Source organism: Zeus faber (genome assembly GCF_960531495.2).
Source record: "Zeus faber genome assembly, chromosome: 6".
NCBI classification, from domain to species: domain Eukaryota; kingdom Metazoa; phylum Chordata; class Actinopteri; order Zeiformes; family Zeidae; genus Zeus; species Zeus faber.
Genome location: NC_137201.1, coordinates 25,814,933 through 25,886,305, shown reverse-complemented (window position 1 = coordinate 25,886,305; position 71,373 = coordinate 25,814,933). Strand labels below are relative to the sequence as shown.

Below are 71,373 nucleotides of genomic sequence, written 5' to 3'. Positions count from 1 at the left end.
GTGAACCAAGTGTGTTTGTTGTATTGTCTGTAACTGTGAACTAGAGAAAATGTTAAAATAAAGATGCTTTAAAAATCAAAAAAATCTCTCTCTCTCTCTCTCTCTCTCTCACCTTCTCGAAGAACAGAGATTCTGTGCCGGCTCCATGTTTGCCCGCTTCTGTCGCGTTGGAGTCCTTTAAATTGAGTAACTTGGGCTTCTTCTGCAGCGTCGCCAAACAGTAATGGGGAGACAAAATGCAATATTTACAACCTGAGTCGACAACACATAGAATGAGATCTTGAGTGGGGCTGTTACGATGCTGAAATTACAGTTGATGATTACTCGTCACACAAAATCATTTCGATTAGACTATTTAATTTTATGCCACTATCATTGTATAAGCTTATAATAATGTAATAATATGTCTACATATTGCAGAAGCAATAACAATTTGGGTAGAAAGATAATTTGCCTCGATCCCATCCATTGCCTCGACTCACTTCATTCACATTTTGTTTGTTGTATAATTTTGGACAAATTAGAGAATGTGTACGTACCTTCACAGGAGGCGTTGCCCCCGCAGACGGATGGCGACGAATCTGACATCCGTTCTGATTGGGCCTTTGTTTGTTGTTCAGCTGCAGCTTTTTGGCGGTTCCCCCGTGGTCATTCCGCACAGATTCCGCCTTCTCCGCCGTCGTCTTACTCAATAGCTGCAGAGAACGCAGAATATTGGGATACCATTGAGACATTGACAGCGTGGGTGAATGCCTTTAGATGTTCTGCCATCTGAAGAAGATGACTGAGGACGTATGTGAAAAAGAAAAGATACGACAGAGATGACAAAATTTGCCAAAATGAAAACCCTGATATTGCCATTTATTCATCCATTATTATTATTATTATTTTTTTTTTTAACGCCCATCCCCATGTAAAAAGATCGCTCTATATAAACAAAGAAAATGTCTAACTTTTAAACCCAAAAATAGAAATTACTCTTATCCCCCTGGAATCATTTAAACTTTGGTGTGCTAGGTACTTAATATTGTTGGTTTTCTCACCACCGAACTGTTGGCATCAGGGAGGAACTGGCCAAACTCAGACAGAAGATCTTCTTGGTTCTTGAAGAGTCGCGCAACCTGGGCATACACCTCCTGCTCCGTCAGTGCCGGGGTGTAGTTTCCCCCTGCTTCCTTGGCATTCCGCTGCTCCTTCTATTGGAGATGAATACAAAAGATGACTGTCACATCACTCTTTTTTATTAGATTTGAGTTTGATAACTTAATATTTCATTAATCCCACAGATGGTCTTTTTGGGGGGTTGGGGGTAGCAACCTGGTACGTGTGGAGGATCTCCAGGAAGGCTTTGTATATGTCAGGCTGGCCTTGGAAGCGGTTCTTGATCTTATTGACGTAGTTGATGGCGTGGTTGAACTCCACTGGCTGGTTGTTCTGCATGGGTGGGCCGGTGGGGGTACTACTGAGTGGTGGGTGGAGCAGCAGAGGCGGGGAGCGTGGAGAGGTGTATGCTGGGATGGACGGATTGCTCTGGCTACTCGGCGTCAGGGCTGGAGACTGCAGTGGCTGCAAAGGGTGATCCAAAGTTAAAAGGATGATACGCTCCGTGACAGTTGAAATGAGATGAGATAGCAAAAGTAAGATCAAATTTGATTTATCTCATCCAGGAAACATATGATCTTTTCATGATCCCAATTTCTGCAAAATTGTCTTGACAGAAGTTTCTGTAGAGTAACAAAGTAACACTTGTGTGGACTTCTCCAATTAATAAAGGGCTACAGGCTGTGATGAATCAGTCAGTACTTTTACATGCACTTGAATCAGCCGATCACAATCTGGTCAAGACCTCAACCTGGATATGATCTGCGTATACAAACTGCACGTGCGCCACAAAACCCAGCGATTCCAACCGCAGATATTTGACCCAGAAAGGGTTGTTTAGGCAGATAAACAACGGACACCATGGCAACTGCCGGTATTCACGCACCCTTTTGGTGGGAAAGTGAGAGCTTTTTCATTTCAAGTTTGATGAGGGGGCTGAATATAGTTTGATATTTGGACAGGTGCAAGAACCAGGGGACATATTCAAGAAAGTGTCAGAGAGGACTATAGACGGAGCTCTTTCCAGGACGGTGTTGCAAGCACTTCCTGTCAGTAACCAGACTATGCTGCTCACCGTGTAAACTCTGTTTTTTCAGTAATCCATTCCAAAGGCATGTAAATATCTCAAACGCATTATTTCCTTAACCTGAATATTGAGCTTAATCTAGGTATTGAATGCGTGTAAATGCACTGACTATATACAAAAAAGGTACAAGAACTCTTATAAACAAAAACCACCTGTGCAAACAAACAATATAAAAACAAACTAACTACATTGGGTACAAAAATCTTCCATGTGTGTTTTTTGGGTAATTGTCTCAGAATAATGGGCAGATGTGTCCGTATTTGGCAGGTTAGTGCTCATTTTCTCACTTTGCTCATTTTGGCCGGGGTGGGGAGTGTGAGAAGGGGTGGAGCGCTGGTGGTGGCAGCAGCTGGGAGCGGAGCTTGGTGCTGGGCGGGCGTCCCCGTTAGGGGGATGTTCTGGACCGAAATGCCGTGCGGGGTGATGTGGTGGATCTGACCCGGTGTAGTCACGTTGACCAGATCGTTGGTCTGGACCTCGATCTTGTAGCCCGGCGGCAAAAACGTGTTGAAGCCCATGATGAGGTCAGGGTGGCCTTTGAAGAGCTGGGACACTCGGCTGATGACCCCAGGGGTGTCGATGCTGATAAAAAAAGATAAGGTGTTAAAATCGTTTGTGTGTTTACATTCAAGTACGACTGTTGTTTAAAAATAGAATATTTGACTTCAATTTAACTAAAATACAAACGTTACGAAATACATCATGTTTTTATTCTGTTTCAATCTGGTTTAATTTAGAAACTTAAATTTGTGGTTGCTCCAATGGGCGTTGCTTTGATTGTTTCTAGCCTAAGTTGCTTTGGACTGCTAAATGAATAAGTATAAAAGCTTACAGGTAACATTACATTTAGCATTTAAAATGTAAACATAAAAAACTAAGCAGTATAAAATAAATAAAGAGATTAGAAAGGTAGAAAAAATAAAATGTCAACTAGGTCTGCATTGGATGTGACACTGACCAAATCACTCAGCTGTGAATGCTGTTATACCACAGGGGACACTGTGTATGAGTGGAGAAACGACGCCTGATTATATGCATTGGTTAAGCAATAGCCCATTTACATATTGGTTCAAATCAGAGAAGTCATTTGCAGCTTGTAAGTATTGGTAATTTATTGGAAAAGTCTTTGCTGATTATAAATGCCTTAAGTGAATATCGGGCGACTACTGTAATAGAACACAGGAACTAGCATTGCCCTGAGAATATGAGTAATATCACTGTAATACAGTGCCAAGAAGATCTGCTATTACAACACACCTCTGAGACTTGAACTCTTTCATTATGTCCAGGAAATCATTATAGACTTGGGGCTGGTTGCCGAACTGCAGTTTTACTTGATCCAAATAAGACAAAGCATCTTCCACCTACAAATGTGCAGAAAGAAAAGACAAGAATCATTACCCAGCAGCCTTAACACAAATTTAAAGAAACAAAAATATATACACTGTCTATTACTGGCTAATAAACCCTTTTTAAAGTCATAATAAGCACTGGAACAACCAATGAGTAACACCTATGAGTAACAAGAATGCAGTGAATGTGTCTGATGAATATAACGACAGGCCAGATACAGTGCACCTCAAAAGATTCTGTATCTGTGCTTTATAAATATTTTGGTTATTTTAAATATTTCACAGCTTTTTAAGATCCGAAAGACAAGAAAGACTCGCAAGCTAACCTTGAGCCTCTGGAACTGCTGCTGTCCTGGCCCTGAGGCTTGGGGAGCAGCTGTATGGCCGTGCGCTGACATTACAGGCGGTCCATGAGACTGGACCGCCGGGCTGTGGTGGTGGGACCCCCCGTGGACGGCGGCTGGACTAGATGTGTGTCCATGTCCTCCACTGCTCTGGGCCACAGTGGGAACCTGGGGAAACACGGACACCTATATCAAATTGGAATGTTAGTGAACTAGAAGCATGTCACATTTTGTCTTTAGGTTCAGCCTTAGGGTGACACATGTACAAGATTTTGCCTTGGTGACTGAGAGAAAGTGACAACATGCAAAGGCACAGCATCAAGCCTTCAATGGTTTAACAAACATGTGACTTGAGTTTATCAGATGCTTCAATCCTACCGACAGCATTCCTTCCCCAAGTAGTGTAAATATGTACCTGGTATCCCTGGGGGGTGGAGTACTGGACGCCTGTTGTGGGCTGCATGCTGTCGGAGACCGCCTCATACACGGCCGGAGCCGGTGCGGGGGCCAGGACGCGATGCTGGAAAGCCTCTGCGTTGCCAGGGAGACGCCGCTGCTGGGACGCAAAGACCGTTTCCTGTTCCTCCAGCCGTCGCTTCATTATAAAGTCATGCTCGTGGGAGCCGAGAGATCTAGGAGCGGGGAAAAAAAAAAAAAACAGCACAAGTTCGGGGTCAGTTTCGTGATGTCAGAGACTTGTCAAGTCGTCTCATGTTATAACGACTTTGATTTTACTGAAATATTATGTAGGAGAATGTGACACGTGAACATGATTTTAAGAGACACAAACGCACCAGCTAGCCACGTCTGGTGTTCTATCAATAAAGAAGTGAAAATTCCACCTACAATTCAACAAAAAAGAAGTACATTTACCCACTGGGTCTTTGTTAGGTTTGTATTTGTTTGTTTGTAGGATAATTACCAAGGGCTCAATGGGACAACAGTTTTTTTTGTTAAAAAAAACTGCAGGCTAGAATTAGCTTTTTCTGACATGACCACGTGCAAGACTTGAGCAAAGTCAACGGCAATGGAATCTATGTCAGCGATGCACCAAACAGGTGTTCCTAGTGGGTTTGGTGGGGTGTGGGGAGTGGGTGTCTTCCATTCAGAACTTCTTCAAGCGAAAACGACTGGAGCAACCGTGTGAATGAATGGTGGTGAAGAAGACCCACCGAACAATCATGTAAAAAAAAAAAATAATAATAATAACAACAACACTACTATGGCGGGTAAACTTCGAGCCAGCACAGAACATGTCTGATATCTGCAATCAGAGCCGATGCTCGTCGCTCCTCCGACATTTCAATTACACTGGAGCTGCGTTGGGTTCGTCAAGTACCCAGGGAGGCTGGTTCACAGCGGGTCGTTCGGTTAACTTTGTTTATCACATTTATTTAGGTTTCTTGCGTTTTTTTCCACATTATTATTCAATAACTTTATTATCAGTGGTGCCTATTTTGTTTTGGCGTCTGCTACTCCGAGACCACAGTTTTCCCTCCGAAACGGAATAAAGTATCTACCCGCCTGTCCATCTTTGAGGCCTACAATCCAAAGCACCGACCTCGAGTTTCCCTCCGCCCGCCATTTGGAGCATGGCGCCGGGGGGGGGGCGGGGGAGCAACCGACCACACTCCCATCTCGCAGGTAAAGCGTCGCCGCCCGCTCGGCTTGTTAATTAACCCGGTCTGGAATTGCGTTGAAAGCCACTCGGAGTCGATCAAACCTCTCCGGTAACTTCTCCCCCGGCTGGTGCCGAGCTGCCCGCTATGTAAACAACGCCAGCCGGAGCTCCGTCCGGGCTAGCGGCGGCGGAGCACATGCGGCTAGCCGTTAGCCACACGGCTCCCTGCCCCCGAGCGTGGGCAGCCCGGGCAAGCGGGCGCGGGTGAGCGTGGGACGGGCTGCGGCCGTGAGCGACGCGTCGTTCTCCGCGCCGGCGCGGCGCGGCTCGGGGCGGCCGGCGCGGCGGTTCGCTCGCTGAATGAATCGCGACTGAACTCACCCGCCCCCTCCCCTCTCCTCTCCTCTCCTCCGGCGCCGAGCTGAAGTTCGGGACGCGGCTCCTCGGCGTGTATCGTGGAGTGCGGGTGGCTCGCCAGATGCTCCGAGGGGAGAGGAGGCCGAGACGCCGCGTGTGTAAATCAACTTCTCCGCTGTTTTTCTTTTGTTATTCAAAATAAAGAAATTAATCTTCCCGCCGCTGATTATTATTATTATTATTATTATTATTTATAACAAAAAAAAAAAAAAAAAAAAAATTCTCCGCGAGAGGAAAACAATCTCCGCTCGGTTCGTTTCGCCGACGGGGGAGGGGGCGTGGTTTGCGCGCGTAGTCCCGCCCCCGCCGCCGAGACTCTATTGGCCGCCCGGTGCCGTGCAGCCGCGAGGGGGCGGGGACAACGAGCCCGGGGGCGGGGACAACGAGCCCGGGGGCGGGGACAACGAGCCCGGGGGCGGGGACAACGAGCCCGGGGGCGGGGACAACGAGCCCGGGGGCGGGGACAACGAGCCCGGGGGCGGGGACAACGAGCCCGGGGGCGGGGACAACGAGCCCGGGGGCGGGGACAACGAGCCCGGGGGCGGCTATGAAGTGTCACTCAGGGGTATGTGCGCCGCTGCCCCGGCACGCCCCTTTCTACGAGCGCTGAAAGGTTCGACTCTTTTTTTCGGATCCGGTTCCCGACAAGTCACTCTTTAATAATAACAACAATAACAATAATAATAATAAGAAGAAGACTACAAATAATAATAAAGAGAAAGAGTCGTTTGATTCAGTCGGTGTAACGCGAGCGAGAACGAGAGTCGGGGGAGTCGGTTTAATTCCGTCCCAGTTATTTGCTTAGGCGTTGGGAAACACACCGAGCGCCGCAGAACACATTTGAGCCTAATCCCGTCAAAACGATTGACTTTGGCGGAGGGGTCGCAACCATATTTTTGGCTTCTGGCTGAATGGCTCATTTTGTCGGAGAGCGGGACCCATTCGACGCGACTCGCGCGAAACGCTTTCGACCAGGACGCGGTCCTCGCTCCTTGTTTACATTTTTGAGAGTCGCTCGCCGCCACTTTCGCCGGACCCAGGGGCCATTTTAGAGATCCGCTCGCTGCGGACGAACCGTGCCCGGGTCTTGCGTCACAGCCAGCGTGCGCACCCGTTTCTGCTCCCGGCGCGATCGGTGCCCTGCGAGCGACGCGGGGCACCGATCGCCCTGAAAGCTCCGGCGCAAATAGCGACGACATGAATACAATGTGACCGTAGCACGTCGTGCAGGGCTGAGCGTCCCGGTCGAGACGGTTGATAAATATACACCCGTTCAAAGCGTCCTTCCTCAGCTTCCATCACACACACACACACACACACACACACACACACACACACACACACACACACACACACACACATATATATATATATATATATATATATATATATATATATATATATATATATATATATATATATATATAACCGGTTAACATCCACATGTTACTGGCTTGAACAATGGCAGCGAGATCGTTTTTTTGTTTTTATTTTGTTCAAATTTGCAAAAGTTTACAAATTTTGCTGTTAATTATTCTACTACTTCCTGGTACCGGGAACCACGTGACTGCGTAGGACGGCCTTATGCTGCGTTCCGTCGACACCGTAGCTCGGAAACACCCGGCCTCCCGGAGACGCGAGTGAATGGGGCTTTTAATTCGGGGGTTCCGAGTCTGAATTCCGGGGCAGACAGATCGCTCACGTCCGGCTCTGCCGAGATTGCAGACCTCGCGCCCCGGCAAGATCGCGGCGCGTACAACGTTAACATAACATAACATTACATTAACGGGGGAACACCGTTGCCTGTGCAATCGCTGTATTTGCCAAGGTGACTGACTCAGATGTAGATAAAAACCCGGTTTTTAAATTCCCGTTTTGGGGGATATATAACTCGCAAGTTCGCCGAATAAAAAGTTTTCCCGGACGGTGGGTAACAGACCCCCATTGAGTCGGAAACGGGGGGCTACCGCCTCGGAGTTACCGAGTTGATCGGAATGCAGCACCTTATTTATCCCCCCTCGCTGCGTCGCGGCCGCGCCCCCTTCCGTGCGTCACGGCCAATCGGCGCGCGGCATTCTTATTACAAAGCCCCAAAAGGTGGAACTTCCAAAATAAACCATCGCCCACGAGAGGCGGAGCTGAAACACTAGCAGCCCGGGATTCCTCCTCCTTCCCCGGACAGAAAACACCATACCCGTTCGCAGCGGCTGACCGTCGGGCCACCGCACGCACCGCCCCAGTGTCCAGTGTGTAATCGCCATATTATGCGTGCGCCTTGCACGCGGATCGGCTTGCGAGCGCACGTCGAGCGGCGTGAAGGAGGCATGTCGGAGCATTTAATAGTTCCAACTCAGTCCCTTTTTTACTGTGTATTCTAGCCTCCCCCCACCAAGTTGCGAGCAAAAAAAAAAAAGCGCGCACCGTGGCACGCAGGGAACCGAAACACCCACGATCGGGACCGAAGGGGCGGCTGATCGGACCCGCGTCGTTCGCCCGGTCGCCTGCGCTCCGAACAAAGGGGGGGGGGGGGGGTCGGGCCCCGGGTAACCGTCCGTGGCCCCGGCGAAGCGGCCTGCGGGCGGCCGAACGTCGCATACCCCCCCTCCCCAAAGCCGCACGGTGCAGATCCCGCTTGCCCTTTACCAAACAATGCACAAAGTCAAACGGGGCGGGGGGATCCGCGGCGTTGTGCGGATCTCCCCGCCCGCCCGTACCGTCCGTCGGTCCGTCCGTCCGCGCACGGCCCGCGGCTCCGCGTTTCGGGGGAGACTGCGTGCCGAGGGCTGCGCTCCACAAATCAAACGCTTTGTTTACTTGGCTATTCCGATTGAAAATGTCTAACCTGCCCGTCTCCCAACTCCCCACCACCACCACCACCACCACCTCAGATCCATTCGCAAACAAGCTCCGCGCACGCTGCGAGGCACCACGTATCCCCACCTCCACGCGAACCAGGATCCGAAAACAAACTTCGCACTCCGATTGTTCGGTGAGATTGTTTGTTTTTCTCTCTCTCTTTTTTTTTGTTTTTCGTTGCTCTCCCAAATGACGTCCTATAAATTGTACCATTATAGCCCACGCTGTGTGTTGTGTTTTTTTTTTTTTTTTTTTTTTTTAACCGATCAAATCTTATCAAAACGCGTCGTTGCAATCGTCTGTGAATCTAACGCCGCGGAGTCGAGACGCGCGCAACTTGACGCCGCGCGAAAGCGAACGTAGTTGGGATTTAGTTGAGTTTAAACAGCTGTTACATACCAGGAAAAGACTCCTTTACTCCGGATTCGTGTTTGGAACGAAATAGTGGGCCACGCCCCCTCCGCTCCCATTGGCCCGCACCGCGAGCCACGTCACTCTGTTTTGAATGCCACCCGCGAAAAGCAGCAGCAGCGGCGGCGGTGGAGGGTGGAGGGTGGAGGGTGGCGACGTATGTACGTCTTAAATTGTTAAGGCTTGAAACGAAGCCTGTGGATCTGAGATGAAGGTTTAGGTTCAGTGGTGCCGAATGGACGTTGTGTTTGGTTTTGTCTTTGTTTTTTATAATTTTGTCCTTTTTTTGGGGGGGGGGGGTTCCAAATCTGACTGTATACTTCTGCCACCTTTCCAAAAAAATGATTATTATTTGAATGAAATTGAAGTTTAGTTTTAGTTTTCAGCATAGGTTTGATGTGTATTCATTTCATCTTTAACAAATAGCACGTTTTTGTTTTTTTTTAATTATCATTATTTTTATCTTAATATGAACCTGTCCTGTAATATGGGTATTTATTCTCTAATGTTGTGAGCCTATTGAGTTTGAACTTACAATAACATGAACATAAAAAACAAACGATAGTTTTTTTATTGAGCATTAGGCAATTGTGGCATTAGGATGAAATCGCATCTTAATGAGACTCGACAGCATTTGCAGAACTGTATTTCAGCCCCTTATTAAAATCACCTTTATGCCAAATACAACTGAGCATAGCCTTTACTCAAACTGGAATGTGATGTATTTTCCTATATTATAATTAGATGTTGCTGATGATTTGAAAATGCAATGCATAACAAGTATGATTCTCTTTTTGAGCTTTTTAAGCTGAGACACATGAAGGCTCAGGTTGCTGCAAAACAAAACGCAATAAAGCCTTTTGACACACAAGACAGCTTCCTCAGCATCTGAATGCAGCCCGGGGTCTTATGAAATCTATTTTTTTACACGGTTGCGGTAAAATGATCAAAATAAATATGAACCCAAAACATGACTTGAAGATGTCTTTTGATTTGAGTTGAAATGCTGGATGGGGCTTTGTACCTAATCTCGGTATACTGTAGATTTGAAGCCGCTGCTGAGTTCCCCAAAGCACTTAACCCTTCAACCTTCACAGTGAAGGATGATGGGAGTTTAGATTCAGCCATCCTTCACAAGAATGTATAAATAGAATCGGCTTAAACATGTCAAAAATGAAATCCATCGGCGGTAGTGGCCGACGTGTCCACGCAGGAACACAGTTTTCTGTGGGAACCTCTCCATCTCCATCGAATGAGTCCAATGGATCCAAAATTGAATGTTTGAATTGGATCAGTTGCCTTTTTAGGCCCAATCACTTTTCCGCCCACACAATCACACGTTTAAAATGTACTTAATTGTTTATTCCGATGTTTATATCTTTGCAGATGTATTTTGCTTATTGTTCAGATATTTGTTGCTTTCATAGACATTTACATGACATTTTCCTACCCAGAGAAATTATGTGAGAGAAAATTAGAATTCTAGTTCAGGGAGGAATTGGTCATGATCTCACATTGTAATATATTTGTCATATTTTAAACAACAAAAAAAAACATTTAAAAAAAGTGCCTATAAATTAGCAAGGTCAAATAAATCAGTATAAAAATGGACTCCTCCTGCACACATTTTCTGTTGTCCAGTATTTCAACTTTCATTGTGCTGGAAGCAGAAAGTGGTTGTGGGCAGTCGCCTCCCAATGGCGTTACCAACACTACTTATTTTGGGGACGTGGGCATATCCCACAGGCATTCTGTATGAGATGTGTGCACAAGTTGGATAGTTGTTGTTTTTTTTATGCATAATGAAGGGTGATGAGGGTGTGGAGGGCTGCAGTCACTGAGGATCACAGGGTCATTCAAGTATAGATATTATAATAAGTTGTGCTGGAAACTAGTGATTTACAGGGAGGGGATTTATAAACCAGGAGATTGCTCAAATAAATACATTTGTTTTAACTTTTCTGTGCTATGATATAGAACATAAAATATCCAGAGAGAAAACATCTCATAAAAAAATGAGGAATCCAATTTACATTAAGAAAATGTAAACAATACTCCTTTTCAGTAACCTTAATATACCTTTGGAAAATGTGTTGATTAAAACATGTATGCAAAATAACAAAATACAGCCTTTACAAATGAGTGTGTTGACACAATTGGTATTTAATACAGTATAGCTTGATGCAATAGTCGTACTAATAATAAAAGTAATGGGTTACAATAGAACAAATATAAAATTAATGTAGATACTTATTTAGCCAGAATACTTGTAAGAAAAGGGAGCCGTTTTGAATAGAAAAATAAAATGAGGCACGAGTTGTGTCCATCATTAAAAACAACGATAATTCTAAAATCTGAGTGCATGAGGATGCCAGACATGATAAACAAAAAAAAACTGCTTCACTACAAGCAAATTCAATATGAATTTTGTAGTAAATACATTTTCATCAAAGAAAAAAAAAAAGCCAGCATAACACGCTCAGTTTTAAATACATATATACTCTAATTATTACAAGATAATTTGATCAGATGAAAGAATCTATTAAACCACGGTCCGAAAAAGCAAAACAACAATGTCGACAACGCGCATTTGACACTGTGTTTGACTTTCAAGTGCTTAAAACATACTTTATTGATGTTATCAACCAGTAAGCACTTCCCCTCTTTTTAAAATGTGTTTCGCCATACTAGTTTATTTCGGCATCTCTTTCCATTTAAAACGCCTGATTTAGTCCCATAAAGCCATTTACACTTAAGTAAAAAGGGTGCCACTAAATGTACCTCCTATAGTAAGTAAATTTAACAATAACAATGAAGAGATCCTACCATCATTGCAGACCTATAGAAAAAACAAACATAAAACAAAAAAAACAACTAGGTTTTCAAATTTGTTGTTGCATTTTTCGTCGCCATGGTAGCAATTCTCGGAGCACATAGAGGATGGTTATTTAAAACTGCTGTTCCACGATGTGTGTTATACAAGAAAATTCAATTGCACTACATGTGAGGCTGTACAGGCTTGTGCCTCAACGGGACAGTAACTGCAGTAAACACTACGCAACAGTTATTGCGAGTGTGTGTGTGTGTGTGTGTGTGTACAGAATCACACTGAAGCATGATGGGATGCCAAGAAAGCAGAAGGAACCTTTGTATTAGGTCACTATATGCACTGCAGCCAGGAAATCTTCATATTAATACACCAGAGACAGAGAGCCTGGGGAGGGGGAGATTTGGCGGATTAAAATGAAAATAAATACAATATAAAGTAAACTCTCCTGCAGGGTTATTTTCAAACTTATAATAATGACATGGAGGGGGGGGGGGGGGGTCAACCCTCTCAGAGTACAAAGCCGGAACATCACGGATGCACCGTGTCCTCCCTCCCAAAAACCAATCCCGGAATGTAGTGCCGATCAGAACAATAAAACGGGGGGGGGGGGATAATGAGCCGCGAGATAATGAGCCGCGGAGGAGATTCAACGGAACGGCAGCTCCTGGATCGAGCGCTCCTTGGAAAAATGGGAGGAACTGTGTTAGTTACACTCCCGGTTGGGCTCTTCGGGCGCGTTTCAGACGAAGCTTCTCATTGCGTGCCACACACACACACACACACACACACACACACACACACACACACACACACACACACACACACACACACACACACACACACACACACACACACACACACACACACACACACACACACACACACACACACACTTTTTCAGGCAGCGCGTAACTGAACACGACATCCCCCAGGCGTAATAATACAGAGAGCCACCAAAAACAGTCAAAATCCCCCCAAAAAAAGACACCGCACCAGCTTGTCCGCGACGAAGTGAAGACAGAAAGTTGCGCGACCGGAGGACAGACTCCCATCATTAAGACCCCACTCCGGTTAACTGCCCCCCTGCCCAAAACCGCGGTGGCCGGCCGCTCAGAGGTTGGCCGGGAGGAGGCCCTGCCGCTGGGCGTGTTCCAGGATGGCGTTGTGGCAGAAGTAGTACTGGTCCGGCGTCTGGATGCTGAAGGCCCTCTGCGTCCGCATGCGCCGCACCGTCTGGCACACGTTGAGCGTGCCCACGTCCTGCAGCTGGGACAGGCAGATGTCCAGCGCGCAGAAGGTACCTGGGAAGCACGGCGGCACGTCAGACACGCAGACGCGAAAAAGCCAGGTAAGTGCACTGCCCCTCTGGTGGCCGCCGGTTGCAGCAGCTCCACGCATTTTTCCTCTCCGCTTGTTTTTCTTCTTATTATTATTATTTTTTTTACTTATTTTCTCAGCTTTCTTTTCCTAGTTCCGTTAGTTTAGTCTCGTTAAATTTGCTTATTGTTAAGTTAGTTCATGGTACTTTCCTGAATTTCCCCCCGGGGATTAACAAAGCGTTCTCATCCTATCTAATAAAAATCGTGTTGATTTTCTCGGCTCTCTAAGGAATAGTTCCGATTTTTTATTTTGTTTTAGTCCATCCCCGTTTTATACACCACCCCTCACGTGGAATGTAGCTAGGGTTCATTCTCTCAGCAGTTCAGCCTTTTAGCCAAACTGGATGCACGGCTCCAAACTCCCATCAGGAGTTCAATGCAAGTAATGGGCGACAAAACCACAATCTGCATTCAGTGCAAAAATTCACTCCATATTCTCACGTCAATTTATTTTTATTTTTTTTAAATAAACTCCTTGAATTTGCAAAGTCAGAATGCTGTGGCGTCATATTGCTTCGCCTGAAATGCGGAGTGCAGATTTTACACTGGACGCAGATCCTGGATTTGTCCACCGTTACTTGCACTGAACTCCGGATGGGAGTTTGCAGCCGTGTGTCCGGTTTGGGGGAAGTGCCGAACCGCTGCAGGAATTAATGAAGCCTCCCGAAGTTTCCCATTTGGGAATAATGAAGTTAACCATCTATACATCTAACTCTGGGGAAAAAGGTTGATGTAAGAAATGTTGGGATGGAGAAAATACACACATTTATGCCAAATCACTTAGTGCAGGGCTGCTGGTTCAGTGCACACTATGACCTGCGTTGGTCATCCACTCTTGTTTTCACTCGCATGGAGATCTTAAATTTATAGCTCTGAGTTCTAAAGTTTACGAGTTCACTCCATTTGCCCGTCTTATCAGAACGGTGAACGCAAACAAGAAACATTGTTTAAGTCTGCCTAGAGTGCATTTTGTTCTCTATGAAACTCTGATATTCCTAAACTGAGTCACGATTGGACAGAAAACTGTGTTGCTCGGTTGAAATCGGTAAAGGCACGGGAAACACACGACCCGAAGTAGGTATTTATAATTTTTATACCGTGCAAAAAAAACCCCTCCAAACTGGGATCCAAAACAAAAGGTGCGTATTGACCCGCAGAGTTTTATTTGCCGTTTGTTTTGGCCCTACAGCCTCCCACAGCCCGTCTCACCTGTTCTCCCGATCCCGGCGCTGCAGTGGACCACCATGGGGGGTCCCAGGGGATGCCCCGTCCACTGAGACCCCAGAGCCTTCACCACCTTCCTCTGCTGCCGCTTCACGGCTCCCAGGAAGTCCACCAGTGTCACGGCCGAGGTGGGGACGCCGTAGTCCGGCCAGCTGAGGTACTGGAAGTGGCTGACCTGCCGCTGTTCACAGGTCTGGTGGGACAGAGGACGGAGTTCCAAGTTCACAAGTCAAATGTTACATCTATATGGGATCAATATCAATGCCTGCAAAATGAGTACATTTCTTATTCCTTCAAAATATTACCCGGATGTTAGATTTACATTTATACACATGGCAGGGATGCATCTTTTCCGCAAGTAAAATTATTTATAATGGCTTATACACCGACTCCGACAAACGCACCTGAAGTCTCATTCATTTCTATGGAGGGTCGGAAACCGCATGAGAACGGCTCAGACACTGTGCTGCCGAAGATTTCTGCATCCCATCAAGGGTATGGAATGGAGTTTAAAATGTCCAGCTCTCGCGACACATTTAGGATCCGACGCTACGTCCGGAAGGCTCCGCTGCCGAGTATGACAGGCTAGAGTAACACTACGCATTTAAGTTACTTGTACAAAATAATGACTTCATGAACATTAACGTTGAGTGTCACCAAACCATGAGTAAATCTCTGTTCATATTAATTTACTGTGTATTTTTTCCATTTGTGCGCACTTTGGCTACACTATCTAAAGGAGGTTTTTTTTCTTGGTCTTTTTCTATTTATTTTTTTTATGTTATTTTTATTTCTTTGTTGTTTTTTTTTAAGTTGTATATATTGTTTATCATTAGGTTTAGTGTATATGCCATATTTGTATTGTGTACAGTTAGGGTTTACTGTATATTTAAATATTTTTCCCATATTGCCATTTTCTTTTTTTTTTTTTATTCCGTTGCTTTATTATTATTATTTTTGCAGACTGTTTTGATGTGAGCTGAGACTAGGCAATTTCCCTCCAAGGCTGAATAATATCTATCCATCCATCAATCAATCCATACATTCATCCATCCATTCATGGAGAACGGTAAATGTCCAGCTGAGCAAACCCCTCCGTTGTACTGGAGAACGCCGGGTGGGGATTCGGGTGAAGCGGTTCTGAGCGGCGCTGGTGGTACCTCCGTGTTGTGCAGCTCCAGCGTGGTGTGGTTGTAGTGGGAGTGATGGTCCACGCGCTGGTTGGCCACCGCCATGTGTCCGTACACCTCCTGCCCTCCTTCCTCCAGGGGCCAGTACTGACCGCACTTCCTGCGGCCGCCCTCGTCCGTCCTGCAGCGGGGGAAGAGCGTGGCGGTCGGGACGTCTGCGTGCGGCCGATTCAGCGCAAACTTCCGTTCCCCCCCCCCACTTCATTTACCTCGTCGTCATGACGATGACGAGCACATTTTGCTCCCAGACCATCCTCCAGAAGTCTCCGTAGGTCTTCTCGAGTGGGCCTGCACCCGGGAGGCGAAGGTGGAAAGAATGTGATTTTATCATAAACAAAACAAAAGAGCCGTGCAGTCATCTCAGACTTGGGTAATGTGTAAAAAAAACCCGAGATGAATGCAACAGTATGATAAAGTCAAGATAAGCCTCATTTGGGAGCCTATTTGTCACGGAACCAAGACCCTGAATTTCCCGAATTAAAATGACATTTAAAAGCTCCAAATGTCCATGGTAACACGTCTGAATGAAGAACTCAGTTTTTTGTTTTGTTCGTCTTCATACGAGTTGAGTTACCTTCCTCATTTAAATAAAACAAATAAATACATTTTTCTGTCTATTGGGAGATTTTTGTCCATAACATAAATATGATCCACTATGTTCGACCCCGGCAGTATTTAGGACGTATACATTTACACAATTCTACAATAAACAGTAATTGTTCGCAATTCAGGATTTGTTTTGCAAGAATAATCAAAATGTGAGCCGGACATCTGACCGATCCCCAGAACAAAAACGGGCCGATCGATCCTTCAGGAACGATATCGTACCCCCCCCACTTCAGGTGAACAGAATCCAACTGAGCAATTTCATATTTTTGTTTCGGCATGCTGGTTTTTCCCGTTTGTACTCATTCCAACCGTGACCCCCACGACACAGACGAATCGATGGCTCACCTTGAGTACCGATGTAGGCGTTCTTCTGTTTGTAGCCGTCCATGAAGCTGGCGTTGATGTAATCTGACCTCTGCGGGAGAAACAAGGATTGATCACAACGAGGCCCCGGGCCCGGCCACGCCCCACCGCCGCCACTTCGGTGAACGCTCGAGGGTTGTTCTGCTAGAAATGAGCCCGGGGCTGTTAACCGGGACGATCGTCTCGGCTGTTTCCGTGGGACGGCGCGCTGGACGGCGCGTTTCCGTTATTTTAACGGGAGCTAGGCTAGCCGCTTCCACCTGCAGCCATGTATTGCGCTAGCACAGTTAGCATGCAGCCGGTCGCTCTCTCTGTACAGGACGCACGGGGAGGAAACTGGTTTCGACCTTCTCGTCTGAATCTGGGCAAAACAGACCAAAAGTGAATTCCCCCCAAAAAACTGGAGTATCCCTTTGACCATTTGGTGTTGTTGAACCACAGCGTCAGTTGCTATAGCGACTGCTTAAGTTATATACAAGTACTTCAAGGTGCAGTGGGTACAATTAACAGGACGGACTTGGCAGAAACGGAATATAATATTCATAAGTATGTTTTAATTAGTGTATAATCCCATGAAAATAGGAACCGTTGTGCTGGCCTAACCTCAGTATGAGTCCTTTATATCTACATAGGCAGTGGGTAGGCTTCCACGGAGGCCATGTTGCAAGTACTTAAGTTACACATATAAAATAATGACTTTATTAACTTTGTTGTCGCCATATCCATCTATAAATGTTTTTTGGACATGACGTTTTATTTATGCATTTATTCATTTTTCATTTCTTATTGTTTCTCTGTTATTTTTAGGTTGTATTTGCTCATATTTAGGTTGAGTGTATATTGTTGTATTTGTATTGTCTTCAGTTTACTGCATTTTCTTTTTTTAATATTTTTATTCCATTGCCTTTTTATTATTTCGCTATTTTTTTAAGAGCTGCCAGCGTCAGTTGCCATATAGACCACGTTTACTGACCTGAAATAAAATTCGGAACTTCCAGTTTAAGAAAAAAATAAAAATAAAAAAAGTACACGGTAACAGCCCTAGTTGATAAACTGAAAGAAGAACGGGAAAATAGAATCTAGTTCCTACGCCAACATTATCAAACACGCTGTTTATTTTGATTAAATACCCCCCAGCTTTGAATCCGCAGCTGACCATTTGGCCAGGCAGCAGCGGGTCCTTGAAAAGTATGAATAATATTCCTAAAAAGGGGTTTTGCCCGCGGTACCAACCTCATTTCTTCTGGCTTTCAAGCGGACTCTAGTTTGATCGAGGCACAGGACGTCTCCGTAGCGATTCCTCTCCTGATTGTACACCGCGCTGCGCACAACAAAACAATCATATCAGGACTCGCAGTCTGTGAACAGCAGCAACTGGCATCTTCGCATATTTTGGAGGAAAAAAATCAAGGCAAGCCATTATATTTTTACCTTCGGTTAGTTTCATTGAAAACGAGAATCTACTCTACCAGCGAGGTTATGCCAGGTAAAAAAAAAAAAAAAAAAAAAAAGAAAAGAAAATGACAACCACAGCCTCTACATGCTTATGTTCAGTATAGACCTGTAAAATAATTTAGAGATATATATATTTATTTTTTTTAATTTTTAATAGTACAATTGTTGGTAGGCGATCTCAATGACAATTCAATTTGTAGGCATACAAACAAGTCTTTTTTAACACAAGTTTATTCTATATTCAATAGGAAAGGTCAATCCAAAATTACCAAATGAGGAGAAGAGTTTCACTTTATTAATCACCTCTGTATGTATTCTATCAACTAATTAGGAGCGGCTCCGAAAAAACCTTAGCTCCAAATGACTAAATATGAAAAATAAGATATATTTGTGGCGTTTTTGGGCTTTTTTCCCCCCTATGGGAAATAAATAAGATGAATTTAACGAAACGGCTGCTACCTATGAACAATAGACAAACAGATGTGAATATTGATGCAAAACAAAGCCGTCACTTCCTTACAAAACTACTCTTTGTACAATATAATAATAATAATAATAATAATAATAATAATAATAATAATAAGCAGAACTCCAGGTGTTACTCACAGTGCACAGTGGAAGGTTCCGGGTGGAGCCTCCCTCCGTAGCTCCTCGTACTCCTGGTGGACGCCGACGCGCTGCAGCCGGCCCAGGTGCAGCAGCAGCTCCTGTGGCCGCATGGCCTCGGGGCCCGGGGCGTGCACGGACCCCTCCTCCAGGGGGACGGCCACCAGCTCGTCCACCGGGTCCACGTGGCCGTTCTGCCCCGCCAGGAGCTGCTGGTTCCAGCTCTGGGCGTCCAGGGGCAGCAAGCCGCCCAGGTGCTGGGGCAGGCAGTCCCTGGGGAGGTGCTGGCGCAGCTCGGCCATTCTCACCATCTGAACCTGAGGGCGGGGGCGGGCGGAGCAGGAAGAGCGCAAAAATCAAAGTATTTATCTTCTCATACTCCAAGTTGGGGTCACTACTACATATGAGACATTATCAGGACTTGGGATGACCTCTGGATCACGCAGTAGGTCCTGCTGAGCCTTTTGAAAGCCCCATAAACACTGAATGTGTCATGGAGCTGTCACAACCATTACACAATCGCCCAATCAAAATTATTTGAGCTGATTGTGGGTTCCAAAATCATGAGCTTCCCTCTAGATTTGAGGGAAATTTTAGGGCAATGCCAGAAATGTTGCAACAAATAAAATGTCAATCGGGTGCATTTTCATCAACTGGACTCAGGGAAATTAACAGTCTGTAACTCGATGCTCAAACGTTCAATAGGTCGTTAATTCCGCAATATGTATTACTATAGACTTAGAACATGAAGAAAATGTCACTGGTGTGGTAGGAAATTAACAAAAAAAATAAAAAATACAAATGAAAAAAAAAAGAATTGCAATTATTTGTCAAAAATAAGAAAATCTTTATATGAAAATGAATAATGCACGCGACTACTTCCCATCAACACCATTCACGTAAAAATTCAGTGACACCACCCGACCATTTCACTTGGCCGATGTCAGTAAAATGACGAACGGTCTACGTTGAGAGAAGAGATAGTCTACGAAAAACGAGGCTTTATTTACTCTCTCCCTGAGCTTCTCCTTGAGCAGCAGACTCAGCAGGTTGTAGGGAACCCTGAACCAAACTGGAGCTCCCACGATCAGGACCTTCTTCAGCCGAGCAGGGAACGCCCCCTGGTGGACAGAGACAGCACCGTTCAAAACAAAGAAACGATACTGAAACCATTTGCTGTGGGGGATCGAATTTGTTTTAGTAAACAGGAGAAAAAAAAACAGGGAAAAAAAAATAATTCTTTGGTGGACAGCGGGGATTGTTATCTAGATAGATAATGCAAAAAAAAAAAAAAAAAGGCAACATTTTGTACAGTAAACACAAGTCTGGTGTTCAGGTCAGTGGATTTTCATCCTGATTAACATCTTACACCTGATTCTAAACACATTTGGGAAGGCTTTGTCATGACTTGTAATTAACTACCTTACACTGTAACATATGGGGAAAAGAAAGCTCAATTTAAAATGGAGATAAATGCAAACTGCCTGCTTTTCAGAGTCCATGGTGCCATTATGCATCTGAAAGGTTGTTTTCTAAATGTAAACCAGTTCAAAGGACAGTAAACTGCTCTAAAAATGCCCAAATTTAAATGGAACTACATTATAAACTGCAATCAGTCCCGAATAATCAAATTACATATGTTTAAAAATTAACTTTTGCAATTTTTTTTTTAGTTAAGTGATTAAACAGACACCTGAGTTTACCTTGTGTGAATACTGTATTTCAGCGCGCACACACACACACACACACACACACACACACACACACACACACACACACACACACACACACACACACACACACACACACACACACACACACACACACACACACACACACACACACACACACACACCTTTAGTAAATTTAGAATCTTCTTGCTGAGGTCCAGTTCAAAGTTGGTATAGTTGGAGCCTGCCATGTCATAGATGAACACCAACCCGTTTCTCTGGGTCTCAAAGCTGTGAAGGATGAGAAGGAGCGTTCGAGATTTCATACCAAATTGGGAGGAAAATACCACGCACACAGAACAGTAAAAATGCTTCCTTCACCCCTGGAAAGTCCCACAGTACGTCTCCAACACTTTCATTCAATGCGGGTGATTCAATCCCGCTGTGGGTTCCCAAAGTGAGTTCTGGGTTCCTCACCTCTCCACGGCGCGGTCCAGGAGGTAGAAGAGCGCCTGGAGGACCACGTGGTTCCCCGACTTGTTGGGGTGATGGAGCTTGGCCGTGTACAGGGCGATGGAGGCGCCCGACGGGTCTCGTACGCTCTGAAAAAAATAAAAATAAAAAATCACACACAAAAAAAACAAAAATAAAATAAAAATAAACGCTTGAAGTCAAACACCAGCTTCATCGCACCCCAAAATCTCGGATCTCGCTCCAAAAACTAAAGGAAGGACATTCCAACTCCCAAGGTCTACCCTACGACACCAAAGTTCTCGCCTTTCCGAGGAGTTATGGCACCAAAAAACCCCCAAAAAATTATATAGTCAAGTTAATAAGTTATGGGAATTAAAGAGCAGTGGGTGGAGAAGGGGTTTTCTAGACCATCTGAAGTGTCTCTGGAGCCGGTCCTAGAATATCAATTTGTGAGTTTAAATTATTTTATTAAAATTTTTTTTTTTATTCATACAATAAAGGAGGAGCCTGGATCAGAGCTTCTCAAGTCGAAAGCAACAAACTGAAACTAAACAAGGCAGGAATTCCCTTCTCGTGGAACAGCCGCGTTGAACGGCTAAATGGACGGAGCCGTTTCTTGCGTTTTCCTTTTTTGCTTTGGCACGTTTCACCTCTCGCTCGCCCCGCCCGCCTGGAATAGGATACCTGGATCCTTGTAGGAGGTTCTCCCGTTATCTCACCCTTCAGGGCGTGTTTTTCCCTCGGCTATTGTTTGAGTCAGAGGACGTCACGGAATTGTACCGCCAGCGTGAGCCTGCGACGCCCACCCCCGGAGCTCCAGAACCGATGTGGACACGCCCGCCCCGACTGGGATACACCACAACTGTCGGAGAAGTGCGCCGGCTCGCTCCTCTGCAAATTAAGAGGAAACCCCCGGGCAGCATGTGCGTTATTAACTGTAGGAGGAGACACTGATTTTTCAAAAGCACAGTGACGGGGCGGGATGGAGGAGGCGACCACCGGGGGGCGCTTCGGCTCGCCCCGGCAATCCCTGGCACGTGGCCCAAAAGGGCTGTCAGCAACTCAGCAGCAGGAGGAGCATTTTCCTGTCAATAAAGACCCAGTTGCATTAACCCATTTCTGTCCCTGTGGGAAAGAGAGTCTCTCTCTCTCTCTCTATCTCTGTGTGTGTGTGTGTGTGTGGAGCCAAGAAGCAGCTGGCGTCAGAGGAGCGGGGCTGACTCTCTCGACAGGAATCCGTTCACCAACCCGGGACGCTCCGGAACCGTCCTTTTGTAAGCAAATAAACCTGTGTTCTCTGGCACAGGGACTAAAAATACCTCAGACAGGATATGAAGGCTGCTGCCTGACGTCAGACCGGAGGATGTGCATGATCAATGCCACCGCGGTGTGTCAACGGGCAGAGGGTGTTCAAGATTCAAGATTTTTATTTGTCACATACATATACATACTTCCATACATATATGCAGTGAAATGTAATGGTGTGTGTGTGTGTGTGTGTGTGTGTGTGTGTGTGTGTGTGTGTGTGTGTGTGTGTGTGTGTTCATAGGGGAGGAATTTACGTTGAACTTGAGGCGAGATGAATGATATCCAAAAAAAGCGGCCGAACAGAATTCCTGTGAAACATTCCTGTAAACTCTAAAGCGCAGCCTACGTTTAAACTTTAAAACTCCCATTTGCGCCGGAGCTTTATTTAAAAAAAAAAAAAAAAAAAGAAATTTAAATCGGAGTAGACGGTTGGTGCTCCAGGTTCTTGGCCACTCTTTGCCGTTTAGCAAACCTCACACATGTCGGATTGGAAATCAGCCGTTGAGGAACTTCTTCGTTGTGTGAAAAAAAAAAAAAAAAAAAATAGAAAAAAGATAATATATTATATTATTATTATTTATTATAATAAAAGTCATTGTGAGGTGATCAAAAGAGCTCAACCCTCGCCCCGAAGGCCGCCTCAAAGTGCTGGAGAAAGAAATGGCGGTTGATTCTTCGGAGGATCACACCAGTGACATATTTCTGTCAAGGGTACTTCATTTTGCCGGGAAATGGTCAGTCAGGGGTCATGCACAACGTGTGCACCGACATCCGAGGAGGGATTTCACATGGACGCCGGTGCTGGTGTTTCATGACCATCAGCCGGTTGCCCAAGATGGTGCCCAGGTACGGTGTTTGCATTTTTCCACTTGTTCTATTGTTTTGGCTCCTGTGGTAAGGTGTTGCATCGCAAAGGAAGTACCACCGGTCACGGTGTGCTTAATGAAGGCCATTTAAGGCCGACTCCCACAGCAGCCGTGTGCCTGGAGGGTGAATTTAGAGCGCTGAACCCCCCCCGGTGAACCAGGAAACGTGGCCTCGATAACTCCGGATCGAGGCCCTGTATCCAGCATGACGGGGTGTTTTTTGGTGATAAATTAATAATCCATAACCCAAAAGATCTATATCCATCAGTTTCTGACCCACTAAATGGGATTGGGTTGTGTGAAATAGACTGAGGGTGCGGGGGAAAATCAACAAATGCCAATCAGACACGCGGGACTTTGGGGCTTCTGGGTGACAATGAACAGGGCGGAGCAGTGGTGGGATTGCGTAAAATATTCTCTCAATAGTGGATCAATTCTGCTTGGCTCCCAATGGGTCAGAAAACATGACTTTGGTTAAAAATAAATACCCAAGTTTTCCTGCAAGAACGGTTTTGTGAATGAGGCCAATTGTCCCGGTGAGATAGTCCATGAGTAGAACTGGCTTTGGCTGGAAACGGTCCCAAATTCAGCACACGGAACACTCCTTTGTCACTCTTAGTTCGGGAAATGGGAAAGGTATTTTACACACACACACACACACACACACACACACACACACACACACACACACACACACACACACACACACACACACACACACACACACACACACACACACACACACACACACACACACACACACACACACACTTACCAGCACTGTGAACTTTCCGCTGAGGAGCTCAGAGCGTAAAGGTTCTTCCTGCGGCTGGAGTCTGACGATTCCCTCTTTCAAGCGGGTTTCCTGAGAACACAACACAGCAGTCATGCCAGTCAGGCTTCTGCGTACCCTTATAAATAGCCATTGCTATTAATAAAACTTTTTTAATTATTATTATTATTTTTTATCCTTTTCTGTGAAAATTACAATCAAGCTATTATTTTACGCTCCATATATGAACTATTATTTACTGACATGGAATAGGTTGAATTGGCATTTTTTGACACAAAGCTGCTTATACCCCATTTTAAAATAACATTACCTTTAGTTTTTTAAATTATTAATATTATTATTACATCAAAGACCAGATTGACAGAAAAAAATATGTGGTTTTATTAGCTGACTGAGCAGAAAGGCACCTTTCCTTGTCCACATTCACCCACCAAACTCCAAGCACTTTAAACTTGTCTTTACTTCAAAAATGGTGCAAAACAACATGACCGCAATACAGTATTTGCAATCAAAGTCACTCATTTGAAGTTGAAATGTACTGGAGTTTCATGACGAAGAAAAAAAAGCCCCAGCCCCACCGTCCCCTTTAACAAGGCCAGCAGACTGCAGTGTAAAACCTTTATAGACATACACAGCTTTCATTTTTCCTTCCTCGTACACAACTTGGTGAACACGTATTTCAGATTACGCTCCCTGATCACTCTCTCTGGAAGCAAAAAAAACAAACAAAAAAAAACAAAAAAAAACTCACAACTCCCCCACCCCTCGCCCACCCCTCATGTTCAACGCCCACCCTGCCGGTGTCTTTTCCTCGCTCAATCCCGCGTTTCACTGAAGGATTTTACTTTTTGCTTCGTCACGACGAAACGACTTGGAGCAAACCTCCGTCTTGGCACAGGCTCGGCACTCAACCGCGCTAAATGAACTGTGGCGAGGGGAAGGGGCCTAATCCTCCCCAAACTTGCGTTTGAGGCATTTCGAAATGAGTTGAATAAATGCAGGCCAGGCATTCACTGCTGAAACAGGACCAACATGGGTGATTGGCTTTTTATTTATTTATTTTATTTATTTATTATTTTTTTAAGTAAAAACTTCAAACAAACCATTTTTTTATCTATATATGAATGAAAATCCCTTCCTTATTAGACAAGTTTTGGGGAATATGAATAACACAAGCTATTTTTAGAACAGTATTTTGGTTATGTTTCTGTTATATTTATACATCATGTCATTTAGCAGATGGTTTTTGTCCAAAGCGGCTTACAATAACTACATTAGTCATGATCAAGTCAAGTTAAGGCCTTTTTTTGAAGAGTACAAGGGGCAAAGGTAGCGCCCGTGAATGAAGAAATGGGTTATAGGCCTCTGACCAAAGATGGACAACAACTCAGCCATTCTTACAGTAGATGGGGGAGCTCGCTCCTTAATTACATTTCCAGGGAAGTGAAGAGTCACGACAGGGACGAGCAACATCTGGCAACTCTTACAAATGGCGGCTCTAGATGACCTCCAAGTTTGGATGACTCGAGTCGAGTTTGGAGCCCGACCAATGATTGAAGATACAAAAGGGGCAGTTCCTGTAGATGAGTAACAGCTCCTTAGATTCAGCCAGTGAAGAACCCGGAACAAGGGGAGGTGACATTAAGGTTGGTTGAACAATCAGGCAAGTTAAAATAGAGTGCCATCTGTACAGCGGTGGATCTCCAAAGACGGAGATCACGGAACTGAGGGATTTGAAGTACGAGGAGAACAGCGAGGGCCTCAAGAACACGCCCTGGGGAACACCAGAGTTTAAGGAATGCACATGGATCCTCTACGCGTGACCTGGAATGAGCAATTAGCCACATACTATGCAAATTAGGAGATTGCACATCCTGAAATGCCAAACTTGGAGAGGGTTGAGAGAATGATTTGGTGGTGGACAGTCCAAAGACAATAAGGACAGGGGAGAATGACTTATTACATTTTATTCCATTTTGAGAAAGTAGAAAGTACAATGGCTTGGGGGAATATGGAGGCCAAGTCCACACCTTTGAACTCTTTGTTATGTTCCTCAAACCATTCCTGAACAATTTTCGCAGTGTGGCAGGGCACATTCTCCTGTTGAAAGAGGCAACTGCCATAAGATAATACCATTGCCATGAAGGGGTGTACTTGGTCTGCAACAATGTTTAGGTAGGTGGTACGTGTTAAAGTAACATCAACATGAATGCCAGGACCCAAGGTTTCCCAGCAGAGCATTACCCAGAGCATCACGCTGCCTCCGCCGGCTTTCCTCCTTCCCATAATGCATCCTGATGCCATCTCTTACCCGGGTAAACAACGCACACACGCCCCACCATCCACGTGATTTAAACGTAAACGTGATTCATCAGACCAGGCCGCCTTCTTCCATTGCACCATGGTCCAGTTCTGACGCTCACGTGTGCATTGTAGGGGCTTTGGGCGGTGGACAGGGGTCAGCATGGACACTCTGACCGGTCTGCAGCTACACAGCTCCACACACAGCAAGCTGTGATGCACTGTGTGTTCTGACACCTTTCTATCACAGCAACAGTACAATTCTACAGTAGCGCTTCTGTGGGACCGGACCAGATGGGCTAGACTTCACTCCCCACGCACATCAATAAGCCTTTGGGCGTCCGTGACCCTGTTGCCGGTTCACCAGTTGTCCTTCCTCTGACCACTTTTGGTAGGTACTAACCACTGCATACCGGGAACACCCCACAAGACCTGTCGTTTTGGAGATGCTCTGACCCAGTCGTCTAGCCGTCACAATTTGGTCCTTGTCAAAGTGGCTCAGATCCTTACGCTTGCCCATTCTTCCTGCTTCCAACACATCAACTTCAAGAAGTGACTGTTCACTTGCTGCCTAATAAATCCCACCCCTTGACAGGTGCCACTGGGACGAAATGAACAATGTTATTCACTTCAGCTGTCAGTGGTTTTAATGTTGTGGCTGATCAGTGTATGTGTGTGTGTTTCTGCACTTGGGTGCATCTGCTTAGTCCATCTTGCTTGGCAAGGGGTTTTGAAGTGATATGTCTGACCCGAAAAAAGAATGGAAAAAAAAAAAAAAAAAAAAAGGAAAAAACCCCGATGCTGCAGAAACAGACAGGTTCGTCCACCTCACCAAGCTCCGAGAGAAAGAAAATGTGACTTTCTGCCCTCGGACATGATATGCATCTGGTTTTTAAGTATTCTATTTATATATGATGATGACAGATAGAGATAGATGGATAAAACCAAAGTAAAAGTACACCTCAGTTGATTAATCCAATCACTCCATTTTGAAAAGAAAACAATTGTTGTTGTCCCTTGAAACGGGGACATCAGTAACGTTAAACCTGCTTCAAGCCAGTGCAAACAGCGTGTGTACGGAAGCAGGTGTCATGCGACGCTAGCTGTAGTTTACAAAAGTCGCGTGCGCACGTCTCACCCTGTAGTTGTGGAAGAGCTCGATGGCCCGGAGGACGTCAAACTTGCGCGCCATGAGGAACTTGACGGCCAACTCCCAGGACAGCGGCGACACGCCATGCTGACTGGTCCACTTGTTGATTTCCTCCAGAAATTGCTTGGTGGCCTGAAAAACACACACACACACACACACACACACACACACACTTAACTCCTCTGACGGTTATCAAAAGGTCACGGAGGAAGAGAAACTGGGATTTGAACTCAATACTCCCTTTGAGGAAGTGCGAGGTATGTCCTCATATAGTGAGGCACGTACGATGTGTAATGAAACGTCGGGTTCTTCTTTCAACTTCCTATATTCCATCCGTTTTGCTTCTTCAGACCAGGTGTGGAAATGTGCGATCAAGGCATTTGCATTTGTTTTAAACAGAAGAGGCTATTACGAAAACGAGGAACTGGTTCTTGGAAGGTCCTCGCAATTCCAACTAAGTCTACCAAGCCAAACACGTCAACGTTTTCAATGAGAAGAAGAGGTTGTGGCCCCTTTTTCCACTCACGCTCGGCTCTGAACAGCGCTTGCAGAAACCTCTAATGTCACGCAGCGTTCCGGCGCCTAACCTTTTTTTTTTATTCCGCGCCGGGTCTTATTCAGGTCCGTTTCGGATCCCGCCGACCGCCCCGGGGACGAGGTTCCACTGCGAGAACGGCCCAAGCAAAGGAGCCCGGAGCTCAAAGCCTCACATGACAACGAGGGAGCATGCCCGGGTCCGCCCGCCCGGGAGAGGTCTGTGCATGTCGACGTGCGCCTCGTGGCACAGGCGGCGGCTTGACTTCCGCTGAATGGGTATCCATCTGTACCTCCTAACCTGACATCACACTGTTGAAGCGACAACCCCTCAAAACGGTGTCAATTATTGAGGCTCCATTGCGTTGCTGCCCAGTTTCCCTGCTCCAGGTCTCCCAGCAGTTCAGTCGATGAATTATGGTCATAAGGTCACAAGCTTTTGTCCCCCCCAAAAAGGTATTTACCTCCTCCTCTCTTGTACATACAACTATACTGTATATCAAATGGTGATTACTGATTTTAAATAAATCTGGCAAAGCAATACAGAATACAATGCATCTGTAACGGTGCAATGTGACTGAGCCCCAACAGACCAGTGCCACTAGTCTGCCTCTGCAGAAATATAACGTTAAATACTTAAAAGCTGAATTTGTTTCCCCAGAGGGAAACTTTATTTTTGGATTTATACTTCCAATACAGAGGGAACACACAAAGTCAAACTTGCATGGGTTGAGTAAAACTGTCACTGACCGACCATATATTCATTAACAAGAGAGAAGAAAACAATCACTTATTCAAGCTTTTTTGTGGGAACAGGACAGAAGTTTAATCTTCCATCCATGACAAGCTGGTGTATCTGAAGGATGACAACGCTCCACCATTTCTGTCACTTATAATACAAGTTATAAAGTAGCCTCGCACAGGCGGAAAGAAAAATAATCTCCTTCAAACTACAACCAGGTTTAATGCACCGAGGCTTGAAGGGAGGAAAGGCCCCAAAGATATGCTGTTTAGTTTTGCAGCACCAATGATAAATACAGTATGTCATGTGTTGTTCTGCACTTTATAAACCACCAGTCACAGGAAATGTCTCCGGCACTTGAGCCACGATGCTACAGCAGACAGGTGTCCACGGAGCTGGACGTTACAGCATCCGAGAGACTCCCCGGACAAGGGCTTCACAGCGGACTGGATCTTCTCCAGCGCTGACTCTGAGATGTCAGACTCCCCCCCCAAACTATTTGCAGCGTAGAGGGCGCCGCAGGGGTCTGAAGCCAGGGCCGCGTTACGTGATTCCCGGGGTCGATTTGAAAGCCTGGGGTCGCCGCGCCGCAGAGCGGTAGTCGTCTTCTACAGTGTATGTGAGCGTGAGTTGAAAGACTCAAAATCCGTCTCTACACGATCCCAATCGGACCGGTCGCGATTCAATCAACCGGGTGTGATTTTTATCGGGGCCAACCCTTTGGTGTGTGTGTGCGCGCGTCCAAGTCTGAAATGGCGACGGGATATTTTGCCTCTCGCAGGGAGGATACTTTCTAGAGAGCGCTGGAGTCGCGCCTTCAGATTTGCGCTCCTCAAAAAGGCAGCAGTTGTCACGTGCGTGCGCAGGAGAGGCTGAAATTATGAACATCTCAGTCGTTAGACGTGCGCCGCTCAATCTCCTCTAGGGCTGCCCCCAAACAGACGACCAAACGTTAGTCGACAAGAAGAGTCTTAATCGACCACGGTTTTCCCATCGGTCGGTCGGTCGCAGGAGAAAAAAAACAAAAAAAACATCCTTCAATCCCTTATGGCTGGACCCGTGTATGAAATGCTAGAGGGTCTTCTTATGTCAAACAATTTTTTAACAAAAATAAATGTTCCCCTTGCAGGTTGTTCCGACACATTCGGAAGAATAATTACAGCTTTTGATGAGCGGCTTTTGGCGGTAACTAACAGGCAGCTCGCGTCGTGCATGGGCGCTGCGCAGCACTTGTAAATTATAATTTAAAGGCTGGTTATTAGGTTTTGATTTTATCCATAATGTAGCACAGTATTATCTATGTGAGTTATAACATTCTTTCTCAGCCCTGGAACTGAAACCATTTTCGGATGTCCCAAAAAACACATGTGAATAACAAAATAATATAATAATAATAAAGTATGTAAACATGCAACGATTAGTCGACTAATGCTTGAATTGATGACTAATAGTCGACTAGGACAATCTTTAGTCGGGGGCAGCCCTAATCTTTTCATTGTTGTTTCAGATTTAAAAAAAATAAAAACGACATAATGTTGACAAGGTTTTAGTCCTTTGATTCTTTTGGTTGTAAACAGCGCTTTAAGCCGACGTGTTCTTGTTTTAACGATAAACAAAACCAGCAAGGACGACATTCTACACCACAGACTGGTGACGCAAAGCGCCAGGACAAATATTTTAACCACACAGTCAAAAGAAGTTCTACTTGTTGACTCTTTGCAATCAGCGTTCTCAGCACGGTGCAAATTCACAGCGGCGTGCGTTCCAAGCAGTTCAAAGCAGCAGCACGGCGTCCTTCAGGGGAAACTCTGGCATTTTTAACTCTAAATCGTATTTTTTTCCAAGCAGCGGTGTTCAACCAGAGTTTTCCTCCAAGGTTTCTAAAGAAATACATCCAACCGCTTACCCTCTGAATCAAGCTCAAGAGTTAAATATAATAATAATAATAATAATAATAATAATAAATAGAAATAGAAATAAAAACAGTAATTGTTAATAATATAATCAGTAATGAGGATAAATGCTATCGACTAAAAATGTAAAAGATGTAGACTTGCATCAAGGTAAAAAATAAAAAATAAAAATAAAATGCTGTTCTATTGTTAAATAAGTCTGGACATGTTGGATTGCATTTTTTTTTGCAGCCAACACAAACATTGCATTGAACCAATTATCCTTCAGTGGACACAAAATTGACTTTTCAGGTAGATTAAAATCTAAAATAGTCCGACCAGATCACACATCTTTATCATCTTTTTCAAAAGGAAGATGATCACGGCCTTCTATTCTGAGCTTGCCAAAAAAAACAAAAAACAAAAAAACCCCAACCCTACATCGGCCTCCCCCAACTGAGAGTTATCTAGCGCACACCGGGTGAATGGTCAAAAGGCGGCGGAAAGGCCAATGAAAGGCGTCTCTCAGAGGGTTCCGCTCCTCTGCTCGCTGCGCACGGGGTGGGGGGCGGGGGGAGGAGGAGGAAGTCAAGTTGTGGGAGTCTGCGGCTCTTCGGGAATACAAAACCGTCAGTGATGAGCCGCGAGCTCAGAGACAGGATGCCAGTGTCTCCCGGCAGGAAAAGCCGGCGCTTTCATTTCGCAGACGCGCGGCTCCGTCCAAAAGAACGCCTTAATATGCAAGTGGGCGAAGGGGGCGAGCGCCTCCACCGGGGCCGAGGCCGCCTCATTCTCTCCCGCCGCCGCAGATGGCAGAACCCAAGTGAAGCGCTGGCCCTTTGGATATCTGATCCTACTCAAGCGATTCAGGTCGGATGTCTAATGGGTTCCAGATTATTTCCTATTTTTGTTCGCTATAACAACAGAAAGACTTCATGCTGCTGCCTTCGACCTACAACGAAACCACAAACCAACCCTCCCCCCCCCCCCCACTCACACTCAACTGGGGAACACACTTCACATTATATTCAGCAGGGTTAGACACGGTAATTCCAATTAGGCCGCGTAATTTCTCCTACATCTCAATCCTGTCGCCACGCCAAGTATCTCCACATCCATTTGTTTGGATACACGCTCGGGAGGAGCCCGTGGAGAAGCCCCCATTGCAAAAACCACGAGGGCGGTGAAGGGCAGACAAAGGACTCAACGGGCATCTAAAATGTGGGATGAGCCTTGCTGCCGATCAGTCCCGTGGATCACCTTGATGACCAAGGAGCAAATAGACAGGAAGCCAAAGCGTTCCTTCTTCTTTTGAACAGATGGTGAGGGAGCCCATGGACATACTAGGGGTTCTACAAACACAGAGGGACGGCCGCGCTTTGGAAACATCTTCACCGTGAAGAGGGTGTTTTTTTCCGGAAGACTATGAATCAAAAGATACGCGGGCGGAAATGATTTTGACTCCGCGTAGCGCATTCTGGTCTATGGATTGTCCGTGATGAGAACCTAAGTGCGGCTAAAGTGCATCCAAGCGTCTCCTGGAATCATTTCTCATTGCAGTGTGCAGGTTGCCATTTTTTCCCCTGCCTGTATTTAAAATAAATAAATAAACAAACAAATAAATAAATAAATAAAAAATAACTAATGGCTTCTGGGAAGTAACTTTAATTTTTTTTTTTATATATTTATCTCCAGATATTGATCCCGTTGTAGAAACAGGCATAACATTGGACTCTGAGCCCGATGTCTTCTCCTTTTAAGGGAAGACTTCCAACGCCAGGCGGTGACCCCAGGGTTCCTGGAGGAGTCCTTCTTGTTTAGCTTTTCTGCTCCGGGGGCCACATCCGCAAGAGCGAATCCGAGTGGGGATACACAAGTTTATTTTCACAATAGTGCACAAGAACCAAAGCCGAGGAGCGACTTGCCTGCATGGACGCGTAAATATTTGTGCGGCTTGTTCTGATTTTGATGGAGCCGGAGCATTTTGTCAAAGTTGTTCACCATTGGCAGGGAAAGATCACTTTGTTTTGGGTCTTCCGTCAATCCCTTATCGATTCCTACTGGTAAAAAAATTAAAATTAAAATTAAAAAAAAAAAAAAAAAAAAATCCATCTGGGCTAATAACAAATATTTTACACTTTTGTACCGTTCTTGTTTGGAGATTCTCGTCAAGTTGACCCGGCGCCCTAAAGTCCACGACATCCAAATATATGTCTTTGGCTTTGTTTTGACAGCACAGCAAATGTGGCAAAAAGGAACGTCCCATAGATATTACAGAAGCATCCAGCATCCATTAGTCATCACTCAACTCAAATAACTGACTAATAAAATCAGCATTACTCAAGCTTTTCCGAGAAAACATTGTGAAGCCCGGATGGCATGCGAGACTCAACACATCAGATATCACAACATTTGATCAGAAGAAAACTGGCAAGAATGGTTTTGTAAATTAATACCACAGCACTCCCACATGGAGGGCGTGGTACATGGGAACGGTTTATCCACGGGGCGGTGGTGTCGCAGACGGGGTTTCGTCTGAAAATCGGGGCTAAACAAAATCCTCCTTAAATTAACCCAGAATTCACAAATACCTTTCCGAGACGTTGCTTCATTAGAAAATGAACCGGTTGTAGAATAGGAATTTGTGGACTACGGTCATGAAGGAATAGTCAGCTCACGCCTATCACCGCCCACCCAAGGTCGACCCGGAGGCCACATCCAATTTAAATCCACTTGGACCTCGATGCGCTCGAACCTTCCTTCTGGACATCAGGTTGTTTTTTAATTTTATTTCTATTTTTTTTTTTTTAAACTAGAGCAAATCTGGGACCATTTCAAACCGTGACTGAGGAAAAGCCGTTTCAGTTAGTCCAGATGAAAAAACATGATTTGAGCTTATGAAATGTGTGCCTGGGAAAGCGCCGCCATGTGAGGTCACGAGTGTGACCTTATGGATTAGAAAATGCTCCCAGAAGGCCCCCAAGCAATATTAAATTAGACGGACGTCGGTGAGTGACCGAGGCCGACGCCTCGATCGCTGAACCACCGATAAGTGTCCGACGCTCTGGGCACACGGGAGCCGGCCGTCCTTTTCCAGGGGCCAGTTTGATTACAGATGCCAATTCTAATCTGTTTACAACAATGGCTTCGCTGTTGCCAAGTGACAATCCACTTCAGCCCAGAGCTCAGTCACTCACTGTTGGCACCGGTCAATACCAAAACAGGAAGTCAATAATGTCACTCTCTATCCCCCCTCTCAGGATATTTCTTTTTTTTTCCTCTCTCTCACACACTCACGCACACACGATGTGCATGCTCACATGCACTCTTTTTTTTTTTTTTTTGTGTCCCACCCCCACCTCCCCTAGTTTAGTGGAAACGCTTTTAACAGCTGCTTTTAGAATGAAGTTCCACCATACTGTAGTGGGCTCCCGAGAGACACCCCTCCCCCAACACACACACACACACACACACACACACACACACACACACACACACACACACACACACACACACACACACACACACACACACACACACCACACACACACAGGAAATGAAGCAGCCAGATAAGGCTTTCTGCAGTGGCCAGATGATTATGATGATGAGGACGATGATAGGGTTCAGGGAATCAAGGACTGCAGCAGCTACCAGCGACAGCGGTGCAGGAGTTGAAAAAGCAAAGTCACTTATAGAAAAACAAAACAAACCTAGAATCTAATATGACCTTCTCTCGGCTTTTGGGGGGGGGGGGGGGGGGGGGATTTTTCTTTATGGAGGAAAACAGGGTTGCTCGGCTATCCTGCATTTAATACCCTTTCCTGAGGTGGGACTGCGTTGCCACGTTTGAAGGGTGGTGTGGGGGGCAGAGAGAGAGAGAGAGAGAGAGGAGTGTTGGAACATACATGTACATTACCAACGGCTCTATCCTCCAAGTCATAAAAGTAAATTCTTACTCGGGGCGCATTGGATTCAGAACTTCTCCATTGAAATCAGACCTGTCTCTTGTCGTTTAGTAAACAACACTCTACCACAACTTCTAACAACTTGTTAATTTGTTTACAAGAAAAAAACAAACAAACAAACAAAAAAAAAAAAAAAAAAAAAAAAAAGGAAACCCAAAAAGCTCATTCTCAGGCCCACTTCCAGAGCTTCATTTGATTTAACCCCTTAATCGTACCAGGCCCACTGCATGCACATTCAAAGAGTTCAGCTATTTTTTTTCTTTTTTCACGTTACTTACAACAAAGGCACCAACAAATAAGCATGCAAGACAAATTCCTTCCACATGAAAACACACTCCAGTGCCACACCAAATAAACTTCTATAGATTTTTAACCCCTTCCACCCCCCCCCTCCCCATCCCCCTCCTCCTCCTCCCGACCAACTTTAGGGAACATTCTAGCCAGGTTTCCTCCACATATGGACTTAATAATAACAACAACAACAACAACAACAACCATACATCAGAACACAAATCACTCCTCCCTAAATAACTTCTAAAGTCTCAAAAGGGCTTTTTTTTTTTTTTTTTAAAGCCCAAATATATAAATTGGAGCCACAGGTTGGAAGCCAAACGACCGTGCTGGTTCTTCTGACCCTGCGGGGCCCGGGGCCCGGACATCTGACCCCGCGGGGACCGGGGCCCGGACATCTGACCCCGCGGGGTGCCCGGGCCCGAACATCTGACCCTGCGGGCGGGCCAGGGCCTGCTTCCCCCGCCGCGGTGACGCAACACCCGCCGCCTGCGCCACAAATCGATAGGTTTCCGCTCCGATCTGCGCCGCGACCGACGCGCGTGGGCTCCGCAACGCGGCGACACGGTTGCCGCTCCGGGGGTCGGATCGTGTGATCGGCGCTACCCCCCACCCCATCCACCCGCTCATCCACCCGCCCGACAGGCAGGTAGGGAGAAGGGGAGCCTGTAGGCCCCCCCGATCCGCTCGGTGTTCCCCGGTGTGCCCGGCCTACCTACCTGCTCCTCCTCCGCCGACAGCCCCGCTGCCATCATCCTCCTGCCGCGGGTCTCCGGCTCCGCGCTCCTCCGGGACGGTTCCTCTCGACGGGGGAGAGGAAGATGTCCGTCCCTCGTGGTGGTGGTGGTGGTGGTGGAGGCTGCTCTCCGACGTGTCTCTTCGCGTCCCGTTCCGTTCTCCTTCTCCTTCCGTCCTCCGGTCCGGTCTAGGTGGAGGAAGGAGGCATCGGGACCGAAGCTGCCGTCCAGGCTGAACCGAGAAGGGGGTGAGAGAGAGAGAGAGGGGGGGGGGGGGGGGGAGGGAGGGAGGGAGAGAAAATCCCGGATCTCGAGGCGAAATTCACGGACTCGTCTCTCCGTGTCCGTGTCCTCGTCCTCCTCCTCCTCCTCTGCCGAGTCCCGACCGGATTTCAGCTGCAGTCCCCCGCCGGTCCCTCCGCGGCCACGGGGCTGGTCCTCACTGAAGGGTCCATGTCCGGAGCTGCGACTTTTGTCCGCGGACGTCGCCTTTTCTACTGGGAAGCGGAGCACGAATATACCCGGGTCCGTGGGCAGGGGGAGCTCTGCCCCCTGGCGGCCGCTGCGGGGGATGGACCCTCCGCCTCCATTCATAAAAATAACTACAACCTGTTTCTTTTTGGGTTTTTTTTGGTTGTTTTTTTTTTTTTTATTACTGCCAGAACGATGTCACAGCCAGGGGTTCCCCAAAGCCTTTGTTTATGAACCTCCTCCCAACACACAACAACAACAACAACAACAACAACAACAAAAAACAATACAATTTCTGTATTTATTTTGCAATTCCTTCAAGGAACCTGCAGGGGCCCGCGGACCTCAGCTTGGGAATCCCTTCAATGAAGTGGAACGAATCGAATGACTTGACAGCACAACCACGCCGCATTGACAATATCCTAAATAAAAAGCATGCACAGTCATAAATAAATAAACAATCCTTTTTCTTTTTTTTCTTTTTTGGAAACCACCCCCACGGCTTTCCTCAACGTAAATTATCGAAAGAGGGAAAAAATAAAAATAAAAACAGCCCGAGGCCAACCCTAAACCTTCACGTCGACCGCGTCGTCTCACGCTCAGGAGCCACGTGGCGGCTTCCAAAGACCCCACGACTAAAGAAACGACGAAGAAGCCCGGGAACTGGCAGCCGTGTTCAAATGAAACACACCCACAATTCGCCGGCCGCAATGTTATCAACCTCAGCTGCATTTAAAACGCCTAGACGCGTGCCGCGGGCGCAGAGGGCCCCCGTGCAAAGGGCCGTGCGTGAGAAGCGAGTGCGGCTCCTCGGCGGAACAGGAAGTGGCCGGGTATGGGCTCTGGGCTGCGTCATGCGGGTGTTGGGTAAACCTCAAGGCCCCCGGGGGCCCCGCCCTGGGAAGAGTAAATCCACCGACCGGCTTTTTCGGTGCAGCCCCAATGTCCCCCTTCCTCTCGTTAAAAGGTGGAGTGAACCGGCTGCGTTTGCCGTTTCAAACCCGCCCGGTGATGCTCCGTCGCCGGAGCCCGGCTCCGCCCCGGAGTTCAGGAGGTCAAACAAACAAACAAACAAACAAACGGACGAACGGAGGAACGGATAACGCTGGCGCCAAACAACCAGTCAAAGCACGCGTACGTGCCTTTCCAGCCACCCCCCCCCCCCCCCAGAGGGCAAAGGTCATTTTTGACGGTTTTCTAAAGAAAGATCAGGCCCCTCGACCCCGCACCAGCCGCATGTGTGAGGCTCGTTCCAAGAACCCGTGTGACACAGTTTCTATTGAGATCACGTCCTCCCTCAGTAACCACCAGCGTGCGTGTGTGTGTGTGTGTGTGTGTGTGTGTGCGTGTGTGTGTGGGGGTAGGGGGGGCAGAGAACGCTGACAGGTGCAGGGTTCCTGGAAAGCGACTGGGGATGACGAAGAGCAGAAGTCTCGCTCCGAGCGCTCGTCTGATTCCTGCCCGCCCACAGTAGTTTTCTCGGTTCTGAATTGACGATACGATGAAAAAAAAAACAAAAACACAAAACCAAAACAAGTCCGTGCAGATTTGGCTCTGGGTTCGAGGCCTTTTGAGGCCTCGCTTTTTTTAAATCGTTCAACGTGAAATAACTGATGTGGCCTCCGATCGTTTGGACCTTCATGCCGAGCTTAAGAGTCCACGTCTGAGAATGATTGCATACACGCTCTGTGCTCCAACCACATCTAAGGGCGGAGCCGGGGAAGTAAAAAGTCCAAAAAACTGAAAAGGCGCATTTCATGTTCTTCTTTCCGGGGAAATTCAGTGCAAACCAAAGCAGCTGGCACCGCACTCCTTGTTTATCTTGGTCACTTTTTAGGTTATACTATGTTTACCTTAGAATCCAACATGATGAGGTTCACTGTATATTGCCGTGGTTTTTTATTTTTTTATTGTGTACAGTTCAGTACAGTCGTGTATATTTTCAAAAATATTCCATATATTTCCATTTTATTTTTATTCTACTGATTTCTTGATGAAAGTGTCTACAGTAAGTATCTATCCATCCATCCATCTATCCATCTATCAAACAGCAATAGCTCGGGAAAAGTTCATTGGTATAATTGACCCTTTCTAATATGATCCGTTATCCTGTAATATACACTGCAGTTGTTTTTTTAAATTTACTTCTGTCCTATGCTTGCCTCATTGCACAGAAAGCACATGAAGTGGATTGTAGGCTTATATAAAACAAACGGCGTCCTGAAGAAATCTGATAATAACCAAGTTTTGTTTTTGGGCCGACTCCTTCCTACACGCACTCAAAACCAAAAATACACAAAAGCAGAATACTTTCATAACCAGTTTCTGTGCAGCCTGCTCTTCTCTGACATGCGGCGAGTACATTTCCAGCTCTGGTATCTCAAGAGATCTCTGAAAAATTGTGTACATTTTCTTTTAAATACATCAAGGTTTATTTTTCAAAGAGGGTGCACTTAACATCTCACTTAGAAAATCCCTTTGTTCTTCAGTAGTTTCACCGTGCAGCTTTCCTTTCATTAGAGTTAAAAAAAAAAAAACCCAAGTGTTTCCTTTCTTCATCAGATCAAAGCGCCTGGTGACCTGAGATACGGTTCAGTTTCCTCTGGGGTTCCTCTGGGGTTCCTGTGGGATTCCTCTGGGGTTCCTCTGGGATTCCTCTCGGGTTCATCTGAGGTTCTTCTCGGGTTCCACTCAAGATCCTGATCTGAGGTCTCGGTGGTGGGTGCAATGGCAGGGACCACGGTAATCAAGTGGAGGCTGCTAAGGGGCGATTGGCACGTGGACCTACTTCCTGTTGACGGCCGTTTCGACAGAGCTCTTTACATTTTACATCAACATTAAATGACATTAAACTTCCTGTCACGGGGAGGACCCTGCTGAGATCTGCACATTTAGGGCTGACCTCAAGACTCATGACACTTTTTTTTTTTTTGGCACAAGCTGATCCATTACACCAGAAACACCCACAGTTTCAAGCAAATTTACACCAACCTGTTGATTCTGCCAATCTTTTTTCTCACCCTGGCCTGGTCTGTAAGAGACACCTGCCAAAATTGACAGATATTTCAACATGTGGCAATCTTCTCGATGTAAGGGGAGTGAAGACGAGTGACGGAATTAAAAAAAAAAAAAGTTTTATTTCGACACATACACTTTAAAAGTCAATCAAATTTAAAATTATTAAGTAAGAGTCTACCAGTCAGGTCAGTTTACTACAATCAATAACAGAACACATTGTCTTTCAATATCATGGTAAATACGAGTACAGAATACCTGTAATCTCTTTAGTTATACATTATGTGGATTGTTTGAATTTACAGCAAGTCGTACGAAGCCTGTGACCTTTACAGAAATGTAGCTAAGGTTATGTGTGAGATTTCAATTCATTTTATTTATTGCAAGTGCAAAACGCAGGTCGGGAGGTTAAAAATCACACTGCACTTGGTAATAAAATTGACACATCTCAAATAAGACACCCCTCCAACCAGTTGCATGGTCAAGAAACGGCCAATAACCTCTCAACACAGAAAAGGTGCAAAGATTCTGTCGAGGTAAATACTCAAAAGATGTGAAAGCCAAACGGTGGAATTGGACATTTTGGAGACCACGGAGAGCAGATGAACAGCTTAGGTTTAGTAAATCTTTACTCTGGCCGTGCACGGAGCAGGCCTTGGGTGAGTGTCGACGGCGCTGGGCAGGGGGGCTAGCCAGGCGACACGCTTCACCGCAGGGCGCGCGCTAAAACTCCTGGAAGAAAGCACAAACGTACCGGTTGGCGTATCACCCGCCTCCCCCCCCTCAGCCCTCCATGTGGGCCTCCATGATGGGCTTGTGGGGCGAGAAGGTCAGTGCCCCGTCAGCCCCTTCCCTCTGGCTGGGCGTGGACAGGTACTCCAGCTCGTAGCGTCCGTTGCGCTCGGCCGGCCGCACCTCGCTCGACGTCTTCTTGTGCTCCAGGATCTGCTGCAGCTGGTGGCCGGCGTACTCGGGCTTGGAGGTGAGGGCTCCCGCCGGGACCTCCATGCCCAGGATGTCAGCCACCATGTAGGGGCGCAGCCAGCCCACCAGCGGGGTGCTGCCGGGCGTGTAGTGGGTCTGGCGGTGGTAGAAGAGGAGACCATCCACCTGGAGGCGGAGTCGGTGAAGAGGGCTTCAGATAAGATCGTATGAAATAATATACACTGTATGTAAACCTCTTTAAAAACAAGTTCATGGGGAGAAGGGCTATGCTGACTCATTAACCTAGTATGGCCAGGTGGTGCTACGCTAAAGCAGCAATAATATGCAGTGATACTAGTCCTAGTGAATACATTGGTATAGTAAATATGTGTATTGCCATATTGTAAAATATATTTATCTGCAGTCTGGTGGAAGAAGATAGCAGTATAGTAGTGATGATAATACAATGGCATAATAAAATGAAATCTGCTTACAGGACAAACCACAGGAACACAGTGTTCCCGGCGTCTTACATTTAAATTACGGGTAATTGCTGTAGAAAGAAGAAAGCTGACGTTCCTATACAAGTGCAGAACTACTTGGGGAAGAAGTACTGTACTGCAGACTTCACCACAGAATATTCATAAAAAAAACCCTCATGATTTTCTCTTTAAATCTACTTCATTTTCTGCCCCCCCCCCCCCCCCCCTTTTTTTTTAATTAAAAGTGTCCGTCATGCCGTTCTAATGACTCCAAACAAAGCGAGCCTCTGACATTCAGTTAAAAGTAATGGACAGGAATTGGAATTTAGTATTGGCCAACACTTTGAAGTTTGTTTTTCTTACGCTGAAGCTGTACTCAGACGCCAGAGCCTTCTGGATGGACCCCGCCGTACAGTCCGTGCTCTGAAGGCTCACGAACCGGAACTGTTGTAGCAAACAAACCCCCAAAGAAAAAAAAAAAAAAAAAAAAAAAAAAAAAAAAAAAAAACCAGAACACTGCGTTAGCTTCAAACACAATCAGTCTTCCAAATCGTTTACCTCTTTATTACTGTTATCTTCAATAAAGTACCTTTTTATCTCACACTTACATAACCAGATGAAATTAATGAGATTTTATTATGATATTAAATTAACTGTAATCTGATTATACACATACATGCAGCAGTGCATTATGAGAACTGCAGTATGAATGTAGATCTGGGTTAATTATGCATTAGGTTTATTGTACATTACCATTTTTTTCCTATAGTTAGGTAGAACTTCCTGGTTCACTGTTAGGTTCATCATTATTTTACTTATTATTCAAATTGTATATTAATATTTTCACCATTATTAGTATTATAGTATATTTCTACAGTTTTACATTTATTGCCAATTATCTATTGTCTTTAGTCCATTGCTTCATTATTTATTATAATAAATGCATATATTTTTTGTAAGCTGTCGCTGACACTATCAGTATCTATCTAAAACATGAATGCAATAAGGTGTTGAGTACGCTTTAAGAAGAAAAATTAAATCCCCCGTGCTGAAAGCGACTCAAAGAACCGGGGCCATGGGGAGGACAGTACATTAGGAATTCAGAGATGTTTGCTACTCACCGGGTTGCGTTTGGCGATGTCCGACAGCCCGTCCGCCTCCTGGACCTTGGACTGCAGCCAGTAGAAGCGGAACTCGGTCTGTTGATGAGAAAACAACCATGGTGGAAAAAGATTCCAAGCCAAGCAACCTAAAACACAGACAAAAAAAAAACCCTGCAACGTGGCTATGGCTAGGAAGTACATGTGCAGCCCAGGCATCGCTACTCAAAGCAATTACAGGAGACGCGGACTCTGGGATTTCTGGGTGATTACAGGGCAATGTTACCGGGCAGTCATAGACCGGGTGGCCTCTCCAGCACATGACGTCCAGGATGTAGTAGGTCCGGGCCACCTCGCTGTAGATGCAGTCCAGGATGGTGTAGTCTGCAGGTTGGTTATGGAAAAGATATAGTATATAATTCATCTAGTACCTAAATATGCAGTATCCGAGTATCTGGTGTGCGAGTATCTGGTGTGCGAGTATCAAGTATCTAAATATCTATTATACAAGTATCTGGTATCTACTATTGAAATATCTAGTATCCAAGTATCCAGTAAAATTAAAATAAAAAAGTCTAGTATCTAAATATTGAGTATCTAAGTATATAGTATCTAAGTAGTATCTTTCTAAGTGTCTAAGTACCCGAGACAATGTAGGACTAGCCTAGCATTCAAAACTGACTTATGATCACTTCAAATCTAAAATACTCAAACATATACACCATGGGGCTGGGTGAAATTTTCTCCCCAATAAAAAATAAAATCAATAATCCCATGAGATTCAATTCCTGAATCCATTTAACAAATTCTAATATTGATGCTTTGTTTGGAAGTTATGCAACCATTTCTGGGCTTAAATTAAAAACAAATGTATTCCTTTCAGTTGTTTTTTTCCACCTATTTTGAAAAACTTCAAAAAAAAGCACTTCATACAGGGGATCTAGAACGATGGCATTTGTCAGAACTTGACATTAAGCCACCTTAATCTCTGACGCTCCAACAGTGCTTGTTGAGGTGAACAAGTGATTGTTTTTCCCCCTTCCTTTACCCATCTTTCCACTTTGGGTATTACACTGGTAAACTTTCAGTCAACAACAGCTTTGTAACAGTGAGCCAGAATAACTTAACAGTCATCCGATCTGAGAGCGGGAAACGCTGCTGGTGTTGACACTAGTGCAGGGCCGTAGGGGGGAATTTATAATAATCATGATCATCATCACCAGTTAACAGATGCTCTTCTGTTGAAGTCAAAATGTTCAAGAATCCAAAGAGGTTGACAACATTGAGCTATGTTGCATTTTTCTTTTTAATATTTTTATTCCACTACTACTTAACTACTATTGCCTATTTTTTGATTAGAGCTGTTGTGAGGCTGGGATTTCCCTCAAGGGATGAATCAAGTATCTATCTATCTATCTATCTATCTATCTATCTATCTATCTATGTAAATTCTCACATTTAAAAAAAATACCTCAAATATCCCCACGTGATATTGTTAGTGTATTTGTACTATCATTAATCTGAATTACAAAATTCAGTAATTTAATCAAAATAAAATACCATTATTTACAAGGCATATTTCATATATACACAATTTTCTTTTCATAAAATATTAATAAAAGACGAAGTATAAATGTTAAATATGAAAGTTAGGAACATCTAATTAATTCCCGGGGGACAATTTTGGAAAAAAAACTAACAAAAAAAACAAACACATAAAAAGTTTAAAAATATACATTAAAATAAATATATAAAATCGGGTTCAGAATGCATATCATTATCATCTAAGTGCATATTTCCAACCATGATAGGTTAAATTTACATTTCCCTGGCGTTATTTATATCATGAAAGCAATTCTGGAAAATTGTATTACTTTAGGATTTGAATCGCAAAACAAGCAGGAATATCACAGGTTTTCAATGATCATGTATTTTCCAAGGACTTTCAGAGCACTTCAAGCACAAAAGGGGCTATTTTCAAGGTATTCCTGTACTTAAATTTCTGAGGACAAAATTCATGCCCTGCAAGGATCTTGTAAGAACTATTCAAACCAAACCGTTCCATAAATGAACTTGCCTCTGAGGCTATAATACGGATTCAGAAAGAAATGGCCGCCATTGTTTGAGCAATTTGTCATGTCATTCAAACCACCTCCGCTCCGCCCTGGATCTGATAAAGCACGGCTATTAAGAGAAGCCCCACCCACCTTTTCCCACGGCCGAGTTATGTCGGTTCCCACCGGGCAGCAACGACGGGAAGCGGCTGACGCAGTAGCCGCTTTTAGTGTACGCAGCCGTGGATCCCTGTGGGGCCGCGTCAAGGAGAGGAGAATACAGGACGAAGAGATCACGATGAGTTCATTCACACAGGAACATTTACATATACTAGGAATTTGTTCTGGCAAGGTTTGGTGTGTTACACTGCAGACCATTAACATAAAAACACCTTAACGGTAACAGAATTTAAATAAAAAAATAAAAAATAGAATAAAAAGTGAAATAAAAATGCAATTAAAATACAAATATATATATATATATATATATATATATATATATATATATATATATATATATATATATATATATATATATATAGCCAAATAATACAAAACAATACAAAACAGAAATAGTCAGATATAAAAAGATAAACAAAAGATACAAAATGTGATAATATGCACAGGATAAATTATTGTTTGGGTATATAGGGCATAAATTATAAACATGAATTATTACTATAAACTAACAAGCTTATTACAGTATCTACAGTGTTATTGCACATATATTATTGCACAAGTTAATTACTGAATACAGTCAACACAAAACCCCACACAGTACCATTAAATTACATTAAGACAACTTAATCAATCCTATATCTATTGCAGGGCAAATAACAAATTTCAGCATTTGAAATAAGACATTGAGAAAGAAAGGGCAGCATATGAATGGAAATAGTCATAAAGCAGACTTAATATATTAAATTTTTTTTGTATACTTTTTAAAATCCCTTGGGGGGGTGGTGGTCCTCTGCACTACGCAAAAGTAATTTCCACAGTTAAGTAAATTATAAAATACATCGCTGTCAACTTGCTGTTGGGAGTTGATATGAGCTGAAATAATATTGGGCAAAAGAGGAAGTTAAGCGGATTGTTTTGGTCGCTTTAGGACCCGCCAACAGCGAGGTCAAATTCTGAGGCAGAGAAGGAGGAAACAGATGAGTGTGTTTCACGGTGTGTAACCAGTTCTGGAGAGTGTGACGCGTGGTGCGGGAAACGCGTGCATCTGGGGTTTATTTGCACCAAGGAACAGGAAACCCAAAATACTTGTGTCATTCTGATGTGGTGGCAGTTTTCGTTGCCCTTAAACACGTTGACAATTTAACCACAAGATCTACTCCTGCCGAGTACTCTGCCCCCAAATACTGCCAGGCATGGCTCGCAAATCAAGGATTTATATACTCAGCAGGTAGTGTAAAATTCAGTATTTTATTTTAACATATTAGCCTCAGTCTTTGCTGTGACGATTGTCTTCACTTCTACAAAGTGAATTCTATGTATTTTATGAACAATTTTCTGAAATGGGAGCCTAACCGACTGAAACAGAATGTATTTTTGAAACAGGGGAAGAGCATTGAAAGGCTCTTACTTTAGAGGCAACGATGAGAGATCTCTTCCCCACGGGACAGACCACCAGAAGCCAATCAGCGTCCAGCTCCGCAGGCACGTCCACCAGCCACTCTGACAGCATGAGCTGAGGAGGACACACACAGGACGCAGTCTTTTTACAAATACATGAAATATTATCATGTGAAGGACCAGAAGCTACTGTTCAAACTATGAATAAAAAAATGTTGAGAAATGTCTTATTTGTTATCTCTTCATCTGTTATTGAATAATAAAAAATGATTTATGTAAACAATGTGTTTATGTTTAAATAGAAACTACATTAAAAAAATAGCACTCTAGAGATTTAAAGCAGCACTATGTAACTTTTTGTATTTGGTGCCCCTACACCACTGTCGTAAAACTCGGTCCGGTGTCCAAAAATAATATATTTTACCGGACAAATTTGAACTTTATCAGTCAGGTTTCAATAACAGTCTATGTTACAAAGGCAGATATAATGTACACCTAGGTTACAGCACCCCTTGCACGGACCTCACCGCAGGGATCGGCCAGCTGCTACCAGTGTAGGTATCAGATGTGCTCGGCTTGCGGCGTGATCGGCTTGAACGTGCAAGTCAGAGAGTGAAACAAACCCTGTGGCGCAATGAAAGTGAGTGTCGGCGCGCATGCCGCACGCACCACTGGCCCGTCTCATCCACGCTGTCGGGGAGGTGGAGCAGCTATGTTTTGTATGACTCTAGGTTTCAAGCTGGAGAGCAGTCAAACTGCACCCTCTACTGGGGATGATAAATTACTGCGGAAGTCCATCCATGTAAGCTGCATTTTGAAAGGATAGGAAAAAACCCCAAAAAAACATATCTTTGGATCATGGCATTGCTTATATTCAAACACCCACCTGGTTGGCATAATGCTTTGGCAGCTTTCTCCTTTCTATCTCCATGCCTTCTTCCTCTGCAGCCTCCTCCAGCTTCTGCTCCCCCTCCTCCTTTTTGTCCATCTCTTCCTCCCCATCACTGTCGGCCCCAGTCCAGTCCCCATCGGCCAGACGGCGAGCATGGTTGACATAGTTTAACCTTTTACTGGAATTTGCAAAGAGAAAATGCTTAGCTAAAACTTGCAATATGCTATTGATTTCACTTCAAAAGAAAAAAAAAACCCTATAATTCAACTATTTCTGGTTAAAGCATAGCAAAAATCATGGAGAGGGAGGTGAAGAAGCTTAGGAGTTGAGATACAGGTCTGATTTTGTTCAATATGTTTTAGAAAGGAGGCAATATGAACAAATTGACTGTAGGGAGCTGCAACAAGCTTGGGTATTTAATTGAGGTACCTGTTAAACTGTCAGAATTCACATGAATTCAGAATTCAAGTGATTAATAGTTTAAACATTAACATCTCTAGTTTTCATGTTTTCAAGTTTTTCATAATTTACTAATTATAAACTTCAAACAGATGTAAACATGTTGCATGAATATTCTTAAACACTATAGTTTTAATTTGTAAATACTGATGTTATGCATTATTTTAGATAAATTGAGTTAGTTCATTATCTGTGTCCCTCTAAGAATTTCGGTCCGAGGGGTAAAATAACATCTTGGCTACTACTGACAACCGTGTTAATAGTTATTAAGGTGGAATTACTGAAAATACAGAGAAAATTGCAATCATGATGTGGAAAAAAAAGGCCTCTTTAATAAACCGATTGAAGACTATAAGTAAAACTTCATCAAATTTATCGTAAGAAACATTTTGAAACAAACAACTTATTTGTAGGCAAACTAATTATCAGTTGGCTCCCACAAAACCATCCCAAAAGAAACCAAACCAAACGATGATTGAAGTTACACTTGGTCTTGACCGGAAGACACGGACATTTAAAGAAAACCCTGTGAGGATAGTCACGTTTTCTGCAGGTCCAGGAAGCGCCGGCGTCTCTCGCTCTGCTCTAGTACGCTGGTCTTGCTCTTGTACTGGGCCAGCCGAGGGTGCGCGCACGCGGTGCTGTTTGGCTCCTTCGACACAGCAAAGCTGGCCGAGAGCGCGTGGGTCAGGTCATCCATGGGGATTCTGAAAACAAGATAATGTGGGAGGCAGAACTTTTAGAGGCAGGAGAGCGTCTTGCTTGTATAGCCACCCACCCTCCACAGGGAGGTGAGATGTGGGTGGGAAAAGTACAACTGAGTGGAAAAAGTGGCTGGTAATAACAGTAAAGAGAAGCTAAAATAGTACTTTATTAACCTCCGGCGGGGAATTTGGATGTTACAGCAGTTCAGTGAGAAACAAGTAAGTACAGAAGTAGAAGTTCACCAAATACATAAACAAAATTAAAAAAACATCACAAATATAGAAATTTGAATGAAAGCAACGAACAATCTAGCATATCACGCATTGTCCCTGTATTTCGACCTGAGCATTAATCAACTGTTTTCTCATCTTGTGCATCGCATTGGGATGACATTTTGAAGAGTCGCCACGCTGTGACGCGCACATTTTAATCCCACATTGGAGGGGACAACCCAGAATTTCTTGTTCCGTCAAATTGTCCCGATATCTTATTGCTACGATGCAAACACACATAGTTATCTGATTATGTTCAAACGTCAACAGAACGCCGCGTTTTGAAATGGCCACAGTTGAATCAGGCAGGCGCGCACACACAGCAGAGAAATATCGAAATAATCCTTCGCCCCCGGAATGTAATGTCATTTTTTTTTTTTTTTAGGTTTCACACGTGTATCATCAGATAAACAGACTTCGACACGCGCGCGTGTGTGTGTGTGTGTGTGTGTGTGTATTATGCGCGTCGGTATAACTGTACGCAAACGTAAACGACCGTATACCTTGTGCGCCTGGCGCCGCCTCCAGCGCCGCACCGCCAGGCTAACGTTAGCTAGCTAGGAGGCTCTCTAAGTTGGCGCCACACTCTCCGCCAAATGCATCAACAGCTTTGCCGCCAGAGCTCATTAAAGCCGCTCTTCTCAACGCACACGGCGCATGTATTTGGACGGAGCGAGCCCCTGCGTGGCAGACACGCGGGACTCGAACGGTCGGACGCGGTACCTGCGGCCGAGGGAAGCGGCGGCTGACTCGTCACGTTGTCATCTTTCCCACCGCCGGAGAAATCTAGTTGGCCGACAAAGAAAAAGCACCCGGAGACCAGGTGGGGGGTGGGGGGGGGGGGGGGGGGGGGAACCAGCAACTAACCCGGGGTTTTTCTAAACCAAAACAAAACTGGGTTGTAAGTTGGGATTTATGTATTTATGTATTTATGTATGTATTCATTTGTTTGTTTGTTTGTTTATGTATGTATTTATTTATTTCTGTGTTGTTATTTGTTTATTTTAAATGTATTTTAGGAAAAGTGATTTTGAGAACATTTAGAACGGGACGAGACAGTAGTATGTGATGATCTAATCATATCAATTAAGTCCTCCTTATATGTACGTAACTAAATTATTTAAACTTTTACTTTTAACACATTTAAATATAAACTTATATTCAAACTTTATTCTGAGCATATGGTTGATTTTTAGTTTTGATATAGATATAGATAGATAGATAGATAGATAGATAGATAGATAGATAGATAGATAGAGAATTGGAAACAAGAAAATAGAAGAAAATGTTCATATACAAACAAATAGAAAAAAAAATTGCGAATACACAATGCACAATACGCCTGAAAACAACCAGTACGCCAATAGTAATAGCAGTAGCCGCAGCCCTAAAAACCTGCGTTACACACATTGCACTGTTATTACCACCAACACAATACAACAACAACAACAATAACAACACTGATTGAAAACTGATCACAATTCCTTTTGCCGTACAGTGGTTCTCCACCTTTTCAATGTCAACGATGCTCGATTTGGTACACATTAGGGCGCAGATCCCATTTGATAAGATTGAGTTTCAGGGACCCCAATCTGAGAATAATTTTATTGTTAGATATGATTAAGTCCAAAATTCCACACCTGCTGTCTCAACTATAATAAGGGAGATAACAGATCAAAATAGTCATTATTGTACGTTCTCTAACGGTGCTGATGTCTTGTAAATTCAAAAAAATAAAAAAAGGTTGAAGTTGAACTATTAATCATTCAGCTGGGGACCCCCTCTCGAAGGATCCCGGCGGGGTCCCCGCACCCCACGTTGAGAACCACGGCCTTATGTATAATGGATGGACGGGACGATGACCCTGTTTCTCAAATAATGGAAACACACTCACGAGTAATGAGACAAGGCGCTGTGGTTCCACTTCTCTGGGTTGGCCATCACGGGTCACGAGAGAATGGACGAATGAGCTCAAGCAAGCTGTTAAAAAAAATAAATAAAGAAAAAAACAGACAAAAACAGACAGCGCAATTAAACTCTCCAAATCGGAGGGAAACGGTATTGCACGGGAGAAAGTCAACAAAGAGCGGATCGGGGGACGAGGGGAAGACGGCGATGTGCAATGATAAAGAAAAATAAAAGAGTGGATATCCTTGGCAAAAAAATATTATTATTTTTTTGTAAGCGGCCCACCCAGCAAAGGATAAACGCCCTGTGTTATAACCATATATATAAATATATATATAAGACTACTCTTGCATATTTAGTTCACCCAAAAATGGGCCGTTAGTATTTAAAAACACTGCCGCTTAACCTCTGCTGCTTGACTTGAGGGAGTGAGGATCATTGTGGAATTAACATTCACCACAGAAGAGCAATCGATCAACACTGGCCCCTGGATTATAGGGCAAGACAACGACATCGTAATCCAGTGTTTATGTGCAGATCATCTCTTGAGTGGCCGTTCTTCAGGGAACACGTGCTCAGACTGTCTCTCATCGTGTGGATGCTGCAGGACACATCTGATCGCATTTACAAGAGGGTATACGCAACGCCCGCTGAAAAACAAGCATATGTGTACACCCTGCACGACAACACCGGATATGATGGAGGGGAAGGGAAAGGACTGACAGGAGCAGGGTCAAAGGTCATGTGGGGTAGTGGCGGGAGCGAAGAGTGAAGAATCTGACCCGGCGGACAGTGCGGGTGTTAACCAGCTCCAGGAGGCGGCAGTAAGGCGACACCGAAGGATACAAGAGAAGAGGAAGAAGAAGAAGAAGAAGAAGAAGAAGAAGAAGAAGAAGTAGTAGTAGTAGTAGTAGAAGTCGAAGAACAACAACGACGACCCCCGTTTCTCCCGCCCGGGGGCGCCGTTGAGCCGGCTCCTTGTGTCCCGGGAGAATGAAAAGCAGCGGATGAAAAGAGAACTTACCTCAATTGTCCAAAGCGAGCGTCATGGAAAGAGTTCGTTTGTCGCACGGCGCCCGGGAATAAAACGCCGACAAAACAGGACGCGCGGAGGGGCTGGACGCTCGGACCGCGCCGCCGGCTCCCGTATCCCGCTCCCATCCCCGGGAAAAGCTGGAGGAGGCCCCGACTGGAAGATGCGCTCGGACCTGTTCGGGAAAGAAAGAAGAAAACGCAGCAAGTTTCCACCGGAGGGAATACCATCACTCTCGCTTTGTCTTGGAAATACTACTCCACCCCCACCCCCGAGGGAGGGTCACTTCTGGGGATCACTTATTTCCCTCATTTCTGGGATGCTGGATGTAAAACAAGTGCTTGGTCACTGAGCCGCGGAGGGTTTGTTGTTGTTGCTGTTTTCTGGGTTTATCCAAAGAGGATTCCGAGAGGCTTTCTGGGGGTGCCGGTCCTGTTGGTTCAACCTGTGCGTGTGTGGGTGTGTGTGTGTGTGTGTGTGTGTGTGTGTGTGTGTGTGCGTGCGTGCGTGCGTGTGCGTGTGTGTGCGTGTGCGTGTGTGTGATTGCACAAGGATCTGGAGGCTCCTGCCTGAACATGGGATGGGGGGGAGGAGTGTGTCGCGCAACCTCAACACTTGTTGCTTTCTAAAACCTGTGAACTTAAAAAGATAAAAACAAAAAACACATAGACCCCTCACGATAAGATAAGATCACGCGGAGCCCCCAAATGGGGTTGCCATGACATCATCACCATGACATTGGTTTACGTCGACGTTGTTTGATCCGTGGTCTTTGGTAAATCGAGAGTCAAATATCGGTGTTTGCACGGACCCTGTTGTGCTGTTTCACACATGGAGATGAGTTCAGATGTTCTCATGAGATGAGGAGCGGTGTTTACCACCAAAATGCACCGAGGCATCAGCTTCACTACATAGGCACCATGTGCATGTAATTCCTTCAGATTTTTGTAAGCTTTGAGAAATCAAGATGTCGTCAAAAGCCAAAGCCATCTACACATTCCAAAGTGAGAACAAAGATGAGATCAGCATCCGGGAGAATGAGGAACTGGTTATATTTGCCGAGGCCTCGGTGGACGGGTGGTTGGAGGGGGAGAACAGCAGAGGGGAGAGGGGTCTCTTCCCCGCGTCCTATGTGGAGATCATCCGGCCCCGCTCCAACTCCAACCTGACAGACAGCTCTATCAGCCCGGCTGGTTCTCTGGGAAATGACTCCTCCTTCTTCCCATCGACCCCTAACACCTCCTTCCACATGCAGCAGGGTTACTATGACGACGACGACGATGACTGGGACGACTGGGATGACAGTTCCACGGTTGTGGAGGACAATGACCACAGAAGGGGCAGTGGGGCCAATGGACATGTCCCCCAGAGTCCCAACTACACCAACCCCAATGTGCACTACCGTGCCAAGCCACACATGGAGAGGCAGGACAGCATCTCCAGCTCACGGAAGGGCAGCATGGTTGGCAGAAACTTGAACCGATTTTCCAGCTTTGTCCGCTCAGGGGTAGAGGCCTTTGTCCTGGGTGATGTGCCCATGATGGCCAAGATTGCAGAATCGTACACCATTGAGATCGGCCCCAAAGGGCCCGAATGGAAGGAGAGTCCGCAGCCCTTCTCTTGCTCCATTGAAGACCCCACAAAGCAAACCAAGTTCAAGGGCATCAAGACGTACATTTCATACAGGGTGACCCCGAGCCACACGGGACAACCCGTCTACAGACGCTACAAACACTTTGACTGGCTGTACAACCGCTTGCTGCACAAGTTCACTGTGATCTCGGTGCCCCACCTGCCCGAGAAGCAGGCCACAGGCCGCTTCGAGGAGGACTTCATTGAGAAACGTAAGAGACGCCTAGTCCTGTGGATGAACCACATGACCAGCCACCCGGTCCTCTCCCAGTATGAGGGATTTGAACACTTCCTCATGTGTGGCGATGACAAGCAGTGGAAGCTGGGGAAGAGGCGGGCGGAGAAGGACGAGATGGTGGGCGCCCACTTCATGCTGACCTTCCAGATTCCCAGTGAGCACCAGGACCTCCAGGATGTCGAGGAGCGGGTGGACTCCTTCAAGTCCTTCGCCAAGAAGATGGACGACAGCGTCATTCAGCTCACGCACGTCGCTTCGGAGATGGTCCGGAAGCACCTCGGAGAATTCAGGAAGGAGTTCCAGCGAATGGGGAACGCCTTTGCATCTTTGAGCCAGGCGTTCATGCTGGACCCGCCCCACAGCTCAGAGGCCCTCAACAACGCCATCTCGCACACCGGCCGCACATACGAGAACATTGGCGAGATGTTCGCCGATCAACCTAAGTACGACCTCTTCCAGATGCTGGACAAGCTCTCGCTCTACCAGGGGCTGCTCGCCAACTTCCCGGACATTATTCATCTACAAAAAGGTAACGCACATTCAGATGCTTTGTTTTTATTTATTTTACACCCTTGTGAACACATTAATACTTAAAGAAAATGGTCAACACAGCTGCCATATTGGCCAACATCTTTGTGTGAGCTGCATTAGATCCATCACTTTGTTCTTCTTCAACTTCTCGATTATTCCTTATTATGAAATAATTAGAACATTTGACCACATTTTGATGTTGTTTCGTCAAACTATTTGATCCAAAAGACCCTTTGCCAAGTTATTCCATAGTATAGTTTGTCATTGGTAAGCCCACAGACAGCAACGGGTCACTTGAGATGAAGTTTAATAAAAAAAAGTTCCTTCTATAGCGTCCCCAAGCCAGTGACCTTTCCGCCAATTAGGCCTTTCAAAGTCCTCGTGTCAACATGTGGTGTGTATTTACCTTAGCTGATTGTTTAGTTACGTTTGAAAATATAGCTGCACTTAGCCCCTCACGTGCCTGTCTCCCTAAAACACACATACACACACGTACATTTAAACAGATACACAAAGATTAGTTTGGAATTGGTTTAGAAACTGGTTCAATTATTGAATCAATTGTGTTTTTAGGGCAGAGGTTTTTGACCTTCTCGCCTCATGCCCTTCATCCTCACCAAAAACAGGCATGCACACACACACACACACACACACACACACACACACACACACACACACACACACACACACACACACACACACACACACACACACACACTCACACACTCACACAGTCTTTCACCTTGAGCAGAGATTTATACCTAACATTAATAGACTGTGACATTCCTTCTGTTTAAAAAGTACAAGATCTGTTGCCCCCCGGGGGAGAGGCTCCCACTCCTTTACATTTTGGCCTGAGACCCACGGAAATGTGTTAACTCTCCATTTATGCTCCTATTGAGATATTGTAGATAGATGTTGTAAATTGTCCTATGTATTTCGGTATATAAAAGCATAAATGCAGCCGTCACAGACCCACAGGCACTCTGAAGACATCTATATCTGCCATTACTTTGACCGCTTTTCGTACTTTTATGACCGTTAAGCTTCACACTCTGTCTGAGAAAGTCACCTCTGAAGATTTAATTCAGACTGCAGCCAAACATTTCCTTTTTTATTTATTTTTTCCCTGGAAGCTGATTTGATGATTTCAGTTTCTGATTTGAAACACATTTATATTGATCCAAACTTATTGTAGATGTGAGCCACAAGGCCTGAGTCTGAGCCGCTCACCTCCAAATCTTGTCGATCAAAGTATAGGAATCACTGTCATGAGTCTCCATTGGTGGGATTTTCCAAAAAAAAAGGTGAATGGAGGGAACGATAAAAGGCAACAGAGAGAGAGGAAGACAAGGTATCGGATCGAACTCCATACAGTCCTGATGATGTCATCAGGTGAAAGATGAAGGTCTTCTAGGAGGCATGTCTGTCTCCGTGGGGTTTGTGTGTAAATGTCAGGATTCAGTCGTTTTAGTTTTTCGGTTAGTGCCGCTAAAGAATCCCCATTATTTATTCACAAATTTGAAAAGCAATGGAAAACAGGTTGAGGCAGACATGGTTAGACAAGTGGGTCGCTGCCGCTCCTGTACAATCTGTCATGACGACTAAACCTGAAGTACCAGCGGCAGGGCACGGCCTGACGCCTTAGTTAGTCACAACAAAAAGCATATTGTCAGGCTGAATCAATGGACAGAGGGCGGGAAACGTGTTGTCTGATCCTGGTGGATTTGTGCTTTGTAAATCTGTTCTATGCAGGATATTAGGTTAAGCTTATGAGTTCTGAGTTGAGTCCCTCTCATGTACCAATCTAGGAGGCTATAAACTGGTCAATAAGCAAGTCTGGGACGACCTTTAGAACTGAATTTACCGAGATTAAACAAAGAGGTTGACTTCTTCCGAACCTCTTATGTAGCTGCTGGAAAAAGTCAAAAGTCAAGTCACCCCTCCGGGTCTTATTAGTTTAGTCTCCATTTGTTTTGAGAAACTGCTTACAACTCCAGCTTGTTCTGCTACTGCCTGGGTGAGGTTCTCAAACAAGGAAAATCAACTCCTACGTGCCAGGTCCTAAACAAACAGCCATATCAGCTGAGGGCGGACCACACTAGGAAGGACGCTACAGGCTGAAGGAGGGTAAAAGGTTGTTAAAGCAGACTGAGCTGAGTATGACTTTTTGTAAATACAATTTATCAATGCACGTGTATTCACTACATCCTAGAAGGGGGGTGGGGATCAACAGATTATATCACAATTTGATCAATCAGAATGAGAAGAACATTCTATGTGATCCATCGAAGGAAAATACATCTTACGTGTGTTTATAGGACATGTGACATATGTGATAATGTATTTCCCTTCAAATAATAAGCCATTAATTATAACTGTAGCATGACACTGACAGGAATAAGTGTATGAACTTTGGATGTGAGTGACTGTACATTAGGGCAAGGCAATATATCGATATGAATAAATAAATAAATAAAATAAAATCATATCGCTCAATAAAGCGATGTGATTGAAAGTATCGAGATTTTGGTTTTCATAATATCGCAATATAGTTGAATGTTGTCTTATATCTAGTATTGATATTAGATTCTGTCAACATTGCCCAGCCCTACCTTGTACACATCTCTCCATTTAAAGTGGAAGAAGAGATAATAGTTGGACAGTTCTTTTTATTTTTTATTTTTTTTTTATTTTGTATGGAGTATGGAGAGGCCATCTCCCTACGCGGGGTCTTCCCTCGTAGTCCAGACCTCCTCTTGATGTGACTTTCTTTTAGCAGAACTCGATCCAGCTGTGACAACACGCAGAACCCACACAGAATGTGAGGTTAAGCTTAGGCAGGGAAACAGGGCACGATGGGAAATGCACAGGGAAAAAAATAGAAGCAGAAAATACTGTATGTCTTTAAGGTGTGGGGCTGGAACATGTACGTGGGATGGATACAATTGGGCTGGTGTGTGTGTGTGTGTGTGTGTGTGTGTGTGCGCGTGTGTGTGTGCGCGCGCGTGCGTGGGTGTGTGTCTTTAAATCCAACAATCTCGCAGTGTCTCCGTCTGGTCTCTGCTGTCACACAATCTCCTGGCTAGTCGGTGCAAGACGAGATATCTCAAAGTCCTCCATTCCGTTCCGCTGTCCTCTTACGCTTCCCTCATCTTCGCCTTTTGCCTCTCGAGGGACCCGTTCGTCATAATCATGTCTGTCCAACTGTCCCGGCTTCAATAGGGACAGACAGCGCAGACTTGACTGAAGGCTGCAACGGCCACCAGGGCAGCAGGAGTTTTTCATTTTTGAACTGAGCCCCTACCAAAGCTGATATCACTGCTTTGAAATAGTGCGCTCATTGAAATCTCATTGTGTGGAGGCTGAACGTTCTTTGAAGCCTGCTTGTGGCGTGCAAATGAGGGCACTGCAGGCTTCTGCTTGTCTGATACATCTCTATGTTGCGACATCACAGTCTCTGTAACTGATTGTGCTTTGTCCGTATGAATAAATCATGATGGTTTTCAACTGTGCATTCCCGTTGGTGGCCTCTGGGTTCAGATGCCAAGTCATGATCTATTAAAGTGTCGTAATAACATGAATAACATGAACACCATGAGAATGCTATTTATCATACATGTATTGGTATGTGAATGAAAACTGGAAGGTGGAGGCAAATTCTCTGGAATGGGCACCAAACCGAACACAACGGATTGAAACCAAACCGCCCTGTGCCGTTGGTATGAGTGGGATCTAGTAACACGTTATGTAAGAGGAAATCTGAAGCGACTGTCTGCACGCACTCTGGCCTTGTGTCACCTGGCTCCTCAGAAGGGAAGCATGCTGGGAAATAAGGAAAGCATAAACACTTAACTGTTGTGAAATGCTAGTTTAAAACCCTGTCCAATTTGGTGTTAAATCGGATTTGTTTGTCTTTTTTCAAATACACTCCGTGAAAACCATCAGTATAAACACAAGCCGCGTGCAAAAGGCAAGGCAAATCCTCCCTTAGTAATCCACAGTAATCCACACCAATCAAAATGTTTGACGTTTATGATGCATGGAGTCCAAGGGATTTTTGATCAAGAGCAGAGCAGAGTTCAATGTGAAGAGAATAAGCTTGTCCCCTTAGTCCTGGCTAGATTTTAAGCAGACCAAGCGGCTGGTGGTCTCCAATATGGCAACACCTGACCAGATAACATGGAGCCTTGATCACTGCAGGAGTTCTCCGTCCATCTGGGTTCAAAATGAACTCTTATGTGCCATGAGCACAGACTGTCAGAGCTGGGATGGATCCTTTTTATGAACTTTGTGTGTATATGTGTGTGTGTGTGTATATATATATATATATATATATATATATATATATATATATATATATATATATATATATATATATATGTGTGTGTGTATTTAAATGCTTTGGAGTACTGGATGGTTGGACACCATGGAGCCAAATATATATTTGTTGTGGTTCCATTACATGGACCATACATTCCAGCCTTAAAATCTCAGGAATAGAGGGACTTTTAAAACCCAAGTGGGTGGTCCTCACCAAAAACATTTGAATATGTGACTTGAATTTGGGACTTTGAATTGGAGGGTTGCCAAGTGGGGGTTGGACTCACATTCCATCCATTGTGCTGTTCACAGTAAAACGGAGTAAAGTCAACAGGTGCATACATAGTCCACTGTCTATACAGTACACCGAGTGCTGGAGAACCAAACCCTCTGAGTTTGTTCCCTGGTCCTGGCGTGTTTTGAAAATGGATCTTTTGTTGTGTTGGCCCAGAGTCCCCTCCGCCGGCCCGGGGAGTCTTTGGATGGAAATGTTTTCATCCTCCTATTTGCTCACGCATAAATCTTGACAAGGCCAGAGAGGCGTTCCTCACGCTCTGTCCAAACGCTTCTGCATTCTTCTCCCCATCGGCCCACTGCTGTTTCCCAAGGACACAAGAGCCGCCCCCAAAAAAGTGTGCTGGAGTTTATTATTGTATCCCAAAAGTATCAACAGGCTGAAAGCCAAACAATAACATCCATCTTTCTTTCTTTCCTTCATTATATCACTCTGTTTCCTCCTCCTCTCTCTCCCATTAAGCCTCCTCCCGACCTTGCTCTGTGATGCTCGCGGCGTTTTCGACCGTCAGAGCTTTGAAAGGCTCTTGACGTCAGCTCCCTGCGGCTGCAGGAACGATAAAAGCTCACCATGTTTGCTGTCGGGGTGGAGATGCCGTCAATTAGTGGCCGCCTATTTGTCTCGACTCCGACCTGAGTCAACATGGGACGCCAGCGTGGAACTTCCCCTTCACACCGTTGGCGTCCATCGGTGCTGCAGGCAGTGTGTCTAGTATGATGTTATACGAGGTGATAGTTTCTCAGCCAAATTCTTACCATGCACCCTGTTGAACATGACGTGACGTCACGTTATTTAGCAGACAAGTCCAAAGTCTAAACAAACTGAGCGGTCTTCGTGAGGCAAAGCTACGAAACGGCGAGCGTTGGTTCAGTCAACGTTGTTGTTGTTGTTGTTGTTGTTGTTGTTGTTGTTCGAACTTTGGATAAATAAGTACAGCTCAAAATAATCTTTCAAAGTAACTCCTCTCAGAGAGGGGGCTCACGTGCAGCAATGTAGTCCAGCATTTAGTGGTTCAGTATTTAGCAGGGCCCGACATCAAACGGTAAAAAGCGCTCGCCAAGTTGGCAACAGCGCGTCAGCTTTCAGTTGCCCGAACCGAGCGAATGGTTGCCGAGTTTGAATCCCTTTATAAGTGGAGGATAACGATCTCATATCCGATAATCATAATTCATTTTGCAATATTCTCTCACTTCTTTCACCGTTTTCGACAGAGTAAATCAACGCGGCAGGAAAACTTGTTTTCCTCGGCGGAATACCTTTTTGCTTTTTATTTATTGAAATGTTTTCCAAATTTTTTTCCAAAATAAGAAAAGTGGTTGACCATGGCTCAAATTTGGTTGCCCGGGGTAACCGGATGTGAGCGGCTCTGAGTGTAACTAGTCAAGTGGAAAATGCAGGACGGAAAGGACTTTGATATTTGTTATTTTATGTCATGTCGTCTGGTGAGGTACAATTAAAGAACCGTAGTAGCATAGAATGCCAGCTGTGTTACAAAAGATGATAATGATTTCAAATAATGTAACACAATAAAATACTATTAGGGCTGGAAGAGGAAGACGGACAGAAAGACATTTTTATAGCAGTTTATCGCCATAGTTTCTTTTATCGTCGCCGGGAAACACATATTGCACAAATTCATTTTCCTACAATACACAGTATAACCATGAGATTATTTTCACAATAAACATTCCTTATATTGCCAGAAAGACTCGCAAAGTCGATACGTGAAACCATCTCACTGCCGCATAACAAACAATCAGTTATCCCTCCGATCACAAACGACGCCACCGGGCGCTTCGACCGCAGCTACCCCCTCTCCGCGAGCGCGGCACGATCGCTTCCGCACTCGACACCGACACTGATATACGGCGGGAACCGCGGCAACACGGCGTGTCTCGCGGCCGTGAATCACGGCGCGCCCGCACGGCGGAGACATCATCTGTTTCATCTCTCTTCATGTGGTTTCAATTAGGCTCCATTGAAGCGCTCCTTGACTCTTTTTTGGAAACCTCGCCTTGTTTTGTAACGGCGCTGGCACCGGCTCCTTGGCCCATTTTTGTGCCACTTGGAGACGGACGAAAAAGCCGCGGCCCGGAACGCACCGCTTTGTTAACGAGGCCGGGTCACCGAAGCCTTTTTCCGCTAATTCCCCGCGGAGGCGAAAAGGGCGGGTCTGTTTTGGTCTCCAAACATTCCCAATCATTGAGGTAATCAAGAAGTCAGGGTTTCTTTTTCTCCTTTTAACTATATCTACAGCCGTGTGCTCTACGGCGGCCGTTCAAAGCCGCAATTCTACGCGACAAACCGGGGATCTTTGACCAACTGCGTCTGGCATCCCCGTGGCGTACGTTAGCTCTGGTCGTGTTGCTATCCAGGCTGTGATTGGCCGGGTTAAGCAGCATCTCAGAGAGCCGAGTCAGCAGAAGACCGCCGCGGCTCCTCGGGGCTTTTGACGTAGAACACTGGCCCGGCTCGCAAAGTCCTCTGACCACACTGCATTCTTCAGCCAGTGTCTCATCCTTCTTTCCTTCTCTTCTCTTCTCTTCTCTTCTCTTCTCTTCTCTTCTCTTCTCTACTCTACTGTTTTCTACCCTTCTCTTCTGTTCCTTGTCTTTACTCCTGTTCTCTTTTCTTCTATTCCTCTCTCCCCTCCTCTCCTCTCCTCTCCTCCCCCCTTCTCTCCTATCCTTCTCCTTTCCTCTCCCCTTCTCCCCTTTCCCCTTCTCTCCTCACCTCTCTCCTCCCCCTTCTCCCCCCTTCTCTCCTGTCCTCTCCTCTCCTCTCCTCTCCTCCCCCCTTCTCCCCCCTTCTTTCCTGTCCTCTCCTCTCCTCTCCTCTCCTCTCCTCTCCTCTCCTCTCCTCTGCTCTCCTCTCCTCCCCCCTTCTCTCCTCTCCTCTCCTCTCCTCTCCTCTCGTTTACCTCTTCTCTCTTCCTCGTGAGCCAATATTTACTCTGGACGCTCATTAAAGCTGAAGTCACGTGCTAAGGCGATGTAGGTTTGTTTTGAAAGAGTGCTGCTCTATTATCGTATGAAGGAACAATTTATTGCAGAGTCATGGATACTTTGAAGGGGGCACGGGACATAATATCGTCAGTTCACTGTGGTGCTTGACACCACACACACACACACACACACACACACACACACTACACTCTCTCTCTCTCTCTCTCTCTCTCTCTCTCTCTCTCTCTCTCTCTCTCTCTCTCTCTCTCTCTCTCTCTCTCTCTCTCTCTCTCTCTCTCTCTCTCTCTCTCTCTCTCTCTCTCTCTCTCTCACTGTTCTGTGGCGGTGACGAGCTACAACTGCTCTCGATGGGGAAGTTCCACAGTTTGCCGTCCAGCGATTTCGGTCTTGATTTCCGCGTCTCCACCAAACTTTTCCACTGGCGTGGGATGACGTTGACGCCGAGCGGCTCCACAAAAACAACAAAAAAGCTCCGTTCCCAGAAAAAGCGACGACTACACCCCTCGCTTGAAGTGGAATGCCACCCTGCGTGCCCCCCCGTCTTATCAGCGACCCCAATCGAAAACAGATGAACGTTGACAAGGAGGGCTGGGAGTGTGTGACGGCGGCTCTGTCAGACACATGTTTAAGTGTGTTTGTGTATGTTTGGTTTTTCAAAGTCTGGCTTGCGGCCCATGGGTGGGTCGCGGGACATTTTCATTGGGTCGCCAAAGTCTTTCGAAATGACATTCCTTATTCTTTCTTAGTCCTTAATCTTCCTGAGTTTTTTTTTTTTTATTGTCTTCCTTGGCGTTCCTAAGTCCATTATCTTCTTTCGCCTTTGAAATGATCTTCCTAAGTGTTCCCTAGTCGTTAGTCTTCATTAGTCTTTTGAAATTCACTTCCTTAGTGTTTTGAAATGATCTTCCTCGTCTTCCTTATGCCGAGTTCAGACTACATGATTCTGGCCTGATTTTCCTCTCTCCAGGTTTTTGGAGATCGCAAAGCCCCAGATCGGAGGCAAATCGTAGCGCGCTCCTGTGAGCGACGAGCGTGTGGTGTGAACTGCTCACGACGCGATCCCACCGCTCGCGGAGCGCTCTCAGACGCCGGCGATATCAAGCAGGTTTAATATCTGGTCGTGTCGGGATCTAGTCGGAAGCGATGCAGCGGGCTACAGCCAATGAGAGCAGAGGGGAGGGGGGTCGAGAAGGAGAGACGGAAGTGTATCGGAGCAGCAGCCAGAAAATATACCTATTTTACTTTTCTTCTCTAGGTTTTTAAAATATTACTTATTTAAACGTATTAAACCTTTTTTATTTTTTTTATTTTTTTATTTTTTACAGTGATCAAGAATCGAATAAAACGAAATCATCCTGCCCCGCGCATGGTTTTGCGTCATTTCCGGTGTCACTTCTGGCGTGTGTCTTTGTGACAAAACGTAGCGTGGAGACCCGACTGACTCGTCTGGGATTCCTGCTGGCGGCAGATCTTGTAACGTGTGACCCCCTGTCATCGAGCAGCCATGTAGTGTGAAACCACAACGAGTTCAAGATTCCCAATCACGAGAAAGAAAGTTGTGTAGTGTGAACAGTAAAGGGATCTGACAACTTTGAAAGTCGTGTAGCATGCCCATGGCGTTAGTGTTTTGAAATTCACTTCCTTAGTCTTCCTTGGCATTTTGAAATTGTGTTCCTTAGTCCTTAATCTTGCTTAGTCCTTTGGAATTGTATCTCTACCCCCAGTAAAACCTTATCTTATCATTCTTATCTAATGTGTCTATGCCTCACAAATGGTTAGATTGCCTATTCAAGCTGCAATATGGCTGTTAGGCGGAAATGGCCGTTATTATGTTAAGATATGATGCACCCATTTGCTCGGCTGATGAACTGTAGAGAAGGCCCGTTGTTGATTGTGTCACGAGGTTTGTCATTTTTAAAACACAAAGAAGCGAGCGAAAAAACAAGAAATGTTCCACTCCAGTGTTTATCTTGGATCATGATCAGTGATGTGATGCTGAATTTGATTATTTTTATTTCAGTCGCAGAAGCAAACTGCAGTCAATTTACCAGCATTTGGATTTTGTATATCATTATATACATGCAAACACCCACATACGTACTGTATATCTCCTTAAAGAAAGGTTTTTGCTCTTTTCCGCAGGTGGATTTCATTACAGCTGTTCCACTGAAGGAATTTGTCGTGTTTCTAGAAAGCCTGTTTGAGAATGTATAGCCTATATACTCCAGAGTTGATTCCGAAATCTATTCAAGGCAGAAAATTACAGCATTTTTCAGCGGGTTTTGTACGAACCATTTTCTGACCTCTGTGACAACAAACTGAACCACATAAAAAGACATAAATATGCCTTCTATTATCTTCTTATCAGCAGGCACTTCATGATTTTTGCGAAATGGTGTTGACGCTGGAGCCCGAACAGTCCTTTTTCGGGGATGTTTGGGGCGTCCGTCGGCAGCGCGTGTCTCGGTTCCAGTCGCAGGTTTGAGCAGACGCGGCGGGAGCGCAGGATGAGCTTCAGACGCACCGGCGCTGATCCCGATGTGAACAGCCACCGAGAGGTTTCATGAAAAAAAGGCAGAATGATTCAATTAACTCCTCTCCTCAGAACCATGTCCCGGTTCTGAAGAGGCTGAAATTAGATTTATGTGCCCTACAAATGGTAGTGTCGCTCATTTGTATTGGTCTGCTTAAAAAAATAAAAAAGGTTGTCAATGATAACACAAAGTGCGTTATTGACAATCTGCACAAGAAGCCTGGACACGCACACTCACATGCTCTCATTCACTGCTTACGTCCTGGAAACAAACTAAACGAAACTGAACTATAAACCCTGTGGTCGGCCGGTATCTCGTGGGACGGCAGGAAGCGGGGGAAGACAAAACAGAACGTCTTGGTTCTATCACCCGGTGACCTCTGACCCCCGGGACAGAGCTGTGGTACACAGGAATTTTAGCAGATTCCTGTGTTCATTCTGCCAGGAGGGTTGTGGTCATAGCTAAGCTCCACCGTGCTGACTCTCTCTCTCTCTCGCTCTCGCTCTCTCTCTCTCGCTCTCTCTCGCTCTCTCTCTGTCCGTCTAATAGACAAATACTCTGTGACTCATCACATCTGCGCCCCCAAAAACCTGGACAACCTTCTTCTTATTGTTGTTCCCGTTTTCCCTTCCCCTTAAACGACTCTCCCCTCCATATTATTATCTTTCTTTCCTTTCTGCTATCTTCCGTCCACTTCTTTTCCCCTCCTCTCCGTCGCCTTCCCTCTCCACCTATGCCCTCAGACCTTCCTTCCGTATTCCCTACTGTCTGTCCCATGTGAAATAATTAGACTCTCGATGACCGCAGCCAGAGAACATGTGGCGTCCAAGCCGTGCCATCTGGCCGGGCACCGTAAACAAACCTGCTGACTCTGCGGGCCATCAGCTTTGTGTCACCATGCATTTGTAAAAACCCTGAGGAACATCGGTTTGTTACGAGAGTCTTGACCCATATCAGTCCTCTCACAATTCTTCCAGAACTGTGATCCTATTTATAGCTTGCATTGGATAGTTGGGTTTTCACCGGGAATGTTCGGTAAGTTTTTTACCCTTGAATGGTAAAAATTGTACATGTTATTATGATTATTATATGCATTTATTATTATTATTATTATTATTATTATTATTATTATTACATGCATTTATTATTATTGTCTAATTACTCAACATTTATTTGAACTCACATAGTCAAAAACACTTAAATTAAGGAATTTCTGAAATTTTCAATGATTTTAATATATTTGTTTGAATTAAAGAGCAAGAAACTGCCATCTTCCAAGGTCATTTTTGACCCATGATATTATTATTATTATTGTTATTATTATTATTATTATTATTAATATTATAGGCATTTTCTTATTTAAACACTTTGAGACACTTTCTCTTGCCAATTTAACAGAAAAGCTGATATAAGAACACAACCAACGATAGAAAGAAAACAGAAACTAAAAGGGCAAATAATACACATTGCCTCAGAAAAGGCAGAAAAAAAAAAAAAAAACAAGAATATGCATCACGTGCATTCTAAGGTCAAAGAAGGAACAGAAATGTGGAATCGGGCTCTTTGGAAAATATTGATCCATTCCTTTTCGTCTCTGCACATACAAATCCAGCACGAGACACCCCCCCCCCCCCCCCCCCCCCCCCGAAACGCCTTCTTTTCTTCTCACATTCTATGCGGTGATGTACATTCTCCTCTCATGTGGAAACCAGAGCACATGAATGTAGGTCAGAGCCACAGACGCTCTTCCACTCGCCGCTTCCCTGGAAGTGGAGCTCGAGCCGCTGTTCATGCTTTCCCACACTCCTGCCAGGAATTCCACAGCAAACCCACGGCAACGTCAGCTCATAGACACCGGTGGAATCGGACCAGTTCGGCAGCCGTACTGTAAAATGCCACAATGCAAACGTCTCGTCGTGTATCCGTTCCAGGGCGTCGGGCAGACCGCCGGGACAAGTTTAGATGCAGTCCTGGGTTTTGGTCTTGGGGCCCCAGGTCATGTGATGGAAGGCGGCTCGCTAATCCGGTGGAAATGCAGTTCGGCCGCTTCTTCGAACGTTCTGTCTGTATAAGAAAGTGATGTCATAGCAGTCGGGTGAATGTGGTTGGAACTCGTCGAGTTAACTTTTATTTTTGTAGCCGTGTTAAAAAATGTATACGTAAATAAAGCTAACCAAACACACACCCAAAACAAAAAGATCTGATAGGAGTTGCTTTGCGGTAAATGATACAAACAGAGTTGAAATCACAAAGCATGCACACCAGCCAGAACCAGGGAGCTTGGTGTGTGTGTGTGTGTGTGTGTGTGTGTGTGTGTGTGTGTGTGTGTGTGTGTGTGTGTGTGTGTGTGTGTGTGTGTGTGTGTGTGTGTGTGTGTGTGTGTGTGTGTGTGTGTGTGTGTGTGTGTGTGCGTGCGTGCGTGTGGACATGTTTTCCTCAGGCAGTGCTGAGGCAGTAGACTGGACCGGAGCCAGACGACTGCAGCCTGAGTGGAATGCAGGGCAGCAAAGAGGAATCATATGATGCAGGACTGACTAGGAAGTTTCATTCTGAGTTTGAACTCTTGTCAGATCCCACCAGAGTTATACAAAACCAGACGTGAGATATAGAGACATACAACATTGGTAAAAAAAATCGGTTATAGGTTGGTATAATGTAGTATAGCATGGTATAGTATAAAATATAGTATAGTATAACATTATAGTATAACATAGTATAGTATAGAATTATAGTTTAAAAGAACATTATAGTATAGAATAAGATAGTATGGTATAACAGTAAAGTATAGTATAACATTATGTGTGTGACAAATAAAGATTGTTCTTCTTCTTTCTCTCAAGTAAAATGGTTGGTTTAAAATTATAGCATAGTATAATATCTTTATTTTGTTAGTTATATATACCATTTAGTTCTATAAGAGTACATTTTACCCGTTGTTACCAGTACAGAAGATATTTCCATAACACGTCATTTCAAGTTAATAAACATTTGAAATGAGTGCTCTGCCGCCCACAGAGCGGCACAGTAAAAGCCTCAGCTCCCCGCGTCACCTTTGAATTTAGTTTATAATGAAGCTGTAAATCTGTTAGAAGGCATCATGAGAACAGCTGCGTGCTCATAACCTCCAGTCAGTTACTCATCTCAACATAACCTGAGTGCTGGATGCAGCATGGGTGGATGGATGGATGGAGAGACGGATGGAGGGACAGATGGATGGAGGGACAGACAGAAGGAATGATGGATGGATAGGCCGGTGGATGGGTGGATGAGTGGATGGACTGATGGATGGACGGGCGGAGGGACGGATGGATGGATGGATGGATGGATGGATGGATTGAGGGACGGATGGATGGATGGATGGATGGATTGAGGGACAGATGGATGGATGGATGGATAGAAGGATGGATGGATGGATGGACCGGTGGAGGGATGGATGGATGGATGGATGGGTGGAGGGGTAGAGGGATGGATGGATGATTGTTTGGGATTCTCTTCAGAAGCAAATCTCTGGGTGTGAGGACCATCAAATGAAAGTGCACATGTGTTGTTGTGTAAGTTATATGAGTGATAAACTTTAAGAGTTGCAAGAAATGCACTTCTACTACTTCTTCTTCTTGTGCTTCTTCTCCTTCTTCTTCTTCTTCTTCTTCTTCTTCTTCGTGTAATCATTTAAAGAAAAGGCTGATTGAGAGACAGTCTATCTATCTATCTATCCTTCATCTATCTGTCTGTCTGCCTGTCTGTCTGTCGTCTGTCTCATCCATCCATCCATAACATATAATCCCCCATCTTCCCCTTCAGGAGCGTTTGCGAAGGTGAAGGAGAGCCAGCGTATGAGTGACGAGGGCCGCATGGCGCAGGACGAGGCGGACGGCATCCGGAAGCGCTGCCGCACGGTGGGCTTCGCGCTGCAGGCGGAGATGAGCCACTTCCACCGGCGGCGCGAGGTCGACTTCAAGGACATGATGCAGGCCTACCTCAACGAGCAGATCGCCTTCTACCAGCGGGTGGTGCAGCAGCTGGAGCGCACCCTGCGCATGTATGACAGCCTGTAGGACCCCGCCCCCCCCACCCCGGGCCCCAGGACGAAAAACAGGAAAAAGACAGACAGCTCTGCCCGGTTTTTAGCGGTTGCAGGACCGGAGTCATCGCCGAGGAGGATGAACAAGAAGACGTTGGAGTCTTCGTACTGAGGCAGTCTGCCAACCCGAGGAGATAAAAGACTTTTATACGCTCATTCGGGCTCAATTTTAACTTAAGAGTTAAAGATTTTTTTCTAGTGATAATAGTTTATGAAGAGACTTTGGAAGCCAGTTAGTGCTCTCTATTGAGTAGTCATGTGTTTGGATGGATTCCAAGTCAAATTTTACTTTTCTTTCTTTTATTTTTTTTTATTTTTTTTAAATAAGACGTACTGTATACATAATGTTGGAAATACACACAAATACACATCGCTTTTTGCTGTCACAGCATAGTGTTTATTCTGCATTAATAGAACAATTTACTCACGGTAGGGTAATAAATAAAATCATGACAATGCGTTTCAAATTATAAATACTCTTTATTAATTAAGGTGTAGTCCGGTGCAGTTCATTAAACTGGTGAAAAGGGGTCGGCGTCCCGAAAATCAGTCCCTGGTTCCCCGCCGTCGAGCACTTTGTTCGCTCTGGTTCCGTAATAGTTTCCTCCCAAACGTTGAAGGCGCGGAAGAGAATAAGGAGCATGCACGGCTTATTAATCTGAATCAAGCAATTGGATTTCGATGATAGTGTCCTGAGTGAACAGGCCATTTCCTGTGTGAACAAACAGGAAGTGGGGAGCCTTCGCCGCCACGCCCACGCCTCCTTTCGCAGGGACTCTTGTTGCTCAGGTCGTTCACGACGTTCGATATTTAATCTGGATTCTTGAGGTCTTTTTTATTATTATTTTTTTTTTACTCAAGTCACTGCTGTGCCTGTGCCCCAATCTTCCCCGAATTAAAAAAAAAAAAAAAGAAAAAATTATGATAATAAATAAGGATAACTAATGTAGTTCAATGACATTCACATATTTTTGTAGAGCCAGTGCCTTGGAAGAGCTGGTGGTGAGAGGCCGTGGGGAGTAGTTCCTCCCTGGACCATCTGTCCGTCGCCCAGCGTCTGTCCCTCTGGAGCTGATCTGTTTAGAGACGAGTTTGCACACGTTTTGGGAACGTTAGTCGGAAATAATTGGCTTTGGCTCTTGAACGCGCACGTGTCGGTGTGCGATTGTGCATCAGTGTACGTAGGATTACATGTGTGGGGGAGCGTAAAACGCCAAACCCTAAATGGTTACTAGTCGCTTCCTTCCTTCCTGAGCCAGGGCGGGGTGGGGCGGGCTTTTGTTGCCTTGGCGTCGCCCTGGTAACGAGATAAACGGCCGTCGGGCACTGCGTCCGTGATTCGAGCTGGCCATTGCTAATCGCTAATTTGCCAGAAACAGGGATGAGATGGAGCTGGGTTTTGGGATTTGGTGGAGATCATGTTTGTGCTCTGTTCTGTACGTTATGTTACCCTTCGACCGGTTAATTAATGGCAGAAGCCGGAAAGTGGCACGACACACAGCCGTAGTGGAAAAACGGTGTGTGTGTGTGTGTGTGTGTGTGTGTGAGCGCGCGCGTGTGTGTGATTTGGAGTGAGCGCATTGGTTCCCAGCTGTGCCGTTCAATTCCCCCCTCCACAGCTGGTACTATATGTGGTAAATCCCCTCCAGGAGCCAGAAATTCACCGTAATGGTTCGTTTCCAACCGATGAAGACGTTAAAATCTTTCGATCGGACTAATCGTACGCAATCGGGCGCCGAACGCCCCTCAGACGAGGGGAGGGTTCGAAAGCCGCGCCGCCGTCATCGTCTGGTTCCCTCTGTTTATGACCAAATAATGCCTCTTCTCTTCCAGGGAATTACTTTGCTTTACAGCCGGGGGATTTAACGGGCACTTGCGGCAGTGCGAGGCTACCTTTTAGTGTTGTGTACAACTCCAGGGGAGTTTTGGGCAAAGTCTGGCTCGTACTGGAAGCGTGACCTCACCATCCGAGCGGCCTGTGTTTACCGCGGCAGCCGCTCGGTAAACGTTTCCCCAAAAAAAACGTCCCCAGAGTTTTGCTCCTCGTTGTTCCCGCTTGTCGGGAAAACAAAACAGAACAAAACAAAACAAAAAAAAAATCAAGGTTGGATGAAAACTTTCCGTCTGACGCGTTCTAGCGTGTTTCCAGTTACGTCCAGACTGACACAATCCGGAATCCGGAATCCAGAATCCAGAATGCAGAATCCAGAATCCGTCTATGGAAAACAGTCCCGAAAATCTATCTGTGACGCAGATTTTTAGGCCGGCTGACCGGACGTGTCCCGGCCACATCCTCTGGTCTCGCTCGGTTAACCCTTCGTTCACCAAACAGTTATGAGTTTGTTTGTTTTTTTTGTTTTTTTTTTCTAATTATGGTTAAATTTGATAATTTGTCAACACTGTTTATTTAATAAGACAATGTTTTGCACTCGATGCAGAAACTCCTGAGACCAAAAGAAGTCTGACATTCCTCTCATTCAGGTTTCCGGTTTTTACTTACATTTTTTTTTTTCCCAATCTGTTGGTCATGAAGTGTTGAAAACCAAACATTATAAATTTTTTTTTTGGTTGGTTTTCCTGATAAATCAAAATAAAAATGTATAGACATATCAATTAGGGAAGTGGGGAATTTAGGGAACCATTTGCCTTATTTGAACAAAAAAAACAAAAAAACGCGCTGATCTTTTCAAACGTTGAGATGCTCCTCTCAAACTCTCTCATGTTTTGGGGATTTCGCTCAGATGAGTTGAGGTCAGGAGTCCCTTTTCACCTTAATATAACATCTATGGGCGTCTGTCTTTACAAACTATTATTTCAAGGCAAATAAGATAATAATAATATTAATAATATTAATAATAATAATAATAATTATAAAAATTATCATATTACACACATGTGGGTCTCAGTTGAAATTATCACACAAATGCAAATTTGAATAAAAATGTTAATTCATAATTTTAACATTTTATTATTATTATTATTATTATTATTATTGTTGTTATTATTATTATTATTATTATTATTATTATTATTATTATTATTATTATTATTATTATGATTGTTATTATTATTATATTCATAATTCTATAATAGTTTGTGAAAAGCCATGAACAGACATTATTACCTTCAAGTTTCGCCGTGAAATGTAGAATTATATCTTCAGCAAAAAGTAATGAGTCAGACACAATTGGAAAACCAAAAGTCTTAATAAAAGTGATGATGATGATGATGATGATGATGGTGATGATGGTGCTCATTCCTTTGTCTTGTTCAATCCCTTTCTCTGGAGTAACATCAACATGTTGTGTCATGGCTCTCTGAGGAAGAATGATGATAACCTTTGCCGAGCATTTTCACCAAATTTTGTCCTGGAAACAATTCCAGTGTAAACACAGCTTTCAAGACATTCATCAATTTAAATAAATATGGTTTCAGTTACACTGGAAAATAAAGCTCTGGCTCATGATAAATGATACCCATGATTTAGAATACCCTGGCGTCAGTACACTTTACTCATTTGCTCTGTCACGTTAAATGTTTTTCGATTTTTATCTCAATGTTCCTGTGAGTTCATTCTCACCTAAATTACCTTTTTTTATATGTAGAATTTTAATTTAGTTTTTTTTTTATTTACCCCTGAATATGAAAGGGATAAGGATGAGTTATGATGGGTAAGACATTACTCATCATAAACTAATCATTATTCATTATTAGTAAAATATGAATTCATATATTATTATTCTTATTTGTTGATATCATTTGTTTATATTTTTATTTCTTGATATTATTCGATTATGATTAACGTACAATTTCACAATTAAATCTGAACTCATGGCTGAGAGCGCTGGCAAACCGTGCAAAGTGAAAACACCGGCTTGTCTTATTTAACATGTTCCAGATGCTCCAGGAGCAAACACTTCACTTCTCCGCTGGAATTAGAATTAGTTTGGTTGTTAAGAGGAATGAAGTGCTGGCACCACTGACATCCATGCTGCTCTCATTTTGTTCTCCCCAAAACAGCAGGTGTCAAACACGACGACGCAACAATACGACACATAGATTGACATAGAATCCCACTTCTCACTGTTTACAGAACCAAGTCCTTCCTTTTTGGCCTTTTGCTGTTACGGTATATACCGGAGGGGTGTGCAAGCTGAAGGGTCAACGTACACTAGAAGCATGTGTTCTCGCTATGGTTTCCATCGGGGGACGGGACAGATGTTTCCATTCTTGGCTAAACCTTAAAACCCCAAAACTGTCAACGTGCCAAGCCCTTTCAGCTTTTAATGGAATGCTACTCCAGCGAGAAGTG

The 71,373-nt window shown here is 44.9% G+C and overlaps 4 protein-coding genes across 6 annotated transcripts in view; 1 reads left to right on the top strand and 3 right to left on the bottom strand.

Annotated features, from left to right (window-relative positions):
* sin3aa (SIN3 transcription regulator family member Aa) overlaps positions 1-4,512 on the bottom strand; it is a 16,866-nt gene extending 12,354 nt beyond the window's left edge. Inside the window, 8 exon segments of the mRNA XM_080003141.1 lie at positions 113-202; positions 540-695; positions 1,044-1,196; positions 1,318-1,566; positions 2,476-2,770; positions 3,446-3,552; positions 3,867-4,052; positions 4,300-4,512. Coding sequence (XP_079859267.1) covers positions 113-202; positions 540-695; positions 1,044-1,196; positions 1,318-1,566; positions 2,476-2,770; positions 3,446-3,552; positions 3,867-4,052; positions 4,300-4,485 — 1,422 coding nt within the window. The 5' untranslated portion in view covers positions 4,486-4,512.
* A 6,820-nt stretch (positions 4,513-11,332) lies between these two features.
* On the bottom strand, positions 11,333-36,021 carry ptpn9a (protein tyrosine phosphatase non-receptor type 9a). Its single transcript, XM_080003005.1, has 13 exons — positions 35,551-36,021; positions 27,396-27,539; positions 23,939-24,028; positions 20,993-21,117; positions 20,701-20,806; positions 19,856-19,966; positions 18,846-19,162; positions 18,018-18,105; positions 16,767-16,836; positions 16,022-16,100; positions 15,783-15,933; positions 14,608-14,815; positions 11,333-13,320 (listed from the first exon to the last, which is right to left on the bottom strand). Exons 1-13 carry the CDS (start codon positions 35,584-35,586, stop codon positions 13,130-13,132), a joined length of 1,716 nt encoding a protein of 571 aa, XP_079859131.1. The 5' UTR covers positions 35,587-36,021; the 3' UTR covers positions 11,333-13,129.
* Positions 36,022-39,155: 3,134 nt separating this feature from the next.
* On the bottom strand, positions 39,156-51,017 carry snupn (snurportin 1). Of its 3 annotated transcripts, XM_080002269.1 has the most exons (10): positions 50,453-51,017; positions 49,415-49,500; positions 47,086-47,250; positions 46,079-46,262; positions 45,203-45,307; positions 43,768-43,864; positions 41,847-41,944; positions 41,582-41,659; positions 40,824-40,904; positions 39,156-40,164 (listed from the first exon to the last, which is right to left on the bottom strand). In XM_080002269.1, the coding sequence occupies exons 2-10, from the start codon at positions 49,459-49,461 to the stop codon at positions 39,838-39,840; spliced, it is 1,182 nt and encodes a 393-aa protein (XP_079858395.1). In that variant the 5' UTR covers positions 49,462-49,500; positions 50,453-51,017; the 3' UTR covers positions 39,156-39,837. The 3 variants fall into 3 exon arrangements, with proteins under 3 accessions (XP_079858395.1, XP_079858396.1, XP_079858397.1); XM_080002270.1 differs by lacking the exons at positions 49,415-49,500; positions 50,453-51,017 and adding an exon at positions 48,244-48,371; XM_080002271.1 differs by lacking the exons at positions 49,415-49,500; positions 50,453-51,017 and adding an exon at positions 48,024-48,162.
* Positions 51,018-51,191: 174 nt separating this feature from the next.
* On the top strand, positions 51,192-70,467 carry snx33 (sorting nexin 33). Its single transcript, XM_080002268.1, has 2 exons — positions 51,192-52,860; positions 66,782-70,467. The coding sequence occupies exons 1-2, from the start codon at positions 51,429-51,431 to the stop codon at positions 67,033-67,035; spliced, it is 1,686 nt and encodes a 561-aa protein (XP_079858394.1). The 5' UTR covers positions 51,192-51,428; the 3' UTR covers positions 67,036-70,467.
* Positions 70,468-71,373: the final 906 nt, after the last annotated feature.

Excerpts from the sequence above, each read along its gene's own strand:
- snx33 (XM_080002268.1), top strand. The coding sequence starts at position 51,429 with ATGTCGTCAAAAGCCAAAGCCATCTACACATTCCAAAGTGAGAACAAA. Across the intron at positions 52,861-66,781 it reads CATTATTCATCTACAAAAAG|GAGCGTTTGCGAAGGTGAAG; the intron begins GTAACGCACATT and ends CTTCCCCTTCAG.
- snupn (XM_080002269.1), bottom strand. The coding sequence starts at position 49,461 with ATGGCCAACCCAGAGAAGTGGAACCACAGCGCCTTGTCTCATTACTC. Across the intron at positions 47,251-49,414 it reads AGCGCCTTGTCTCATTACTC|AATCCCCATGGATGACCTGA; the intron begins GTGAGTGTGTTT and ends TCTTGTTTTCAG. Across the intron at positions 41,945-43,767 it reads TAACTCGGCCGTGGGAAAAG|ACTACACCATCCTGGACTGC; the intron begins GTGGGTGGGGCT and ends ACCAACCTGCAG.
- ptpn9a (XM_080003005.1), bottom strand. The coding sequence starts at position 35,586 with ATGATGGCAGCGGGGCTGTCGGCGGAGGAGGAGCAG. Across the intron at positions 24,029-27,395 it reads AGCTCTTCCACAACTACAGG|GAAACCCGCTTGAAAGAGGG; the intron begins GTGAGACGTGCG and ends TTGTGTTCTCAG. Across the intron at positions 19,967-20,700 it reads AGATTCTAAATTTACTAAAG|GGGGCGTTCCCTGCTCGGCT; the intron begins GTGTGTGTGTGT and ends TCTGTCCACCAG.